General features: G+C 41.9%; 1 long non-coding RNA gene across 1 annotated transcript; it reads right to left on the bottom strand.

Annotated features, from left to right (window-relative positions):
* Positions 1-25,467: 25,467 nt before the first annotated feature.
* On the bottom strand, positions 25,468-30,743 carry LOC112641001 (uncharacterized). The gene is made up of 3 exons (XR_003124417.3): positions 30,550-30,743; positions 26,001-26,084; positions 25,468-25,767 (listed from the first exon to the last, which is right to left on the bottom strand). It is a non-coding gene; the product is annotated as an uncharacterized LOC112641001 (long non-coding RNA).
* Between the last annotated feature and the right edge of the window lie 22,333 nt (positions 30,744-53,076).

Genomic DNA, 53,076 nt, shown 5'->3' with positions numbered 1-53,076 from the left:
GGCGAAGTGACGTCTTCAGTCCTGTGTGCTCTGGTCACTACCTGCCTCTCTAGTTACATTCCATAACACATTTCCTCTCGTGTTAAGGTCTTGTCACGTATCCTCTTCCACTTGGCAAAGTTCCTTTCTATCCTGGCCTTTGTGCAACCAATTTTTTCTGCCTGAAATGCTCTTCCTCTTTCTGCTTCTTTAATTTAAAAACCTGATGAAGTGGCGCTCAGTCATTGAAGCCTTTTCCAGTTAATATACAATCTCTTAAAACGATGTGCTCTCTTTAATAGCACTATCACAGTGTTGATTTTACAGGCATCAGTAATTATTTGATTAAGATCTAGCTCTCTTACTAGACCAAGAACTGTGTACGTTAGGTTCCCTATTTTATTCCTAGAAATTGGCATGGTTTTTGGTTCATAATGGACACTCGATAAATACGTGTTGAAAGAAAGAATGAATCTTTCTTTTTTAGGAAGTCCTTTGAGGAGTATTCCCTGACAAGTAAAGAGACTGTTCAGTGAATCAAGACGTCGTTCCTCTGGCATATTACAAGACGGTATTTTGAGTTCAACTAGATGCTAAGTATCTAAAAGTTGCAGTATCGAAATCATTGCTCTTTTATTATCCTTTGTAATTATTCTGGGTGGACTTTCTAAGTGATTGCCCTGACAAAATTCATAGGGCAGTAATAGGACAGTTATCATTTGAATGTATATATTTATATGCACTTCCTTCCTCAAAATATTATAAAATTTAAGGCATAACATTTAGGTATTAAATCTTAATGGGCTCCATCAGTTCTTTCAATGCAGTCCAGATTGATATACACCACTGCAGAACAAGGGGAAATATTATCGTAGTCCTCTATGGTGAGTAATTTACATTAATTTCATATTAAAATAAACGGGTACATTGTGCAATGATTGTCCAAGATTTTATGATAAAATAATAGTCTTTAAGAACCACGTAAACTTCTATTTATGATTATCTCATCATTTATTTAACCTCTCTTGTCATTGGATATTTAGGTTATTTCCCAGTTTTTATTAATATTAATGATGGTTTGAGTAAATTTATATGTATGTACCATAAGTACATGGATTAACCAGTACTCAAAGAGTGACATAAAAAGCAACTGCATTGTGTTTTCTCCCACTCTCCCTCTAAAACCACTTAGTGCTGAAAGTTTTTTGAAATCACTTTTAAGTAAGAGAAAGTCTTCATAACTTTAAATCACCAAATGCAATCTCAGTTCAGCAATTAAATGCATTTAGCCTCAGGTAATAATAGAAATTTTGAACTTCTTTCTTTTTTTTTTTTAAAAAGAGTTTATTTATTTAGTCATGAGAGAGGCAGAGACACAGGCAGAAGGAGAAGCAGGCTCCCTGTGGGGAGCCCGATATGGGACTCTATCCCAGGACCCTGGGGTCACGACCTGAGCCAAAGGGAGACGCTCAACTCCTGAGCCCCCCAGGGTCCCTGAACTTCTTTTAAAGATAAATATTTTCTACAACTTTTTCAGACCTTGTTTGCCATAGATGGAACAGCTGACTTCAGGGATAGAAGGTGATTAGCTTTTTTCTCTCTTTTTGAAAGTCCTCCTTCTCCAAACTACTGAATGGTTTTCATTGTTTGTTTGTTTGATTTATTTTGTTTTGTTTGTTTCTCCTCTGGGGTTGCAGTAGAAAAAGAAAATGCTAAGGAAAGCAAGATATTTTTTAACTTGCTTGGCATTTTTAGAAATTTGCTTGGTACTCTTAAGACCTGACAGATGTTTAAAGGCTATGCTTTTGTGAAGATGTTTCTACATTCACCATGGCCACCACTGAGCAAGTTCTATTGCATTCTGAATAATGTGCCTCTCAGCTGTCTCTAATTTCTTATTAACCCCTGTGAGTGTGGCCAACTCCCCTCCAGCTTCCACAAGGTGAGGTCTCGTTACCCATTAAAGAAGCGTTACTCAATGCTTTGACTCTCAATAGCTTTTTCTTTCCCCTGGCCCGTTTATGGATCATGTAAAAACTTAAGCATTTCTTATTGGAAAAAACTCTAATACTGTAGGCTTTTTTTAAGGCAGTATCATTTCTATTTCACTGAAATAGCCAGTATACCTCTCATCCTCTAGATGTTCTGGGCCACAATTATTCACCATATTCCACTAATGAAAGGGAAACAATAGTAAGCTCTTCCTGTATCAGGGCCCCTCATACAATTGAGGTAAAGTCCCCATGGGTTCAAGGTGGGGAACCCAAGAGAGTTCTCTCCAGAGAAATCTTATTTATCTTTCTCTCCGTCTCCACCAATTGCCTCCTTTATGGTCCCAATAGGTGTGACTATCTTACTGACTTTTAGAACCTGCTTTGACACCTGTCCAGGGTGGTGTCAGATAATCCACATTGGAATTTAATGTCTATTGTGCTCTTGCTTTAGTCAAAATAAACATATTTTTGCACAAAAATATTTTCAACACCAAAATTGTCCTCAGTTATTGGCCAAAGACTGCGACGCTTTTAAAGCTCTTGGCACATGTCTGTCAAGTGTTCTGTAAGGTGGGAGCTGTCGGTTTACACTCCGCACTCATCTAAAAGTGTTCCTAAACATAGAACATGGCCTTAAAAAAATCCCTGTCAATTAATAATTTTATGGTTTTAATTTTCATTGTTTACTATTGATTTAGAATATATATTTTAAACATTTGTTTTTGACCAGTGATCCTTTCTTAGAGAATTTTTATTACTTCCTTCCTCGGGTTTCTATTGGAATAATATTATTTCCTATTAACTTTCAAGGCTTCTAAAAATCTGAAGACTTTATTCCACATCTGTCACATACATTGCAAATATTTGTAATTTGTCCTATAGGCAATCTAAATAATGATTCCTCTTCTCCCGAGAGTCCCCTATGTCTTGAATCTCTCTGCAACAAACTTCATGACTTTCAACCTTGACATTCCAAGGAGTTTATTCTTGCTCCTAAAGGGTCAGCTCTACACTGCCAAATAAAGTGGGTAAAAACTCAACCTGGCGTTCAGAGCTCTCAAAATGACACCACCATTAACAGCAACGACAATTTTTACTGAATAATATGGTAATTTATTTATACTATTTTTCTCATTTGAGCCCCAGAACAATGAGGTGAGATAGTATTATTATTATTATTATTAAATATTTTATTTATTTATTTATTCATGAGAAACAGAGAGAGAGAGAGAGAGAGAAGCAGAGACACAGACAGAGGGAGAAGCAGGCTCCCTGCTGGGAGCCCAACATGGGACTCGATCCCGGGACCCAGGATCACACCCTGAGCTGAAGGCAGCGCTAAACCGCTGAGCCACCCGGGCTGCCCGAGATAGCATTATTATTATCCCTATTTTACAAATGAGAAAAAGTTAAGGTCTGGGAATTAGATAATGTTCCCACAGTATGGGAGGTTGAATAAATGGTCCCCCAAAGATGTCCACAGCTCCATCCCCAGAAAATGTAAATAGATGTCTTTAATGGTGAAAAGGGCTTTGCAGATGTGATTAAGGATTTTGATATGGAGAGATGATCCTGAATCATCTGAGGGGCTTAATGTAATAATCTGAGGGGCCTTATAAGAAGACAAAAGGGACGGAGGAGCTGGAGAAGATTTGATGACAGAAGCAGTCAGAGAAGAGAGAGATTTGAAGATGTTGTGTTGTTGGATTTGAAGACAGAGGTAAGCATGACTAGCCAAGGAATGTAGGTGGTTCTCTGAGCTACAAAGGGCAAAGAAATAGATTTTCCCTCAGCACCTCTGGAAGAAGTATAGCTCTGCTGATCCATTTTGGACTTCTGACATCCAGAACTGTCAGGTAATAGATTTGTGTTGTTTTATGTCATTAATTGTGGCAGTTTATTAGAGCAGCAATAGTAAACTAATACACAGGGTCACAGGACAGATAGGTAGTGAAACGATGACTAACCATTCTCTGTTTGATTTCTAAATTTCTCATCTTCTTCTCATGTGACCAACATATCTTTCCAACTACGACTGAATCAATGACAATGACGAGTCTTAACTGCAAATATCTCATACTATATTTAAACCGTGTGTCAAATAATTACCCTGATATTTTCTCCTAAGATGGTATGTCTGTCTTATAGCCCAGCCAAAATGTTGCTTCCTGAAATGCTAACTGTAATTCTTTCAGTACTTTCTGAATTTACTAATTTTTAGATGTAATCCTGCCCCCTGCTCTCTCATCTCCCAACACATACACTGGTCATGCACCATTTCATCAGCGCCCAGCTGAAATGCCACTTCTCCGTGAATGTAGTCCTGGTTTTGTCAGTATCTGCGACTCCCAGTGGTGCTGCGTACCTCTTTTACCATCTTTTATCATATGGTGCCATGTGCTACAGCTATTTGTATCTGCCTTCTTTCTCTACTAGGTTTTGAGATTTTGAGTGGCTTGAGTCTGTGGATGATATTTGCCCCCCCTTTTTTATTTAATAGATGTGAGTTCCTAGTCTATGATATGGCTCCAGGTAGGTGATCAGTAAAAGTATGTCGAATTGAACTACGACTGTTAAGAGCCGTGTCTCTATAAGCCAGCTCTCACCCATTTAATAACTTCTACTTCTGCCACAAGGCTTTAATAAATATGGTGCAAGCCCCAAAAATGCACTTTTGGGTCAAATATATTGAGTTCAATCCTCTTCTCCACAAATATTGCTGAAATGAGCCTGGATTCCATCCCAGTTTCTGTCAAAGGGAACTTTATAGGCAACTCCTGGCTTTGGCTGAGGCCTTTATCCCAGGGACTCAAAGGCCATTACAGCTGCAAATGCTTCAAATCATAACAGAAAAGGAGGTTATATTACTAAATTATGTGAACTTTTTCAAATTCAACACATCAATCATTCTCCTTAAAACTGTAAATTCTCTATACAGTGCAACACATTTCTGAAGTAAAGAAAAAAAACGATTTGTATCTAGCTGGTTAGCATTAGGAAACGTGGCTATTTTTAAAATTTTCTATCTAGTATTCTTTGATTATTCAGTTCCAATTGGAAATGAATCATTAGCAGATAAATATTTTTCTTAGTTGTTGTAGATGATCTTTTCCTTTTCTTGATGTAGAGATATCTACACTAAGTTATTTTAGACATTTATTTGGATTCTTCTCCCATGGAATATCATGAAACTCTGGATCAATCATGATACCTGTTTTATTTGTCTTATGCTTTAACTTGTAGTTTCCTGAACTGCTTTAGTGGTGGTTGAGAAAGTCTTAAACATATATGTTCCTCATGGGATGTTTGAAGGTTTACATCTCTATGTAATACATAACACTTTCTATATGTACCATTCTGGGTTGGCCTGTGCCAGCTGAAGAACTCCAAAGGTATCACTAGATCAGAGTAGGAATTTTGTAATTGTGGAAGGGTTCTATCACATTAAAATTTTATATTTTAGTGCCTTAGGTAATTTTTTAAAATTAAATTAAATTAAAATTTTTATCCTTCAAATAACCTCTATCAATACTTGCCATCCCTGGCCTCAGATAGACTCATTCCTAAAGTTTTTTCGCTTGAGTATCTGTGGTAGATCATACACGGAATGGCATGTTAAGAAATCAGATCTTCAAAGCCCACTTTTCCCTAAAAAGGTTTACTTTTGGAGCGATTTCTGCTCCTTCACAACCAGAATTTCTAGGCAAAAGCCTTGGGTGCTGCCTTGGGTATTCTCCATTCGGAATTGGAGAGTATTCCTGAATTGACTATTTTCAGTATGCAGATGAATACACCCATTTTTGTGATGGAGAGAAGGGATGAACAGGTCAAAGATAGTTTGGGGCCTTATAATGTTTGTTGTTGATATTTTTGTTAACCAATTTATTTTCGAGACCCTGCCCTGCCCTCACATACTCAAAATATATTGCTGTTACTGCTTTGTGTCAATTCAACATAGTAGAGGGGGGAAGGTGAGGATGTTAGAGTCAGACACACTTGGTGTAAGTTCTTGCCTATGATCTCGATGGAGTTGTGTCAGCTTCCTCGTCTGCTAAAACAAGGGAAAACGTATCTGTTCTGGTATTATTGTGAGATTCACAAATGATATTTTACCTGCAGTTCCTGACAGGTAATGAGCATTTCAAAAATACAGTTATTATCATTCCCTGCTGATATTTATAAAGAGGAAAATGAGGCTGTTTTCTATTTTCATTTGGAAATTATGCATGTGATGTGCTCCCTATGTCACGCTTGACACAAAGAAGTCTAAATTTTATTTTATTTTTATTTTATTTTATTTTATTTTTTTAGAAGTCTAAATTTTAATTAATGACAAGCTTTGAATATTGTCAAACACTCTTCACTAATTTTTAAATTGTGGTCTTGGATATATTCCAAGATTGCGGAAAGGGGTTGTAGCTATAGGCTGACAAAAGAAATATTAAGGGAAGAAGCACAAAAGACAAGATGTGATAGTTGAGGAGCATTAGGGACAAGAGAAAATTCAGAAGGGAATTTTAAAAATATGTTCAGTATATTCATAATCTTTATTTAACTCCTCCAAATATAAGTTCAGGAAATCTGTATCATTTTTTAATATTCTTTTAATTGAATTTGTACGTGTGCATATGCGTGTACACCCACATGCCATTGTGTCTATTTCCTTGACCACAGTAAAATGCTAAGGTAAGATCTAGTATCGTTCAAAGACACCCACGTCCAGGTGGGTTATATTTCCCGGGCCCACCGAAAATTATGTGATTCTATATTCGTATTTTAATAATTTTCGATGTATAGTGTCATTGTTCTAAAGCATAGAGAGAGAGAGAGAGAGAGAGAGAGACAGGCAATTCATTCAATGATCCACTTCTTAAGAAAGTTAACTGAATCAGTTTATGCTGTCTAACTTCATGAAGAACTTCCCACTGAAACTGAAATATCACCTCACGGAGGTAGCTGTCACGGACAAACCCTCGCAGAGTCTCTCCCACCTGCATTTAAACATCGGGACATCAGTGGGCTCCACCCAGTAATGTGGCGTCTGTGCCTTCGTGTTGTGAATTTCTTCAGTCTAGAGACTGTGACTCACTCAGTTTTATGTGCTTAGATCAACAAATGTTTGTTGAATTGTTTGCTTTAACAAAAGTTGATGAAATAGAAAACCAATGGTTCACATACAATACAATTATTTTAACATTCTTTTCTGGTTCCTGGAATACTTGTATTTGCAAACTGTGGCATCTTTTTCTTACTATAAAAATATATGCTGAGCATGCAATCCAGGCAAAGAGATCTGTGTGGTCTTGAGGGATATTTCATTTAGGCTGTGGTAGAGCTTGGAAAATTATCTTTGCTTTTCTATAGAGTACAACTTTCTAATGGCTCAAGTGCTGATGCCTCTCAAATAATGTCTCATTCTCATTTCAGTAATACTAGAAAAATACTGATTTTTTTTTTACTTTATTTTTCCACAATTCCATATAGAATGCCATGCTCCTGAGATAGTGTCCTTTTTTAAATGAATTAAAATGGATTAAATCATAAACCTCTTGATTTATAATAAAGTTACAAACCATCTCTTTGTGTGGGTTAATTCTATAAATTATTAATCTCTTTACCATGAATTTATTCGTGTGCTGAGAGAGTGACACTTCATGGCCTGGTCCTCAAATTTCTAGAGCACGCACTTCACAGGGCCTGCAGATGCTCTCCTACTCATGAAGACAGCAATAGACAAAATGCAAAGTCTTAGGACATTTGCTGTCTTCCAGATTTGGAAAAGAAATTGCTAAGAAATCAACTTCTCTCTCTCTGTGCATGTCTTTTTCTGAAAAGTCAGGCAACGAAACAATTATTTTCATGTGTTAAAAAAACTAAATTGAATGAGTAGACTAGTTATTTTAGTTTTATGTAAGTTTAACATGAAGGTTAAGAGGAAATAAAATTTGGGATACCTACTGAGTTAATTTCCATATTCCTGTTAGATCTTGGTCTTACGCCTTCCAGCACTTTTAAAAACATCTGTAACTAGTGAATTGGGACAAAATAGTGAACTGCAGTATCCAAATGGAACTACAGAGGTTTGGATTTCCTAATGGAAAACTGGAAAATATGTTTTTTCATACTTAGTCAACTCTCTTTCAATTGGCAGAATATTATACTTTAGGCCATAAATGAAAGAAATTAAATACTGCATCAGCAAATGGTGACAGGGAAATACATACAGATATAAACATATTCTTACAAGGAAGCTAGCTTTTGGGTGGCCTGAGGAAAAAAAGAAAAAGACCTCAATTAAAACCAAATGTTTAATGTGTATCCAGACTATAAAACTTACCTGTCAAAATTAACCCCATGCTTAGCCATTTAAAAGATCCAAGTCTGACAAACAAGAAAATGACTAATTCCAACCTCAAACCCTGTGATACAGACTATGGAACTCTTGCCATCTTAGTGACCCTCTGGTGTCTCCGAACAGCGGCCCTACTCCCGTAGTTTCTAATAGGAGCACTTTTTCTTTCTTTTTCTTATGCATATTGGGTTTTAATAAATGGGGAAGATATTGTTTAATGAATAAACTATTCAAAAATGAAATTGCCCTCAGCCCGCCTGAGATGCTTGCACGCATGAGGGAGCAGAGCGCATCTGCCACCCGAGCAACGTCCCGGTGGGCCCTCTTCCGGACGCACACTCGGTCCTGAGGCAGGAGTGCCTCACACCAGCGGTGACCTGTGTCGCTGTGTCGCTGTTCATTCACTCTGCGCGCTTCAGCTTTCACTCCCACCAGAGCCTGCCTGCGCCCACGCGAAAGCTGCAGCTCGGACTGCCTGAACCAAGTCTCCATCTGAGGTCAGTGCCTCGCTGTGTTGTTTTCAAAGTCTTTAGCACTTACTCCTCTTTTTTGGTTTTTTGTTGTTGTTGCTTTTTTTTTTTTTTTTTTTTTAACCAACTTAACAGCAGCTACATTCCAATTGATTTGGTGAGATGAATGCCATTTACACTTCAGTTTGCACCTTTTTGAAAAAATGCTCAGAAGGGAATAAATCTACACTTTCCAGAATGATTGTGCATAAGGAAGTCTGGGGCTGCTAAGAAGAGGTGTGAGACACGTATGGGAATGTATTAGTTACAATCACACCTAAATCTCAATGATTTCCAAAGTGATAGAACTAACGTGTACAGGAGAGCCTGAGAGAGTTGGCAGAGATTTATTATACTGGATTTTTTCTTGCTTAATTATAAACGGCTAAAACTTTGTAACTCCTGTTGGGGGTGCGTTTGGCTGCAAAGCTTTGTGGAAACAAATACAAGAGATAATCTCGCCATCAGTAAGCACACTGAAGCTGCTCCTTTGTTGGAGGGAACATATGGACTACAGTGTCCTGGCATTAAAAGGACTGACAGTTTATAAGAAGCAGACTATATGGATTCGCGGAGAACTCAGTATGATCATTCGACCTCTGCAACAATCGCGGTTATGCCATTTGCTCTCCTATCGTGATTTGCAGGTCTTCAAACAACACTAAGAAAAAAAAAAGTGGTGAACTTGACCTTGAAATTATGCTACCCCCAAACCAGGCATGTAGGGGATGTGGAATAAGAGATTGAATAGCTGGAATTCAGAGGAGGCGGGGGGGGGGGGGGTGGGGGGGGGGGTGGGGGGTGCGGAAGAGGTCTTAAAGCAAAAAGAAAGCTGCTGATGCCTTGATGCCTTCAGCAGGAAAGAACAAAGCAAGCCCTGGAGCCAGCCTGACCATGCCAGAAAGGCAAATGTGTATTGGAAAATTCTGGCTGTGGACACAGACAGACTTGGATTCAAATCCTAGCCCCGCAATTTGTTTTTCGTGTAATCTGAAAGCATCTTGAAATCCATCACTTCTAAACTAATGGAAATAATACCTGTTTGACTACGATGTCATAGAGAACTCGGGCAGGGGAGGAACCAACACAGAAGACAGAGATGAGATGGGCAGCGATGGAGGCAAGAGTCTGGACGGAGTGTTGACACAGGAAAAACGAGTGTTGCAAGAGGGAGCCGAAATGTTGCTGAACATTACAGAAACTGAAAAAAAATCCATAGGGTTTTGTACAAGATGAATGGAAAATGCCACAATGTGAATGTTTTCATGTAAATAAGGGCTAATAGAGAAGGAACAATAGATCCAGCCTGGGGTGGGGAGGCCAGGGAAACCAGGGTGAAAGAAAAAAGGCTGATGAGAGTAGAGGGTGGCTAAAGGGTTAGAAGAAGGCACCACGGTAGGAGCAGTGCGAATGTCACATGACCTCAACATTTATTTGTCATTCTATTAAAATATGTCAACCTTTCATGAGACATGAACCCTCTTAAATTAACAATCTAAAAACACAGTATCAGTAATTACGATATGAAATGCTATGGATTTCCCTAAATAAGCATTGGAGCTATGGAACCCACATCAACGCGATGCGCTTGAACAGTGATAACTTAGCATTGTATGTTACTTTTGCCATATTCACTGTAGCATCCGTCATAGAACCTAAAATTACTTTTGAATATTAAGGCAAACAAAGTTTTCGGTGAATAAGTGGCATTAGTGATAGGCAGTCATGCAGTTCATGAGAGGTAATGTTGATAAAAAACATTTAGCCTTCTATTTTTACTTTTGAGTAATACCAATAAACTAAGAAATGATATAACATCAAATAAAATCACTTAATTATAATCAATATAGCATGTATTTGGTGACTGGGTATTTTTTCTAGATTTCTGAAAGAAAAGTATATAAAATTGAGATTCAGAAAGCATTGTCTCAAAATAGAATTGATTCTGATAGCAAACAGTACATCAAAGAAAATACAAAGAAATTCAGAATTCTTGTGGCAGGAAGTGGTTTTGAACACAGTCTTGCTTGAAGAAACACATAAGATCATTTTGAATGGAAGATGAAAAATATCTGTCCCAATTTCTTTCTTATGAAACCATCATGACATTTCACCTGCGTAGCTTCCTTTGAGTTCCGGAAAATTCCAAATGGGGAAATTGTGGCGTGGTGGAAAGGAAGGAACCCAGCCCTCCATGAATGAACTCCAAGCAATGTTCTAAAAACATACTCAAAAATAAACTTCCAAAGCACCTATTATATGCCTTAGGGATAAGAGAATAGAGACTGCCAAGTTTTATTTTATTTATTTATTTTTTTGAGACTGCCAAGTTTTAAAATCCGTTTCTCAGGGGTTTCTAGCTTTGTAACACACTTGAAGTTTAACAAATGAGACATCTTCATTTGGAAAAAAAAATTTTGAGGAAACTCTCTTACAAGGATTTTGGGTAGCTCTTACAAAACTATATTTTGATGATCTAATTTTAAATGGATTAGAAACATGCAGATTAAATTTCTCTAGAAAGAAGCTACTTAAGAATCAAGAGTGGGCTGCTGGGCCAAGGATAGCTTGGCACTGGACAGCCCCCAGTCTTTGAAAATAACCCTCAAGTATTCGATGAACCCAAATGACAGCCAGGTTCCCAGAAAGTGCTGGGCCAGCCGTGGTTACTCACGTGTGAGTTAAGTCTCCTGGTGGATTTCCAACGGCTGGGACAGGAACCACGGGTAGGTAAGGGAAGTGAGCGAGCAGAAGGGAGACAAGTAGGGCTAGTGCTCCTGTTCTTTATATCCAACTGCGGCATGACTTTGGCCCCCACGTAATAGGAGGTGTGTGTGCCTGTTACTTTGAGTCCACCGTCTGTGGTCTATGCTAGTGCCCCGTGTGCTTATGTCGTCTCCCCTCATGCCTATTGCTTTGCCATGTAACTTTTAAAGGAACAAAAAGTAGTTTAAAATTCTCCAAAAGCTCATAAAACTTTTAATCCACTTTGTTTTTGTTTTGTTTGCTTCTGGAAACATGAGAAGAAGAGCAGACATCACATGCAGAAAGGATGAGCCGACCACCTCCGAGTGAAGTGCCACAGCTCCCGCCCGGCCGCGCACTCTGCTGCCGCCATCGCCCTCCACTTGCGTTTCTTCATCTGTCAACTAGCTTAAGGGCCTCTCATGTCTTCAAGTGTATTATACCCTGTTTTCAGGGTAATTTTTAAAAAAACATTAGTTTATGTCTCCTGCAAAACATTATTTGGTTGAAGCTGTCACTCACCTCCCAGCAGGTCTCCACACCCGTGGCCCAGCTCTTGGAGTCGCTCGGTTCATACCTCTGCAGGTGAGTGTCTACTTTGCTACTAGGTGCCCTTCCTCTTGCGTCAGCGAGCTCTGCCCATTCAGCAGGCAGTCGTGGTGTCCACCTCCTCTCTGAAGCATTGCGTGACCTCCCCAGGTGACATGAGGGTCCGCATCTCTTGGTTTCTAGCCTGTGTCCCCCACTGTTCCTATAAAGGGAATAGGCCCTAAGTAAGAACAGGCTGTAGGTGTATCCCTGTATCCTAGTATAGGGGAAGTGGATAACCCTGCAACAAAAATCATTCTCTCTCCTCTTTATGATAGAATTAAAAAAAAAAAAAAAAAAACTACCCAAGCAGAGTCTTTATTTCCTGAATCCTCTTGCATCTGAATGGAATCCTTCAAGTAGAAGGGTATTTGGCTTTCCCAGGGCAGAGCAATTAGTCAACAACGCCACCTTGTCCCTCCTCTTCTACTCCATCTTGTGATGAGAAGCATGGCACCCTGAGGCTCTGGGGGACAGCAGATCCGTGAGGTGGGAGGGACCCGGGTCTCTGACCCTCCACCTGAAGGAAAGCCACATTCCAAACAGGAGCATCCACCTTCAACCCCAGAATGCACTAAACGTGCATTCTGCTAAGCCACTGAAGTTGGGAATTTCGTTGCAGCAACTAGAATCATCCTACGTAGCAAGAGCAGGGACATCAGGTCACTCAATGCTTGCTGAAAGAATAAATGAACAGTGGGGTAGGTCAGTAAGCAGAAGGGCCCGGCTGCCCGGGAACTCCCTCCAACTACATGTCACAAGCATCAGCCTGAGAGTTTGTCTTTAGTCTCTGATCTCGATAAAAACACAAATGACACGGGAGAGGAACACGGGCCTGTTATCAAATGTTGTGGATGAAAAGTTTCAACCACGCTTCTTAAGGCTTCTCAGAATTTCCCATGTTCTTCACTTTCCACAATGGCACGTGCCGTTGGTCCCCGCCCCCCGCCCCTGGCGCCGCGGCTGCCATCGCTACCCCCCGCAGAGATGCCTCCGGGCATTGCCAAGGCACCAGGCACCGTCCTGGGCACGTCGGGTGCGTTCACTCACGGCATCTGACAGCAGTCCCGTGAAGAATGTGGTGGATAAGGAAACTGAGGCACAGCAGGTTACGCGGCTCCAGCTGTGGGGCCCCCGGGCTGATCCTGCGTGAGAAGTGTTTGCAGACTTGAACCCGCACGTTAGGGTGGGGGGGGCGAGGCCAGGCCCGAGGGGCGGGGGCGGCGCAGCCGTGCGCAGGTCGTGGGCCCCCCGGGTAGTCCAAATAGCCTCTGCTGAGTAACATCCTAGACGTTTCATTTCCTGGCGGGCGACAAAAGGGGGTTGCGGCGTCCCCAGCCTGCGTTCAGGCAGCGCACGGGCTCCCGCGCCAGCGGGTCGGGCCGCACAGACGCCGCTGCCTTGGGTGGCTTTGGGTGGCTTTGGGGCTTCGGGTGGCCCGCTGCAGGGGCGGGACGAGGCTCCTCTTACAGGTTCGCATCCAAAAACGATGTTTTAGAAAGAACAGGAGAGGGAGACACAAAGCCGTCTCTAGCCCCGTGAGGCTCCATTATTTGATCCCTTTATTTCAAGCTGAGCAGGAACCGTGGGTCACAGGCTGGCGCTGCAGAGCCCGAGCCCCGGCCGCGCGGCTCCGGGCCCCTCCGCGCCCGCCCGCGCCCGGCCTCCCGACAGCACCCGCGCGGCCGCGGCCTGCAGGTGCCACTGTTCGGCGGGCGCGGCCGCGGCCTGCAGGTGCCACCGTTCGGCGGGCGCGGCCGCGGCCTGCAGGTGCCACTGTTCTGCCCGTGCGGCCACAGCCTGCAGGTGCCACCGTTCGTCGGGTGCGGCTGTGGCCTGCAGGTGCCACTGTTCTGCCCGTGCGGCCACAGCCTGCAGGTGCCACCGTTCGTCGGGTGCGGCTGTGGCCTGAAGGTGCCACTGTTCTGCCCGTGCGGCCGCGGCCTGCAGGTGCCACCGTTCGGCGGGCGCGGCTGTGGCCTGAAGGTGCCACTGTTCTGCCCGTGCGGCCACAGCCTGCAGGTGCCACCGTTCGGCGGGCGCGGCCGCGGCCTGCAGGTGCCACCGTTCGGCGGGCGCGGCCGTGGCCTGCAGGTGCCACTGTTCTGCCCGTGCGGCCACAGCCTGCAGGTGCCACCGTTCGTCGGGTGCGGCTGTGGCCTGAAGGTGCCACTGTTCTGCCCGTGCGGCCACAGCCTGCAGGTGCCACCGTTCGGCGGGCGCGGCCGCGGCCTGCAGGTGCCACCGTTCGGCGGGCGCAGCTGTGGCCTGAAGGTGCCACGGTTCGGCTGGCGCGGCCGCGGCCTGCAGGTGCCACTGTTCTGCCCGCGCGGCCGCGGCCCTCGGCCAGCTCCACACGCGTGGGAAGGCAGATCCCGAAGATCTGGCGGCAACCTTCCAGGTTGTTCGTGGAATTCCGAAGAGAGAACACAGCCCCGAGCCCCGGGAGAAGCTGAGCGCGGTGCTCCTAACGGAGATTCTCGGCCTCCCGTCCTCTTCGGCGAGCGCGACTCCTCCAGACGCCATTCTCGGTGGCGCGCCTGCCTTTCCTATGCCCTTACTTTCTTCCCTGAAGGGGGCTCTCGACAAGAATAGACTAAGCCGTGGAAGCAGGCCTGGCGCCGCAGCAAGGCCCCCGAGAGCGCCCGCAGGGCAGGAGACCAGGCTCTCAGTCCCGAGTGGCGCTGGGAAGGCGCTGACGCCTCGGCGGCGCGCACGCTCTTCGCTTCCCGGCCGTGGCTTTCCCACTGGTCACTGAGGACGACCCGAGGTCCTCCGCGTTCTCTTCCGGCTCCACCTTCCTGTTGCTCCTCCGGTTTCCTCGTCGCCCGGTTCCCGGTGGCGAGCAGGCACCGAGCGCGCTGCGGGCCGTCCTGGACACCCGCCGCGCCCGCCGCGGCCACAGGGCGGCGGAGGCCCCTCGGCCCGGGGCAAGTGGGCGCGAGGCCGGGCAGGAGGCGCGGGAGCCCGTCGCGTCCAGGGACAGCGCCCCGAAAGCCAACGTGCCTCTCGGGCCTGGAGCTCAGGCTGGGTGTGCCGGCCCGCGCCCCCCACGCAGGCCGGGGAAGAGCCGAAGGTCGCCCGTGTGGGCGGCGGGGCCGGGCTGGGGGAGGCCCGGCGCCCGCCCCCGCACTGCCGGCAGCGGCCGGCTCCCCGCGCGCAGCCCCGGCCTCCATCCCCCGCCGTCCGTGCTCGCTCGCTCGCTCTGGCAAGTAGGAGACGAATTATCGAAAAGAAGGAAAGCCCGTCGAGGCTGGCATTTCAGGTGAGAAACTCCACAGGCAGAGTCAGACGTGGGAGCATGGAGAAGGCACGTGGGGACGGCGAGGCAAGCGGGCGGTTGGGGACGGCGGCCAGGAGCGGCGCACCTCACCACGGGCGCGGGCTGCCAGGCCGGCAGGGACTCTGCGGAACCCAGGCGTCGGCGCCATCGGGCGAGGGCTCCGAGGCCACTGCGCGGGAGGGCGCCGTGGGAGAGGCGCGGCCGCCGGGACCCCAGGCCCAGCCCCCCCCCCCGGGCTCAGGTGCCCACGTGCAGAGGCCGCAGGAGAGGCGCGGTGGCCGCCCCCGCCCCCCCCAGGCTCAGGTGCCCACGTGCAGAGGCCGTGGGAGAGGCACGGCGGCCCAGGCCCCCCCGCCCCCAGGCTCAGGTGCCCACGTGCAGAGGCTGCAGGAGAGGCGCGGCGGCCCAGGACCCCCCCCCCCCCCCGGGCTCAGGTGCCCACGTGCAGAGGCCGCAGGAGAGGCGCGGTGACTGCCCCCGCCCCCCCGAGGCTCAGGTACCCACGTGCAGAGGCCGCGGGAGAGGCACGGCGGCCCAGGCCCTCCCCCCCCCCCGAGGCTCAGGTGCCCACGTGCAGAGGCCGCAGGAGAGGCGCGGTGGCCGCCCCCGCCTCCCCCAGGCTCAGGTGCCCACGTGCAGAGGCCGCGGGAGAGGCGCGGCGGCCCAGGACCCCCCCCCCGGGCTCAGGTGCCCACGTGCAGAGGCCGCAGGAGAGGCGCGGTGGCCGCCCCCGCCTCCCCCGCCTCCCCCAGGCTCAGGTGCCCACGTGCAGAGGCTGCAGGAGAGGCGCGGCGGCCCAGGACCCCCCCCCCCCCCCGGGCTCAGGTGCCCACGTGCAGGGGCCGCGGGAAAGGCGCGACGACCCAGGCTCTCACCCCCAGGCTCAGGTGCCCACGTGCAGAGGCCGCAGGAGAGGCGCGGTGGCCGCCCCCGCCCCCCCCCCCCCAGGCTCAGGTGCCCACGTGCAGAGGCCGCAGGAGAGGCGCGGCGGTCCAGGAGCCCCCCCACCCCAGGCTCAGGTGCCCATGTGCGGAGCGATGAACAGCTAGGCTGTCCCATCCCGCACCTCGCGGCCACGAGCGTCCTGCAAGAGCTCCCCTAACTGACCTCGCCACAGTAAATTTATGAAGAACAGGCTTTTTGAGTGTTGGCTACCTGGATGTTCATCTCACTAATAATCGTAGATTTCCACAGAATGACCATTCTGGTTCAGACAGCACCAACACTGAATATTTTTTACCACATTCTCACCAATAATTAGTACTGAGCAACTTGAAGGTTTTTGCTAATCTGAGCTGGAGAGCATGTGCTCCTCCTTGTTTCAATTGCACAGTCCCATTTATTCATAGAATTTCTTGAATGTATGTTGACCATTCAGAGCTTCCATGTCAGTCATTTAACTTTGTACGTATTTTAACTATTAACATTATTTTTCTAAAGTGTTTATTTTACAAATTCTTTTAGTTTTGTAGACAGAATGTGTATATATATACCTGGTATATCTAGATATTGTCAATACCCAGTTGGTTCAATTCATGCACAGATCTCCTATGGTGATATTCATTAAAAAATAGTATTTGGTAACATTTATTGTAAAAATATTTTTATGCAACAAAATCTAGTTTTTAATTATTTGGTTTCAGGTCTTGTTTAAAAACAAAACTTTTTGTAACACAAATGGACAAAAATATTCTCCTGTGTACCCACCTTGTAACTTTATAAATTAAAAAAAAAAACTTTATAAATTTATTTTCTCTTAGTCTGCCATAGTTGACATTTTTGTTTAAATATGGACTTCCTTCTGCCTCAGTTAGTCACCAGCATTGGCCCATATACAAAATACTCCATCTATTCCCAAATGAGTGGCACCCACACTTCAAGCTCCTCTTCTCACACAGCACCCCGACCCTGACTGCTCTGCTTCATTCTACGTGCATTTGTCTATCATAGGACAGTATTACTTTGTTTTAAAATGATAGACAAATGTTAAATATATACATGTATAACAATATAATTTATATAATACTCTATGTTTAAATATATAATGTAAATATTGTATATATACACATATAGTTTATAAATGATTTCAAAGTCAGCCTTACAGTCAGAAAATATCACCTTTGTTGATTTTTTAAAAATCTATTATAGTCTTCGGTCAGTTTTTGTTCATATTCTGTATAGATTCTGTCCCATGCCCGGGAAAGGGAGGAGCGAACACCCTCGCCGTCCATCCTGTCTGTCCTCCCTGCCCACCCTGTGCTCTCGCCCAGCCTGCCAACCAAGCTAGCAAATGCCGAACCCCTGAGACTCAGAGACTAGGTGCCCAGCCTCAGATACCAGAGAACAGGGGGTGCCCTGGTCCATCAGGGTCACACACGGTGCTTGCTGAGTACGGCCAGTCTTCCGTGTCAGTGGAGCATTGATTATGCACCAGAGCTCTACTCATCACTTGGTACCTAACAGTTCATTAAGCTTCGCAACACCGTATGCAGACTATTCCGTTTCTAAATGAGTGGAATTTGTGAGAGGGGTGCCATCATCATTCCCATCTGATAGACCAGGTTACTGAGGCATGTGAAGGTGAAGTAAACTGAATTTGAAATTGTAAAAAAGGCCCAGGATCTAGAATGTTACGAGGAAGCTCTCAATTTATAAGTGTTGTGAACCAAAATCAAACATTTTAACACCAGCAACAAAAATTAATGTGCTCATTTTACAGACGCCAAGTGAATCTCAAATTGAGGCAGATTGAGAATCTAGTGCTTTTTCTGATGAATGTTTTCTTATGGATGTGAATCTACAGAATAATTTTGTAAAGTATAAAATATGTGTGTATAACACAGCGACTTCCTGTGTGAGCATGGCAGCAGCACTTTTCATATTATTCAATCATAGAAACTGGTTAAAAGACCAACCACATAGTCAGATGATCAGTGGATTGGAAAACAGGCTTATAGGCTTAAGAGATAAAAGGGTGGCTTATTTTAACATCTCTTCCCCACTCTTAAACCCACATAGAACTTCGAAATTTTAAAAGTGCTACATATTAATGCTCAATGTCAAACAGAAACAAAATAAAGTACACTCTCATGCTGGAATAATAAATTGAAAGGATCGAGTAGAGAAACTGGAAGATGTTATGTATGAGAAGTTTAACAGTGGTAAAGAGTTAAATGAAATAATAACATGAGAACACCCCTTGTCTCAAAAGGAGGCTATAAAATAAAAGGTCCTATAATAGCTAATCGGTCAACCTAGTTCTCTGGCTTAGGCAGTTCTCTTCCCTCATTTCGACGATCCTCAAAATGAAAATAATGACAATGTGATATGGACGCTCCTGTATGTATGTGAATGCCCTGTAAGATTGCCAACGTGTTTACTATTTCTTCTGTTTTATAGTTTGTTTTTTAAGTTGCTTGTTTCTTATATTTTGTTATTTAAAAAGTCCTTATTTTTCTGAAAGAAATTATGTTTGCAAATATTTTCAGTGTCTTTTTTTATGGCCTTAAAAAAGATTTTCCATCTTTGGCAAAATAAACATCAGTCTCAAAATTTCTTTATGACTTTATTGGGTTTCGAGAATACAAAATTCTGAAAACTGCTGCTATTGGGTTTCTGTGCTTTGCCTCTATGTCCATCAGACCACCCCTGCCTCCTGGGCTGTTCCGCTAAATCTTGAGCCACTTGGTGGCTGGGCCTGTGTGTCGCCTCCAGAAGGACTGGCCTAATTTGATCAATCCCAATGATCACTTTACTTAATTCCCATTGTCTCTTAGGAAAGGTGAACTTTTGACCTACATCTGAGTTGCCTTTCTCCTCTGTGGCTTCTGGCTCCCTCAATTCCTTTTTATTAAATTATTTTTGGGGGGATTTATATTTAGGCCATATTCTTTCTAAAGAAAATAAAGAATATAATTACTAAATTGTTCAGTTCTTAGATAGAATTTTGAGAATAATCTATCAATTTTACTCATTTCTTAACTAGAGCAAATGGTTCTGACTACAAACCTATCACCTAATCTCTATCAAGGCAATGAGTTTCTCATTGATCTGCTAGGCTGCGAGCTCCAGAAAGGTGTAGGCATAAGTAATCAGCTACAATGAAAACAAATCTACAATACTGTATTTTGGAAACTCAAAATGAGAAATAACAAATGAAGAGATGATTATCTATTATTATAGAATTCTATCTTTTAAATTAAATTATAGGATAGCAAATAAAATGATAACTTTATTAAATATAAATATTTAATATTCATGTGGGCAACAAAACATTAGCAATGTTATTTGAACTACTGGGCAGCAAACACTACAAATGCACTTAAAATATACTTGTACTTTCACAAAATTTACATCATTTCATTTGTATAGATCTTAGCAAATAGAGTGCAATGGATATCTCTTTCTCTTTACCAAGTGTTGAATATCTTAATAAAATAAAATCGGGTCATTTTATTATGTCTTCTCTTATGTACTTGTTCTGGTTTTATTAATGTTAAGTTAAATTATTCTAAGTATCTCATAATAAAAATAATAAATAAAAATTCATGAAAAATTTAATGTTTGGGAAGGAACATGTTGTGCAGATGAAATGTATTTTCTTGGAATATATCCATGCATGTTATACTTTCTGCATATTTATTTCTTCTCTGTCATCATTCAAAACTCATTACATATATCATGGAAATGTCACTGATCTGATAAATATGGATCAATGAACATCAAAAATATGACCTTTGAATAAAACAAGAAAAGGAAACTAACATTGCTTGCTTCATTATTATATACCAAGTGCTTTGCTATAGGTGTGTGTGTGTGTGTGTGTTTAAATAATCATAAGAATCTCTTAAACTATCATTATCCTCATTCAAGGAGAGAAAACCTACATTGAGATATTTCTTCAATGCCTAAGTAAACACATTTATTACTGTAGACAGGACATTCAAACTCAGGGTCCCCTTCCTGTATTTTGCTGCTCTCTACGATTAACTTGGATTAGACTTTTCTGTCAAGAAACCATTAAAGCTGGCTAAAATTAAAGCAAACAAGCAAATAGCAGTTTGAAGGAATCTTGGAGCAGGAAGGAGGCCAGGATTTTAGGGGTCATGATTCTGAAGATAAGGAAAATGCAATGGAAAAAGCCTTCCACTTAATAGTGATTTTTTTTTCACTTTGGACATTTGCAAATTTCCAGGACATAGTGGTTGCACAACAAAAACAACCTTGTAAATTTTGTGGCCCACTCACTGAGGTAGAAAGGGAAAAATATTAAAGGTCATGATTACCATGGCAGCAAGAATTTGAGGGTTAACTAAATTGGGAGAAAAAGGAATCATGGAGAAGGGTGTCATTTGATACATGTTTTCCTTTATGTCTGTGCCAAACTCTTAATCTTTGCATAAAGGAGTAAAAAGACAAGAAACTAGAAGATAAATGGTTGATACAGGCTAAAGTACTGCAAGAGTGTTTAGCTATCTGACAGTGCGAGGCTGTCCACCAAAAAGGAGGAGCCCCAAAAGGCCCCTAGACTTTCAGTTGAGATTACTGAGAAATCGACCCTGTAGGATGAAGGACCAAGAAGTAGACCAGCCCTGAAAAAGCCTGAAAGAAGTTTAGAAAAATCTTAGTCTCAAATTAGATGTAAGTGTCCCTCCCATAAGCTACCTCTCTAATAGATGAATACTAAATCTACTCTGAAGAAAAGTATCATCATTCAGAGTCTCTACAATTTTTACAATGGTTGACACTCAGTTAAAAATTACCAGGCATGACAAGAAATGGAAATAAATCACCCAAAACAAAGAGAAAAAATAGGCAATAGAAATAAACCACCAGTGATCAAGGTTTTGGAGTTTCAGAAATAAACTTTACTACAACCTTGATTAAAATGTTCAAAACCAAAATAGATGAAGTGATGAAGAATTTTACCAGATACATGACATCTAGAATGAGACAGATGACCATTATTGTACTAAAAAAAGTATAATTTCTAAAGGTAAAAACTTAATAGATATGTTTAACAGAAGAAAGAAATAGAAACCAGAATCTTGTTCAGTAGAATGGCAAGCACAAGCTCTTTCTTTTTAAGATCATTATACTTAATGTTGCATCTCTTGTGAAAGAACTTGTTGAGTTTCTATGACTGACTGCTCACTTTAGGTCTCAACATAAATATCACTTTTCAGAGAGACTCTCTACAACCACCCTATTTTGGAAAGTTTCCTCCTACTTTACCTCCCTATCCATCATACTTTCCCCCTTTTCCTTCAAAACACTTGTCAGTGCAAAGTACTATAACCAATAAAAATGATAGATGTAAGGACCTTTTTTTTTCTATGTATATGCTTAAACAAGTTACGTCAAATCCTTTATCTTCAGATAATATCTTGCAGTAAAGATACTGATGCACAGGTTAAACATTGTTAGAGAGTAAATGAGATAATGCCTATAAAACATCTAGTTCAGTGTGAAGGCAGAGTTTTCATTTTATCAAAGGTTAAAACAGATATTGGAAAGTTGTGGCTGTTTGGGAAATTAACTAAAAACCCATGGACTAGTTATTTTGAAAATAGCTGCATCAGAGTGGAAACCATAATGGATCTGATGGCAGATGGCTTGGCTCTAGTTCTCATTCAAAACAGCCTCCCTATACAGGGACACTGGTCTCTCAATTTTTAGAACTATAAATTAGGGATGATGTATACACATCATAATCATGTAAATCAAGGGAAAAGGGCTTCCATGTAAAACAAGTATTATCCTTATATCTGCCCACAAAATAAACTAATTCATAGACCATTCCTGATATGTCAAACAATCCAGGATTTCCATTGTCCAAAAATTGATCATAATTTCTGTTTTGAGGTTTGGTAATGTGTATATCGATAATATTTTTCCATTTTATTGTGTCTTGACCAAATGGAGAAAGATATAGAAATGAGGTTCCTGCCTGGGAGTTTGCCAAATCACATTGATTTTATAATTAAGTGTTATTTCCTACATGAAACATTTAATTCTCCAGCACTCAAGAATTGAAAATAGTGTTGTCACGTTACAAAGAAAGTAAATCATCGTTTGCTTCCTTAAATAAAATATTACTGAGGTTGGCCTGAGATCAATGAAAAGATCATCTATGAAAGGACGACATTTTTCATTCTTTGTCCTAGGAAGATATATGCAAAGCTAATTTTGGATTTTCTAAATCAGGCATCAACAGGCATTTCCCAACATGAATATTTTAGTCTTGAGGACCACAAGGTCTCCATGTTGGAACTGCTCAACACTGCCACTAGACAATATGTAACGTGGGAATGGCTATGATCTAATGAGCTTTGTTTACAAAAACAAGCAGTCAACCCCTGGTGTGTAATTTGTTGACTTCTGTTTTAAGTGATTAAGAAAATGCCTGATGAAAAAATGAATGTTACCCAAGAAAACACTGCCTTTTTAAGAAAAACTAGTTTATCACAAATCTATGACTGAGTTTGTCAGACAATCAAAACTCTAATATAAAGACAAACAAAGGTTGATTCTTACTTGCAGTAGAGACACACTAACTTCTTAAGTAATCCATTTATTTTTTTTCCCCTGGACATACAGACTTTCTTTCAGTGAGATGTGGCCTGCATTTTGGTCAACAGAAACGGGCAAACATTTCTAAATATGTGTCATCTCCAGTCTTGGGTCATAAAAAGCCCCTATGTATCATTCTTACCTAATATGTCCCCATCTATCAGCCAGATGCAGAGGATCCAGTGAAAGACTGAGACTCTAGGAGATGAAGGAGCCCGAGTCACTCCATGAAACAAAAGCCCCAGCCCTTGCCTGCCATCAACTCTACATGCATGGCAATTAACTTCCATTTTACCAGGTCACTGAAACAACAGAGCTGACACTTACCAAGTAGCATTAACTATCATAAAACGTAAATTGGTATGAGAAACTAAATTTGTAAAATCAACTTAATGGGTTCCTGGCAGGTGATGAGGACACAGATAGAGCAGACCTCATGACTGGAGACTCCTGCTGTTCTGTGTTAAATGTTCATAAGATGGAGGCCCAAGACACCTTAGGAGTAAGACTGTGTGACAACTAGAGAAGTGATTTCAGAGGAAGTGGCTGGAAAGGGTCAGAATGTGCAGTTGGTTACTCTAGCTGCCTCCAAAAAGGCATTAGAAGACAGAGATGAGCCTAGACAGTGACTGGCTGGCTTTCATGATGAGATCAAGTGCTTTCTAGTTTGTAAAAGAAGATCATTAGAGGTCAAGTAACAGATAAGACTGAAAACATAAAGCCCAGTAAGATTTCTCGGTCGATTCAGATACTGAATCTTGCAGCAAAAATCAGATGATCAGATTAAGGGTGTTATCTGCTTACCCAAGAGCAAATTATTTGAATCACCTTAAATTGTCTACTATTAAAGAGAAGGAGAAAAGAGAAAAGGGAAAGAGAACGGAGGAGAGAAAAAGAGAAATGAGGATGAGAACAAAAGAAGGAAATCACGTTTGAGAATTCTGTGTAGAAAAAACTTGGATGTGGTTACTGGCACATGAACCTGGATGGCAGGAAATAACTTCAAAGTGTCCTAGTTTTGAAAGGGTTTAATTTCCAAAGAAACCACAAACCTGGACCAAAACCTATTTTAGTGTCCAAAGCTCAAAACAACTTTTGGGCCCAAGAGCAGGAAGGAGACTGCAAGAGCTCTCCAGTCCCCAAAGGTGATGGTGATGAACAAAGCCAGCAACGCAGAAGGTAGAGCTAGCAGCCTTGGAGAACACCTCCTAGAAACCAGAACCTAGGGTCGGGTTTGTCTCCCACCCTTCTTTCCCAAATGGGAAGCCACCACACATCCCCAAAACAAAAAGCCTCAAATAGTTCCAGTGCAAACAAAGAAAAAAATTTGATCGCTGTTCATCTGCGCCTGTGGACAGACAGGGGTGCAGACTGCGTATGCACGTGCACACCACGTCCACAGGGAGATGGCTTTTGTTTTTAAAACTGTATTTGTTTATACCTTCTGTAGTTCACAGTCCATGATCTCATCTCAAAAGCTCACTGGGCATGCTTGCTTGCCTTGGACACATCCCAGGTGAGATCCCCCGGCCCACGCACCCCCGCTGATAGTCCTCTCCATAGGATTAGCAAGTCCTCTACTTCTATCCCTGTTCTGGGAGGTGTGTAGAGCAAACCCTCAAACGAAACCACCCAAATCAGGTAAACTTTGGTGCCAACTTGGCTTTGTTGTTCCTCATACAAAACTACCTACTGAGTGATTGCTCAGTTATAGCTGGCAATACTTAGGATTGACTCTTTTTTTAAAGATTTTATTTATTTATTCACAAGAGACACACAGAGAGAGAGGCAGAAGGAGAAGCAGGCTCCCTGAGGGGAGTCCAATGAGGGACTCGATCCCAGGACCCCAGGATCCATCCTGAGCTGAAGGCAGGTGCTCAACCACTGAGCGTCCCAAGATCTACTCTTCATAAAAATCCAGTATATCAATTTAGTATGTTTATAAGCAGAGGCAAAGAGTAATTTCAATATTTTCTTTCATCATGTATAATGGGGAAGAAAATGCCCTATCTTAGTGCCTGAACTCTAATGCAGAAGAGCACTTTTGATATTGTCAATTATCCAGATATAAAATATATTTTTAATTTATAGTGACTGAACATCTTGGACAATTAAAAATTAATGACCTGAAAAAATAGCAGAAGTGTATTATTTATTTTCATCCCTCTCTGGACTGTATACTCAAAGTGACATGAATTTTAGTATCATTTAATGTAAAGAGTGATTTTCACTTCAGAATTCTCAAGTTCAAATCCCAGAATATTAGAAAGCCAGAAATTCCATATCCTATGTGATACTTTATAATGGTGCGGATACAGAAAATAATTGGAAAAAGCTGATGTATTTCCACAAAACGCTAGTATAAAATATATTCATACTTTTCACTACATTTGCAAATACGATTTTAAATAAAGGCCTTTTAAATCTGACACTAAAAAAGAAAAGCACCACTGATCTGAGGTTTTTATACTCGCATATAATGCCATGTTTTTTATTTAGATGTTTTCACAAACAAGCCAATCCAAAGGACTATTAGCTTGTGTTGGAACAAGAGCTAAGGATTTAATCCACAAAAGCATACACTTAATATTTACCAGTTGCATGGAATCAGAACATTTCCAGGATGTGAATCACAGGAGTGTCCAACATTGTCTCTTGGAGCTTTGGGCAGAAAATTCTCTGGATCTGGTCCAGGATTCACTTTCTCTCATCTCTTTTCTTCACTTTGGTTGTAGTTTGATGTGCCTAAAAGGCAAAAAAAGACAGCTAAGTGGCGGGGAAACACACTCACCTTCTGGTTTTAAATTTTTAGATGGCTTTGAAAAGTTACCACATTTTAAAAGGCAAATGAGAATAAAATAGAAACATCCCGTGGACTTTAAGCTCATCTCATACAACAGATGACAAAGGCCAATGGAATAAGCTTCACAAACACGGAGCAGCAAGGAGAGTGAACACAAGGACAAATGTGTGCTTACCTTAGACGCCACATGACATTGCACGGAGATCTTTGACAGGCGGTGAAGACACAACTTGGCAAAATCAGCAATTATTTTTGGCACCTGCAAAAGAAGTAGTGAAGCAGCAATAATCTGGGCCGCACCACAAGCGCCCCATCACCCTGGGCCTCCGGTGCGAGGCACGGTCGGGTGTGTGGAAGCTCCCTAGACACCCCAGCATCACGATAAGCCTTCAACAACGGAGCAGAGAACACGGAGCTCCAACTAGACGCTGTATGTAAATGCAGACACGGATCTTGTACACGTATTTTATTTTTGCCTCTAATAACCTCGAGAATAAAACTGAATTCACTAACAGAATGCCTTCGAGGAGTCCGGCTGCGTGCAACCCCAGCGACCTCACAGCTTTCGGGGCCGCCCTGCTCCAGCAGGCCTCGCCGCCACCAAGTGCTGCTGTGCCCCGCTCCAGGGCTCGCCGAGGCCCGCCTGGCTGCGCCGCCAAGCCATCTGCGTCAGCCGTTCTTGTCACGACTAATTAGGTAGGGCCTCAATTTTCCAGTGTCCACAAAAGCAAATACTCATCTGCATGGATGGGCTATCCTGTCCATAACGCTGCCTTGCGTACATTAAAATCTGCCATGGTTTCAAATCATTTCTTTTTATAATAACCCCTGGCCTAGTTTTAATCAAGTTGTTGATGCTTCAGCTTGACATCTAGTAACACTTTAAGAAAAAGAAAGAAAAGAAAAGAAAAGAAAAGAAAAGAAAAGAAAAGAAAAGAAGAAAAGAAAAGAAAAGAAGAAAAGAAAAGAAAAGAAAGAAGAAAGAAAAAAGAAAGAAAGAAAGAAAGAAAGAAAGAAAGAAAGAAAGAAAGAAGAAAGAAAGAAAGAAAGAAAGAAAGAAAGAAAGAAAGAAAGAAAGAAAGAAAGAAAGGTGGAAGACTGAGAATTACCTTTAGTAAGAATTTACAGAATCACAGATACACAGCAAATCCATTTTTTAAGTGAAAAAGATATGTCATTGGGAAGATTTTCTTGTATTATAATTTGTGCTAAAAATCATTTGCTTTTGCAAAAAAACTGTTAGTTATATCCTTTTTGGTTTCCCTTCTTCTAGTGAATCATTATTGTTTTGGGGTACATAATAATATCCATCTCTCGGGATTAAGCCCAAGAATGAATTAATGTAAATTGTCACTTCATGCTTCTAAATGCGCTGATAAATCCTGGGAGCTCTGCTGCACTTGATGTTTCTTAAAAACCACCTAAACGTTCAAAGGGCTTGATAACTGACATTCAAGAGGTTAAATGTTTAAAGATATTTCTTCTTCATCTACTATTTTTTAAGTTAGCACATTCTATTTTATTTCCAATTTTTTTTTCTCATCAAACCATTGAGAATTGTTTTATAAAGAAACCGACAACTCAAAACACATCTCATGCCGTGTTGTCTAACCCCTTGGACTCACACTTCAGTGTCTGTGTGAGGACTCCAAACTGAGCCAAAAATGCAGGATCAAATCTCAGATTTCCTCATATGAGTGTCTTACCCAAATCAATTGAAGCCACTCAAGGGTAATCAAGGGTACAACTGGAGTTAATAATTTTCATTTAGCTGTAATATCATTGCTTTTTGAATGCTGGCCTCTTGCCTCGTGTATTATGTATTTTTGTTATGCTTAGTCTGCTTAAAATCATAAATTTGAGTCATTTGTAACTTAATATCATAACTAGAAAGTGTTCGCTCTTCACTCTCATCTTGACCCCAACCACTGATGTCTGATATTTAGGCTTCATTTGTCTTTCCAAGAAACTAGGTCTGTATTTTAAATAAAACTGACGACCATCCTACAATGCCTCATGTTTGAACTGACCATTTCTTCACTGAATCCTTAGGAAACACGACGGTCTTCTTCCCCAACAGCCAGCTGCTGAGCACTGTTAGAGAAAATTATAATCTCAGCCAACTGGGCCTTCCAGAAATTCATGCTGTAAAACCGATACTCCTGATGGAAGGTTTTAATTATGCTCCACAAGGGGAGGATTCAAGGTTGACTTGCCTGTTCTCTCACTGCTGTCGCCCCTGTAGCCTGGAACAGAATGTCCTACTTGGTGGGTGCTTAGTGAGTATTTGATGCGTGAATACACTGCAACTGTTCAAATCATCTCTGATATTTTCTGTCCCCACCACCCTTCACTCTCAAGACCATCTCTGCTTCTCTTTTCTTTAAATCACAAGCATGTTGGATGAGACAAGTTAGAATGAACCATATTGGAATGCTTCCAATTTCTAGCAACTTTTTTCAGCATAGCCTCATTCCTTGTACATACCCTTACCTTTTCTCTTCTCTATCCCTGGTCTCTCGAGAAAGCCCAAAGTCTAGGGGCGCCTGGGTTGGTTAAGCATCTGACTCTATCTCAGCTCAGGCCTTGACCTCAGGGTTGTGAGTTTGAACCTCATGTTAGGCTCTGTGCTCAGCATGGAGCCTACTTAAGAATTAAAAAAAAAAAAGTCTAAAGTCTGAAACTCTACTTTGCTACCTTCTCTCATGTTGTCTTCACTTTTTTTATTTTTTTTCCCTCCTCACTCTTAACTCCTTAGAAGCCAACAGTCATAAGAATGACAATGTAACTTGTGGGTCATCTGGTCCATCTTTCTCACATAATCAATGGTAGAACCAAAACAGAGAAGATGGAAGCATTTTTAAGGTCAAAGACAAACCCAGGATTCCAAGACACGTTCTGGACGCCTGAGTGGGTTCCTCTCAGTGTCCCACTGTGGTTACCCTTTCCCAGTCACCCACTGCTTCTCTCTTTCTGGAAGAGCAGCTAGAGAAGCCACGCCAGGCCAGAGCGGGCTCGCCCAAAGAAAGAGCACGTAAGCACAGCCTCGCAGAAGAGCCGGGTTAGCCTGGTGTGAAGGCGCGGGGCCGCCTGCAGGGGAGCAGCGGACCAGAGGGCCCCGCCGCCGGGCAGAACTGGGAAACAGACGCCGAGTTCTGAGGTCCTGCTGCGCCTTGCTAACAGCTGACCATGTTGTCGAATGCACTGGAAAGCCGCTGACATGCTGGGCCGGGGGGGCGAGATCATGCCACTGTGTACATGGATGCTCCCTAGAGATGCAGGAAAGAAGCAGCAGGCGTTGTTAAGACACAAACGAACTGTGCCTCTCACGTGTGTGTACAACCACATGGCACCAACGGGTTATCGTGATTTCATCATCTTCAAATAGGTTTCAAAGCTTGGGAGATTATTTTCCCTGTCAAAAACTTTGAACATGTTGTTTTTTCCTTTTTTAATTACAAAACTGCTTAATTATCTACAATGATGCTGAAATAATTAGAACAAAAGTGGATGAGAACTTTCCGTGTTTTGCCTGTTTGGTTGCTTAGGAAATAATCTGCTTTCATCCAGATACAGTAACACGTACATTTATTTTTTGAACAGGTCACGTGAACAGACCCACCTGCTTCTTCCTTGTTACAAAGTTTGCTGGTATTTCTCTCTTTTTATGCGATTGCTTGGCTTCCCAGGAGCTTTTGTGCGCCTTCACCTTTAAGATACTTCCCGGACAACAAATTCTAAATATTCTCTTACTCTCTCTTTCCAGTTCTTAGTCTCTTACAAGGAGTAAAGTGTGAAGTATTTTTACATTTTTAAAATGACTGAACTTTGCTCTCAAATAAAGATTCGGAAAATATTCTCAGGGGGCTCCTGGGTGGCTCAGCGGTTGAGCGACCACCTTCAGCCCAGGCGGTGATCCTGGGGTCCGGGGATCAAGTCCCCCATCCGGCTCCCCGTCCTAGGGAGCCTGCTTCTCCCTCTGCCTGGGTCTCTGCCTTTCTCTGTGTCTCTCATGAATAAATAAATAAAATCTTTTTTTAAAAAAAGAAAATATTCTCATCTCAGATACCGATTTTATATAATGAGATCTTCTCCAAACACACCCTTGTAACAGCTTCTAGTTCTTAAATTCACGACTGTAACGTCTTACTCCCCAACGTGGCTGCACATCAGCACCATTTGCCCAGCTGCCCCCGCTGCTGCTGCTGCTGCTTCGAGGCTAAGCCCAGCATGGAGCCCAACATGGGACTTGAACTCATGACCCTGAAGTCACACATTTCCACAGTGTAGGGTGTCCCCCCCCGGGGGGGGGGCATGGCCGCGGCCTCCCCATCTCGGGTGGCCTGTTGGGCAAGGTGCTCAGTGTCCCAGATTGCATGTCTTGGGGTTTGCCCAACGCTGGGGGTGGGGTGGCCGCCCCGGGGAGGGAAATGCGGTCCTGGCGGCCCCGTGTGCCCCGTGGGGCCCGGAGTCCAGGTCCAGGCCCAGGTATGAGGGGGGCAGGTGCCCGGGCTGCCGTGTAGAAGGGAGGCCGGTGCCCAGCAGGTAAAGGCCGTGTAACGCCGCGGCGCAGAGGCTGCGGGACGGGGAGGGCCGTGCTGGGGGCGGGGGGGGGCCTTCCCTCCGGATTCCCCTCCTGCGGGCGCAGCGGCTCCCGTGGCCTCCGCCCTCCCCGCGGGCACGATCCCAGCGCCGCGGCCCGGGGCGGGGGGCGCAGCCGTCACCTGGTCGGTGCAGGAACGCGTCGCTACCGGCCAGTTCTCCGGGTCCCACTGCCCACGCGGCAGGCGGGCGTGGGGCGAAGCCCGTTCTGTTCCCCTTTAATGGCGGTTCATGCGAGGAAACTGCGCGTGTCGGAGGCGGCTTCTGGGGCGCCGGCCCCCCCGCAGATCCTCGGCCGCGCCCAGGGCCCGCCTCTGCCCCGCGCCCCACTAGGGCGTGGCCTTTCCACGCGGCCGCGCCAGAAGCTTCTTCCGCTTCCCTTTGTCACCGGAGCCCTGCGCCCGCGGACGTGACCGGCGGCCCCGAGAGGATGCTGCGGGGATCCCGCGGCCTCCGCACCTGCTGGCCCTTCGGAGGGAGCCCCCGCCCGCGGCCGCCGGGCGCTGACGGCCCCGCCCTCGGGAAACCGGGTGGGGCCGGGCTCGGTCCTGTGTCCTCGTCCCGCGGCACGAGCTCTGAGCAGCGGAGCTGCCGCCTCCATGGACCAGCTTACACGTTGTGGCACATACGCGGTCAGGGAGGCGACAGGGCAGTGGGCCACAGGGCCGGCTAAGCCCGTCCCCACCGCACCCCCATCCCGCCCCGTCCCGCCCCATCCATACCCCCGCTCCCCCGTCCCCTCCCGTCCCCCATCCCATCCCCCATCCCCCCGTCCCATCCCATTCCCCCAGTCCCCCCATTCACCCCCCCGCCCCGTCCCGCCCCATCCATGCCCCACTCCACTGTCCCCTCCCGTCCCCCGTCCCATCCCCCCATCCCATCCCCCTCGCCCCGCCCCACCCCCATCCCATCCCCTGTCCCGTCCCCTCCCATCCCCCATCCCACCCTATCTCCCCATCCCCCCGCCCCGTCCCGCCCCATCCCATCCCCCCCGCTCCCCCGTCCCCTCCCATCCCCCCGTCCCCCCCGTCCCATCCCCCTCGCCCCGTCCCCTCCCATCCCATCCCCCCCAGTCCCCCCGTCCCCCTGCCCCGCTCTGCCCCGGGTCCCATCCCATCCCTCCCCACCCCCCTCCGTGCCGCCGGCGCCGCCAGGCCCTCCGCCACCCGGGACCCTCCTTCCGGGTGGCTCCCCGGCCCCACGCGAACTCGCTGCGCGGCCCCTCCACTTAGCGCAAAGCACCCGCGGGGTGCCGTCGGCCTACCGGGTCGCAGACCCCGCAGGTGCCCGGGCGCGGGGCGTGGGTGTCCAGATTGCTCTAGCTTAGCTGGTCTTTGGGGGGACGCCGGGTTACCGACGACGTTTTGCCACGCGGCTCCGGCCCTGGCTCCCTGCCTCCTTCTCCCGTCCGGCTGCGCAGGCCGGACCACCCGAGTTACAGGTGCGGCCGCTGGGGCGGGGGCGGGGGCGGGGGCGGGGGTCCCCCGCAGGTCTCGGTTCACCTGGAGGGGCGGGCGCGGGAGCGGGCGCGGTCGGGTGGGCGGAGGCTTCCCCGGGGCCCCCCTCCCCAGCCGGGCGCGGTCCTGGAGGCCTTCACGCCTGGCCCGGAGCACGTGCGTCCCTGTTCCCGTCCCCGCGGGAGCGGCCCTGCACCCGCCACGCCGAGGCATGTGGGGTCCCCCGGTTGTCCCGCCTTCTCAGCCCTTTGTTGAAAGAATGGGAGGGAGCGAGGTTCAGTTTAGCTTTTCTAATTCCTCTGAAGGAGCCAGACGTCTTGACTGAGCTTAAAAGCTGCGATACGGAGCAGTAATTTGCATTTCCTACCTCTCCCCTCGGGACGCTTGAAGCAATTCTGAGATACAATCTGCTAAGGAATAGACTTTGGACTTTGTTTTACTAACTATGGTTTCTTTTTTAGAAAAGAAGATTTTGGGCAGCCCGGGTTGGGGGGCGGGGGGGAGCGGCCAGCGGTTTAGCGCCGCCTTGGGCCCAGGGCGTGATCCTGGAGGCCGGGGATCGAGTCCCGCGTCGGGCTCCCTGCATGGAGCCTGCTTCTCCTTCTCCCTCTGCCTGGGTCTCTGCCTCTCTCTCTCTCTCTCTCTCTCTCTCTCTCTCTCATGAATAAATAAATAAAATCTTAAAAAAAAAGATTTTAGTGACAACTTGACAACTTATCCTAATAAAGGTTCAAATACATTTTATACATTTTATATTAGGGTAAAAACTAAAGTCTTGTAAAAAAAAAAAAAAAACTCTACATAAAATGTTTCAAACTCTCCAAACAGAGGGAGGGGACCAGCTTGTAGGTGAGGGTAATTAAGGAAAGCTAGGGTGTCGGGTGAGGAAGCGCCCTCACCGAGCAGCACGGAGCCTCCAGAATCGTCGGTGCCCCCCAGCCCGAGCAAGGGACGCGTCAGTGATCCTGTTCTGTCTCCTTGACCTTGTGCTTGTCCCCCGCACAGCTTGTCGTGGGTTTGACAGTGACCGAAGGCGATAGCTGCCTTAGCAGGTCATCCCTTAACCTTCATCCTCAGCACTCAAGCAACCTAGCTCACGTGGATATACATTTTGGAATATTTTTTGTCATTAGATTTTAGTGGGCTTTTGAGAACATTATCAGTAAAGAAAAATATGGACAGTGGGTTCCTTAATATTTGTGAATTCTACATATATTTCCTCTAATTTCCTGGCAATGGTTCAGCTGACACTTAAATTTTTCACTATAAGAGGAAATTTGATTCCCATTTTCTTTTTGACCTTTCTTATTAACTGAGCATAAATAAAATGCTTTCACACTGTCTACTTTCTATGATAGCTGACAGGAGCTGAAAGGAGAAAAACAAACTGAAAAAAAAAACATGTGCTAAATACATAAAAATATAGATATGTACTATATATCCATATATTATATATGCAATGTTAATATTTAAATTATATATTTATTAAATATTAATATATATATATTTTTTTACCTGGGTGGCTCAGTAGTTGAGCATCTGTAAATATTAATATATTAAATACTTTTATTAATATGATTAAAATATATTATTTTAATTAAATTATAATTAACTTATTAAATATGCTAACTCAATATAGAACTTAAATATCTTAAATATTTAATATAATTAATATATGAATATACGTAAATAAAGGTGACTGAGTGGCTCAGTTGGTTGAGCATCTACGTCCTGATTTCGGCTTAGGTCGTGATCTCAGGATGGAGCCCCGTGTAGGCCTCTGCACCCCGCACAGTATCTGCTTGACATTCTTCCCTCTTCCCTCTCCCTCCCCCTCTGCTGTTTCCCACCTCCCCCTCTCTCACTCTGGCATCCTCTCTCTCTGTCTCTCTAAAATAAATAAATAAAAAAATCTTATTAAAAATAAATAAATATACACAAATATAAATGTATAAAAAAGAAAAAATATGTAGGGTCATACAGGTAGCCCCACTTTTCAGAAGCATATGTTATTCCTGTGCTAACCTAGGTAGGAAAGACCTATGTTAGCATCTGTTTTTGCTGACCAAAAGAAATCCAAATAGGATATTTGCTTTTATGGGAAAAAGTCAGGAAGTGAAAATAGCACTCAGCATTTGTTTTGCAGCAGGTCGTTGTAGAGGAGGGCGCGTCCCTGACAGCAGGGTTGGCCATGACAGCAGGGGTGGCCCTGCCAGGCCCCTTCCCCAGGAACTGCACCTGCTCTCTGCACTCAGCTGCCACAGCTGTGAGCATCAGTGCCTTATCTCAATGTATTTTGTGCATCCAGTAGCAAGATGTATCCTAAAGTATCAAAAAAAGCCTAAGAGGTTATTTTTGGGGTCAAAAAAATCCCGTATAAAATAACTAGTAACTGCTTCTTTGCTTTACACCCACCTCTTGGCTTAGGAAAACCTAGGAGTAGGAATGCTCTACTTTTGGGAACCTATATATTGACGTGTGCTCTGTAATTCCTGCATCTTTTGTTTCTTACATAAAGACGACTGCACTGAGAATACTTCCATCCATTCTAATCCATTTATAATGACCTCAGATCACATGCCAGCAAAGGCTTACCAGCAGGAAACTTTGATGGGGCTGAGGAGTGCCTGGCGCGGTTTTGCTGGTTGCCAGTGTCCAGAGCAATCTTTGAGTACAAGTAAGTCAGAGAAATGGCCATCTTCAAGATGAGTTCATACACTCTACTGAGTTACTTATACTCAAATAGTTGCCAAATATCACCACTTTTTTGCACATTTATTTTACCCTTTGAGTTTTCAGATTTTCAAGGAACGATCAATTCACATTCATTTTATGCCTTTTCTTGCAGAGCACAGATGTAAACACTAAGTCCCAAGGTGACATTCTTGTTTTTAACAGTGAAATTGAATCATGGACATTATTAACTCCAAGTTCTACATAAGTAACAGCAACTTCTCTCCAAATTTGGTAAGTAGAGGCACTTTCACACTTAGAGCTGTGCCTGTTTATGCACAGTGCACAGCAGTTTGGGCTTTCCAAATGAATGTAGTGACTTCTGAAACCACAGATCTTGAGGCATTTGTTTTTTGCTGTCAGCAAAAAAGCATAGTTGCTGGGCCCCGGGCGGCTCGGTGGGCCAAGCATCTACCTTGGGCTTAGGTCATGACCCGGGGGCCTGGGCGGGAGCCCACCCTGGGCTGCCCGCTCAGTTGGGGGGTCGGCTCTCCCTCTCCCTCCGCCCCTCCCTCCTCTCGTGCTCACTGTCTCTCTCTGTCTCCAATAAATAAATAAAATCTTTTTAAAATATACACTTTAAGTCAACTTGGGGAGGTATTGTTTCTCTAGCTTTATTTTCATATAACCAGAATATTTGGTGATACCTGCCCCAACCAGGTAACTATATAGAACAATTCCCCTAGGGGGCGCCCGCATGGCTCAGTTGGTTGAACTTCCAACTCGATTTCAGCCCTGATCTTGATCTCAGGATCGTGGGTTCAAGCCTCACGGCCGCCATGGAGCCTACTTTAAAAAAGATAAATAAAAAGAACAAGACAGATAGGATTCTTTAATCATGAATACAATAAAAACTTTGTAAAACCTCTCAAAACCCAGGTTCTTCAATGAGAGTCTAAATGACATATTTATTTGTGTAAAATGTATTATATAATAGATTTGATACTGCACACAAAGCCTTAATGATAACCTTTACTTGAGGTGAATCAGAAAATAACCTATTTCCAGTTGTATCCTCTTCTGACTGGTCTGATCAGGGCTGTCCCATTGTTGCTTCGGGGACTACGGAAGTTATCACCCGTAGGTCTTCCTCTTTGCTAATTAATCCCGGTTTTGATTTTCTGAACTTGCAAGTGGAGCATGCTGAGTACATCATCCGTCTGGGCAGTAGGTCTTCCCCGCCTTTTTGACTTCTGGATCTGAGCCTCATTAAAGACTCTCTATGGGCTGTTGCTACATGCAGGAGAGGGATTTTACATGTTTGGGGGGAGAAGTCTCTTTCTTTTTGAAAGTAAATTTCCAATTGGTGAGCACCATGTCATGCCTTAGGTAACCCTCTGCACCCCCTGGAAACAGTGACTGAAGAAGTCATCGCTCATACCCTAGCATATGTGGATTGCAAATGTCATATGGCTCTGCCTTCTAAAAATCAGCATTAGGGGAACAATCTCAATCCCAATAATATTTTCATACTGAGCAATGATTGTCTTTCTATAATTGTCAGATGAAAAGACTACAGACGCCAATTACAGAAAATGTGTAATATCTTTACTATTAATTCACATATCTTGCAAGAATATAAGATGGTGTCTTTTTCACAGTATCTGGGCAATTTGGGTCTTTTGTTTGTTTTTCACAAATTCTGAATTTTTACTAATGTCTGAAAGTTCACTGTGAAATCCTTGGGGTTAGAACTTGGTGGGGGGGCTTTTATATTACATGCTTAAAATGCAAAGTACATTTTTTGGAGTTCTATAAATGAATATATTTTAACAAACAAACAAGAAGACTGACATTATTGTTCATCAAAGCTGTCTTGTAAAAGAACTTCCTGATGGCAGAAATGATGATGCCACAAAGGGAGATCGTGTAGTCTCTAATTAAAAACAGGCAGCGTATCTGCCTTGTAGTGTTCTCTACTTATAAGCAAGTCAACGGCTTGATTATGTAATTGCTTCAGATCCTTACAAGCATATATGTTATGATCTGGTTTACATCACAGCCTCTGTGATTTGAACTTTTAAAAACAGATCCTACTAATTCCACTTCCTTTCATTTGCCTCACTTTTTATATGGGTTTGCAGCAGCACTAGCAACACTAATCTTGAATAGTGCACCAAGATACACGAGTAATGTATTATGTCAAATTAACACAAAAACTCCAACACTCTTTATTCTTCCCCATAGTTCATTTTAATTAAAAATGTATTCCTAAATACTTCCTTGATTAGGGACTAATGCTCTATTAATTTGAAACACATCTGCTGAGAACAGAGTAAATTCAGAGAGAGAAACTGACATTACATGAAACATAACTTATCACCCTGAAGAATACATTATGCCACTGTTCACCATGCATGCAGGCTTTCCATTATGCATTAAAATGCACAATGTGAGCATAATGACAGATTTGGGGGAAAAGGCTGTAGCAAAGCAGACTCATGAGGGATACTGTGCAGGTATGTATGCTAATAGTAGAAAAACATTTACAATTTGCACTACCTAGAGAAAAATAAGCATGATGGATGAAGAGATGTTCCACAGAAATGTTTTCTAAAATGCAGTCATTGATTTCTTAGTGACTGAAAATTTACATCAATTTATCAGTGACTCTCTTAAGATTACTGAACACCAGCTGTATGTTAAACATTTAAAACTTTGGAAAAGCAAGAAATAAAAATAAACCAAAAAACTAGGAAACTCAGTTTCATCCATCAGGGTGTTTACAGTCAAACTGAAGAGGTAAACAGTAACATTTGACAACCTTAAAATATTTATAAGCATTTTCAAACAGACAATTTTTTTTAAAGATTTTATTTATTCATTCATGAGAGACACAGAGAGAGAGAGAAAAAGAGAGGGGCAGAGACACAGGCAGAGGGAGAAGCAGACTCCATGCAGGGAGCCCAACGTGGGACTCGATCCTGGGTCTCCAGGATCAGGCCCTGGGCTGAAGACAGTGCTAAACCGCTGAGCCACCCGGACTGCCCTCAAACAGAAAATTTTAAAAAATTATTTACTGAGAACTGGGACCCCTTGGTGGCTCAGTGGGTTTAGCCTTCGACTCTTTTTTTTTTTAATAATAAATTTATTTTTTATTGGTGTTCAATTTGCCAACATACAGAATAACACCCAGTGCTCATCCTGTCAAGCGCCCCCCTCAGTGTCCATCACCCACTCACCCCCACCCCCCACCATCCTCCCCTCCCACCACCCCTAGTTCGTTTCCCAGAGTTAGGAGTCTTTATGTTCTGTCTCCATTTCTGATATTTCCCACCCTTCTCTTTTCCCTTCCCTTCTATTCCCTTTCACTATTATTTATATTCCCCAAATGAATGAGAACATACAATGTTTGTCCTTCTCCGATTGACTCACTTCACTCAGCATCATACCCTCCAGTTCCATCCACGTTGAAGCAAATGGTGGGTATTTGTCCTTTCTAATGGCTGAGGAATATTCCATTGTATACATAGACCACAGCTTCTTTATCCATTCATCTTTCGATGGAAACCGAGGCTCCTTCCACAGTTTGGCTACTGTGGCCATTGCTGCTAAAACATTGGGGTACAGGTGTCCCAGCGTTTCACTGCATCTGTTTCTTTGGGATAAATCCCTAGCAGTGCAATTGCTGGGTCGTAGGGCAGGTCTATTTTTAACTCTTTGAGGAACCTCCACACAGTTTTCCAGAGTGGCTGCACCAGTTCACATTCCCCCCAACAGTGCAAGAGGGTTCCCTTTTCTCCGCATCCTCTCCAACATTTGTGGTTTCCTGCCTTGTTAATTTTCCCCATTCTCACTGGGTGAGGTGGGATCTCATTGTGGTTTGGATTTGTATTTCCCTGATGGCAAGTGATGCAGAGCCTTTTCTCATATGCATGTTGGCCATGTCTATGTTTTCCTCTGTGAGATTTCTGTTCATGTCTTTTGCCCATTTCGTGATTGGATTGTTTGTTTCTTTGGTGTCGAGTTAAACTCAACTTAAAGAATAAGTTCTTTATAGATCTTGGAAACTAGTCCTTTATCTGATACGTCATTTGCAAATATCTTCTCCCATCTGTAGGTTGTCTTTTAGTTTTGTTGACTGTATCCTTTGCTGTGCAAAAGCTTCTTATCTGGATGAAGTCCCAATAGTTCATTTTTGCTTTTGTTTCTTTTGCCTTCGTGGATGTATCTTGCAAGAAGTTACTGTGGCCAAGATCAAAAAGGGTGTTGCCTGTGTTCTCCTCTAGGATTTTGATGGAATCTTGTCTCACATTTAGATCTTTCATCCATTTTGAGTTTATCTTTGTGTCTGGTGCAAGAGAGTGGTCTAGTTTCATTCTTCTGCATGTGGATGTCCAATTTTCCCAGCACCATTTACTGAAGAGACTGTCTTTCTTCCAGTGGATAGTCTTTCCTCCTTTATCAAATATTAGTTGACCATAAAGTTCAGGGTCCACTTCTGGGTTCTCTATTCTTTTCCATTGATCCATGTGTCTGTTTTTGTGCCAGTACCGAACTGTCTTGATGACCACAGCTTTGTAGTACAACCTGAAATCTGGCATTGTGAGGCCCCAGCTATGGTTTTCTTTTTAAAAATTCCCCTGGCTATTCGAGGTCTTTTCTGATTCCACACAAATCTTAAAATAATTTGTTCTAACTCTCTGAAGAAAGAATTATAGACCAATATCCCTGATGAACATGGATGCAAAAATTCTCAACAAGATACTAGCCAATAGGATCCAACAGTACATTAAGAAAATTATTCACCATGACCAAGTAGGATTTATTCCCGGGACACAAGGCTGGTTCAACACTCATAAAACAATCAATGTGATTCATCATATCAGCAAGAGAAAAAGCAAGAACCATATGATCCTCTCATTAGATGCAGAGAAAGCATTTGACAAAATAGAGCATCCATTCCTGATCAAAACTCTTCAGAGTGTAGGGATAGAGGGAACATTCCTCAGCATCTTAAAAGCCATCTACGAAAAGCCCACAGCAAATATCATTCTCAATGGGGAAGCACTGGGAGCCTTTCCCCTAAGATCAGGAACACGACAGGGATGTCCACTCTCACCACTGCTGTTCAACATAGTACTGGAAGTCCTAGCCTCAGCAATCAGACAACAAAAAGACATTAAAGGCATTCAAATTGGCAAAGAAGAAGTCAAACTCTCCCTCTTCACCGATGACATGATACTCTACCTAGAAAACCCAAAAGCCTCCACCCCAAGATTGCTAGAACTCATACAGCAATTTGGCAGTGTGGCAGGATACAAAATCAATGCCCAGAAGTCAGTGACATTTCTATACACTAACAATGAGACTGAAGAAAGAGAAATTAAGGAGTCAATCCCATTTACAATTACACCCCAAAGCATAAGATACCTAGGAATAAACCTAACCAAAGAGGTCAAGGATCTATACCCTAAAAACTATAGAACACTTCTGAAAGAAATTGAGGAAGACACAAAGAGATGGAAAAATATTCCATGCTCATGGATTGGCATAATTAATATTGTGAAAATGTCAATGTTACCCAGGGCAATTTACACGTTTAAAGCCTTCGACTCTTGATTTCGGCTCAGGTTGTGATCTCAGGGTTGGATGGAGCCTGTGTCATGCTCTGAGCTGGGTGTGAGCCCTGCTTAAGATTCTCTCTCCTTCTCCCTCTGTCTCTGTCTCTCTCTGTATCATCCCCCAAAAAATTAATATAAAAAATAAATTATTTACTGAGAACTTAAAGAGGTAAGTTTCTTTCTTTCTTTCTTTCTTTCTTTCTTTCTTTCTTTCTTTCTTCTTTCTTTTTTCTTTCTTTCTTTCTTTCTTTCTTTCTTTCTTTCTTTCTTTCTTTCTTTCTTTCTCTTTCTTTAAGATTTTATTGATTTGTTCATGAGAGACACACAGAAAGAGGCAGAGACACAGGCAGAGAAGCAAGCACCCCCTGAGCAGGGACCCCGATGCGGGACTTGATCCTGGGACCCATCTGAAAGCAGACACTCAACCACTGAGCCACTCAGGTGTCCCTAAAGGGGTAGATTCAAGCTAGAATATGAAATTCAATGAGAGCTTTCTATTAAGTGAAAAGAGAAAGCCATTCCACCTGTAGCATAATAACGTCCATGTCAGATTAAGTATTCAAGGGGTTAATGAGGAAGGAAATGAAAAGACGTGATAGAAAATATGTTTTGTAAAGTGGAAAAAAAGTGAGTTTCAGTGAAATAGGCTAACGACGTGGGGAGTGAGTAGCCGAGGAGTCAGTGATAACTGGTGCTACGTGAACTTTAATGTCAGGCTACACATCGTAATCGCTACCAAAGCTGCCCTGCCACCGAAAGGCAGAGGAAACTGCATAAGAGAAACGTGTGGCTCGTGGGAACGCAACCAGTGGATGATTTTAGAGCCACTAGCCAAGGAATCTTTGAGGGACAGCCTGAAGTATGTAAATGTGCAGCAGTAATGTGACTTTCGTCAGGTGACTTATCAGACAAAAGAAGAAGTAGAGTGGGGAAGGCCTGGCCAGAGCCCACCTATCCCCAAAACAGGTCCCTACACTCAGGGGAGCACTGAGCCATGGGAAGGAAGTCAGCCTCATTGAAAACCTCTGCCATCAGGGGAAACAATCGTCGGCGGGATAGGATGACAGAAGTTATTTCTGATCATGAACTTGAGATTCAAGTATTTCTTATGTACATGCAAGTAGCCTCGGCCTTACCTGCATGTATTTTGTTTTGCTTAGTTTTTTACTGTAGCCTGAGGTATGTAAACATATTTTATAATAATCAGAATAATTTAATTATCATTTTAACAAAACAAAAAATTCTAATTCTTTCTTTCTCCATATGGCATAGACAAAACTCATTGGGCAGATGTTGATACCGTCAGTCCAGAATTAAAAAAAAAAAAAAAAAAAGTTTGAAAGGTTTAAGTAATCTGCAAAGAAAAACAGCCAGAGTGAAGAAATCAGACATTAATCCTCTGTTTTTCTAACTCCAAACCATGGTCTGGAATAATCTGAAAATTTGATTTTGTTTAAATTATAAATACGAGTCAAGGGAGGAAAGGAAGGAAGAAAGGAAAGAGGGAGAGAAGAAGATGGAAGGAAGGAAAAGGGAGAAAAGACAAATAAATTGAAATAGCCCTTAGTTGTTGGTTGGAATCTATTTTAGTTGATATATTTGTAAGCAATTTTATCAAGTTATACTAGAGAATATACCCATTGTATCTCACCACTGACTTCACTATTGCAAATTTATAGTAATTCCTGAAGACAGGTATTGAGAATCCTCTTTTTTAAAAGTTTGACTATTCTAATTCATTTGTTTTTCCAGAAAATTTTACTACTAGCTGTCAACTCTACAAATTATAGATATTCGTGTACATAAATACACACATTTATAGACGTGTATGCATGTGTGTATACATGTATGTTGCAGATATACATACATACCTGTTTCTTGCTGAGATCAATTTCAGGATAATTGACATTAATAACATTGACTCCTCCATCCATTATTACATGATTTCTTCATTTACGATCTTCTTTAATTGCTTTCATCAGAGTTTTCTGGTTTTTCGCCCTACAGATTGGGCACATACATCTTTGGATTTATACTTTAGCATCTCTCTCTTTTTTTTAGTGCTATTTCTAAAAGCACACTTTTTAAAATTTAATTTCTAATTATTCATTCTAAAAAATCCAAAATTATTTCTTATGTTGAGTTTTTTATAGAAGTGTTGGGATTTTCTCTGTAGACAATCATGATATCTGTGAGCAGACAGTTTTGTTTCTCCTTTTCCAATGTGTGCTTTTTTTCTTTCTTTCTTTTTTTTTTTTTTTTAACATATTGTGAAGTAAAAGGTCCTATCACAGTGTTGAATAAGATGCAGTGAAATGCCAGGACACCTGTGCCCCAGTGTTCACAGCAGCAATGTCCACAAGAGCCAAACTGTGGAGTCTCAGTGTCCTTCGACAGATGATGGATAAAGAAGCTGTGGTCTGTGTATACAATGGGGTAGTCCTCAGCCATCAGAAAGGATGAATACACACCATGTGCTTTGACGTGGATGGACCTGGAGGGTATGATGCTGAGTGAAGTCAGTCAATCAGAGAAAGGCAATCACCATATGGTTTCACTCATACGGGGAATATAAGAAATAGTGAAAGGGATTACAGGGGAAAGGAGGGGAACTGAGTGGGAAAAATTAGAGAGGGAGACAAACCATGAGTGACTCCTAACTCTGAGAAACGAACAAGGGGAAGTGGAAGGGGAGATGGGCAGGGGGGTTGGGGTGACCGGGTGACGGGCACTGAGGGCGGCACTTGAGGGCAAGAGCACTGAGTATTATACTATATGTTGGAAAATTGAATTTATTTTAAGATTTTATTTATTCGTGAGAGACACAGAGAGAAAGAGAGAGAGGCAGAGACACAGGCAGAGGGAGAAGCAGGCTCCATGCAGGGAGCCCGATGTGGGACTTGATCCTGGGTCTCTAGGATCAGGCCCTGGGTTGAAGGTGGTGCTAAACCGCTGAGCCACCTGGGCTGCCTGGCAAATTGAATTTAAATAAAATATATTTTTAAAAAGGAACTTGAGATCATTGTAAGTCTTTGTTCCAACCTACTGCAATGAAACAGGAGGTTAGCTGTAGTCTTTTGGTTTTGTTGTTTTGTTTTAGGAGATGCCTTTTACCAGGTTGGGGAAATTGTCTTCTCTTCCTAGTTTGCTAAGAATTCTTATAATAAATGGATATTGAATTTTGCCAATTTTCTTTTACACCTATTAAGTTTATCCTCTTTTTTTCTCATTCAATTTGTTGAACATGGTAAATCATATTACTTAATTATGTTTCTATTTGGCTTCTGAATGCTAAATCAAACTTAAATTCCTAAGATCACCACTTGGTGCTGATGTATTATCCTTTTCATTTATTGCTGCTTTAAAGTTGCTAATGTCTTGTTGAGATAATTTGCATCTATGTTCACAAGGGATATTATTCTGTAGGTTTATTTTCTTGTTATGCCTTTGTATGATTTTGGTATCAGAGCAATAAAGACCACATAGGTTAAGAAGTGCTTCAACTTACGATATTTTCTGGAACCCTATATATATAGAACAAGTGTAATTTGTTCCTTAAAGATTTTGCAAGAGCATCATTGAAGCTATCTGGGCCTGATTTTTGTTAGGTTTTGATTTTAGGTTTTTTGGGGTTTTTTGTTTTTTGTGATTTCTTTTTGGTAAGGCTCGTAACAACAAATTATTTAATAGAGATTATCTATTCTAGATGAACTTTGATAACTTTTGCCAATGAATTTGTCAATTATGTCTAAGAAGTCAAAATTTTTGATGTAGAATTGTTTATAATATTGTCAAATTAACCTTTTAATATCTTAAGGGTGGATAGTAATGTATACGTTTTTACTCTGTATGTTGGAAATGTGTGTCTCTGTTTCTTTGTAAGTCTGGCTTGCGATTATATATTAATGTGTTTGATATTGTTAAAGAATCAACTTCGATGTCTTTGTTTTGCTCTATTGTTTTCAGCACTCATTTTCATTGATCTCTGCTCTTATCATTAATGCTGCATTTGGATTTAACTTACTTTCCTATTTTTATTTCTTAAAATTATATATTAATTTGAGATGTCTTCTTTTCTCATGTAAGCATTTAATGCTGTAAATGTCCTCTAAATATTGCTTTACCTTTAGGCTGTAAATTTGGATATGTGTGTCTGCTTTTAATTCAAAATGTTTTCTAATTTCTAATGTGAATTTTGCTTTGACCCATGGGTTATTTATAAGTGCCATACAAAATTTCAAAATATTTATGAATTCTCTGGTTATCTTCCTGTTATTGATGTCTAATTAAATTTATATATGGTTATGACACATATGCTATCATTTCAATGCTTTTAACTATGTTAAATTTGGTCTCTTGGTGAAAGAATGTTCCATATGTACTTAAAAAGAAAGTGTATTGTGTTGATGGCTAAATTCTTTTATAAGCTGCATTAGGTCAATTTATTTTATAGTTTGCATTGTTTTTATAGAGCTTCTTATGTTTTCTGTCTTCTTGTTCTATTATTACAAAAAAGGGAGTGTTGAAACCTCCAAGTAAAATTATGGATTTATGTATTTCTTCTTTCATTTCTACCAGTTTTTGCTTGAGGAATTTTGAAACTCTGCTCTTAGGGACATATACATTTAGGATTGTTGTGTCTTCTTGACAAAGTGACCTTTTTATTCTATATAATATCTTTTTAAATTTATGCTAATATTTCTTCTTCTAATGTCTGTTTTGACTAATATTGATATAGCTACTACAATTTTCTGTTAATTAGTGCTTACAAGGGATACTTTTTTCCCCAACATTTTACTTTATATGTATCTACAGCTTTGTATTTAAAGTTGCTTTTGTGTGTAGTGGGTAATACATGGAGTCTTGCTTTTTTAATCCACTCTGGCAATCTCCATCTTTTAACTGTTGTGTTTATGTCATTTATACTTAATGCAACTTTTGATGTGATTAGATTTAAATCTACAATTCTAATATTTATTTTCTATTCAGTTTGTTTTTTCTTTATTCCTTTTGTCCACTTATATACCTGCTTTGGGAATAATTTAGTTTATTTTATATGTCATGCTATCTCCAATAATGGCCAATTTTTATAACTATTATTTTTATTTTCAATTGCCCTTGTATGTACAGTATTTATCTGTAATTAGTCTAACTTCAAATGATGTTATATCAAGTATAGAAATATGCTGACAATGGTATACTTCTAATTCCTCTCTTATTTTATACTACTGCTGTCATGTATTTTACTTTTATATATTTGATGAGCCCATGATACCATTTTTGCTCTAGGCATTTGATTATTTTTAAAGTTATTTAAAACTCCTGTTTTTCCCCATCTTTCTATACTCCACTTCACTCAGCCTTGACACTTTGCTAAAAATTTTACCTGAACTCTTACATACCTGTAGGACACCCAGAATCTCTTCCTAAACTCTACAAAAGGTGAGTCAAAGCTCACTCCCCATCACCTCTTGGAGAAGGTCGTCTTTCTTTAGATTTTACACTGCTTATTTACTCTGCACCCTATGATGGGTTTATGAAAAGTTAAGATTTTGTAGTTTATCCTTTTTCTCTTGTTAGATTGGTAGCAATTCCCCTTTCTTTTTTTCTACCATCCTATGTGGAAGCAGACTATCTACAACTGAAATTTTAAAAACAGATGTTGCCAACATAAAAAGTATTAATTTTGAGTTTATTGCTTAGTGCATTAGTGAATACACTGTAAGGGAAATGAGTTAGTTTGTTACTTAAGTTATAATTATATTTCATGGAATATTTTATTTAAAACCAAATGTTTTATAGTTTTGTCACTTATTTGTTTTTTATAATTTGAATAAGTCATTCAATTGATAGAGGTTATTCAAGCAAATTGTCAGTATGGTATAAACATATAGAGAGCAAATCCATTTCAAATGTTTATTCAGCAAATAATTACTCAAGCCCACTATAGAAAGTTAGAGTGTTAATGTGATAAAAATTGTTTAAACCCTTTCTCTTGATGATCAGCAATTCTTTTCAGGTTGTATATTCAAAATACAGAATAGATTTGCTGACATTTGTGACATATTATGAAGAAAAATAATTAAGACCCTTGAATAGAGTATCATTTACAAAAGGAAAAACTAAACCGTATATCTTAGAAAGTGAATGCTAGAGACAGAGCAATAATACATATAAAAATATTTTCAAAGAAATAATAATATTAGTGTCCAAGAACCAAAAGGAAGACATTACATGTCAATTTTAGAGCAATAGTTTAAAATGAAAGGAATTTTGAGCAATTCATTAGCAGATATGTACAAGGGCTCTAGTTAGGTCTAAAAAGACTAGAACAGAGGATCCCTGGGTGGCTCAGCGGTTTAGCGCCTGCCTTTGGCCCAGGGCGCGATCCTGGAGTCCTGGGATCGAGTCCCACGTCGGGCTCCTGGCATGGAGCCTGCTTCTCCCTCTGCCTGTGTCTCCGCCTCTCTCTCTCTATCATGAATAAATAAACAAAATCTTTTTAAAAAATAAAAATAAAAAGACTGGAACAATATATTAACATAAACTTGTGAAACAGACCAGCAAAAATTTATTTCTAGGACATGGCTCCACATTGAGAAGAAATTAATGAGAAAAAAATTTAAAAATATATAGAACAGATAATATAGAAGGAAAGGAAAGAGACTTTAAAGAGGAAAGTGAAAGACCAGACCAGAGCTAGGAAATCTAAGAAATCAAATCACCATATTTTTGAAACTACATGAAAACAACAGAAAACAAAGCTCTATTAAGTTAGAAAAGCTATCCTGAACTGGCATCCTTTTAAACATCCAGAAAAATCAATTTCACATAACAATGAGTAATGGGAAAGTATAATGGCTCAAAACCCATAAATATTATTGTAAAAAAGAATAAGTAGTGAAATAGCATACCTACAAAAAATAAAAGCATACTAGAAAAATAGGAATACAAAACTGATCAAAACTATATTTAAATCAGTGACTTGATAATGACCTATAGGGGAAGAATGTATAATCGTTCACTTTTGAGGTAACAGTTTATTGTTTTTTTAACAGTTTATTATTTTGAGAAGTGATAAGTATAGGGAAAATATTTGTATTGTCGTCTTTACCAGATGAATCGTACCACTGGGTAACAAACTACTGGAAGAAGAAAAATATCTCTTTCTAGAACCATTCCATCGTATAACTGAAAATAAATGATAAAGTATTGCCATTTCTCCAGCTCACTCTAAATACATGGATCTAGGTATTAAACAGTAACAGATGAGAACCTCACGAGGAATGAGAGAGACAACCAGATATGATGTGCCCCCTGATGAAATAACACAACCCTATCTAGATTTGCTAGCGATCAGATCCAAGAGACTTCGATTCTGAATCTGCCTTCCCATTAGCAGGAAATAACAGAAGAGAGAAAAACATACAGGTCACCAAAATCTAGACCTTGGGAAATTCTACAAGTCAAATAGCCTGGGTTCTTCAACAGACTAATGGCAAGGGAAAGAAAGGAATTCAAGAGGATTTTTAGACTAATGGAGACTCAAAAGTAAATCGTCAAAAGGGATGGACTAAAGACTAGTGTCCAGGGCTTCATATTTGGGTCATTAAGCTCTGGAGAAACATAAGACATGATTAATAGGAACTTCAAGAGATTGGATAATTTGGAAGAGGAAAGGTCTCTGTGGTTAGGAAGGTGCACATAAAGGCTCTAGGATCTAAACTAAGCAAATAACCACATTACAGACACATCACCACCACATTTTGGGGGGATATCCAGGAGAAGAGGTTCTAGTATAATTACAAGCAACTCAAGTCTACAGAAACTTTATTATATGGTGGTTTAGTGATTGGACTATGGAGCCAGATGGCTGCTGCCTCGGTCCAAATCCGTCTTTATTCCAGCGGCAGGACTGTGGACAAATTTCTTTATCTGTAAAGTGGAGAGAGCTTCCCTCACAGGTTTGTCATGACAATTAAAATAAATGTGGCAAAAATTTTAGTTTCACATTTTGTAAATGAGATAGTCATAGAATATTATTCAGAAGTGAATGTATACATTTTTGTTGTCATTCCAGCAAGTCTCAAGAAATAGTGATATTTCATGGAGGTAAAACTCCTCTGGATACATAGATGTAAGCTGGATGTAAGCTGGATTACATAGATGTAAGCTTTATGAGCTGATATTTGAAATGCAAGATGTAAAACTTCAGCCAAAGTGCACATACTCATTGATTGAACTAAATTCTTTGATTGAACTAAAGCATTATGTGTCTTCCAGGTGAAGTGACAAATATTTCTCAAATACCGCTGAGTTTTTTAGGCTCCATCAGTTTCATTACCGATCTTTGTTCAATATCCTTACTGTCAGGTCTTTTTTTTTAAATCTCTCTCTCATCCTTTCTCTCTCTCTCTCTCTCTGACACTTATTTGAAAAGCTTTTAAGAAACTTTTAAGGATAGGCAAGCTTTTGTACTGACTGCTCTGATTAGTTGAGTCAAATAGGTATGCAATATTTTAGAATTTCATGGAACATTACTGCGAAGGCCATGCTGAATAAACAAAGGGCCAAGCTTGATTAAACTGACTCTCTTATAGATGAAATTAAATTTTGCATAGTTCTTTTCAGATTAAATTTGGAGATCATTTTTTTTTTAATTTTGTATCAGGTTTGTAAAAACTTGCCACATGTTTGGCTATCATTTCATTAAATGGTTCATGCTCTTCAAATAGTAGTTTCAAAATAGGTTTTATATTTATGGTAATTACTCTTTGATATTCAAATGGTTAAAGTTAACATGTTTTACCTTACTATCTTTGGAAATATTAATTGCTTCCCGGCCTCCTGAAAGATAAGCGCTTAGCTATTACTTTCATATGTTTTAAATGATTTTTCAACGGTAAAATCTTAATGTCAAAAACTTTGGAGATTTCTGTGCTTTGGCACAATTCCTTTGCTCTGTCACAAAGGGTTAAAATAAGCACCTTCATAAAGAACTGTTGCCTAAAAATTTTATCCTCTTTAAAATATATTTTTTTCTGATTACAAAAGTTCTGAAAGTTCAAGGTCATAGAAATCTGCAATGTTCAGAGGCAACGTCTCCTATAAAGTCAACTTCCAGAGATAATCACTGTCAATATTTTGCTCAGAAAGGCCTTCTGTATACTAGGTCACATATGGGTGTGTATATACAGAGTAAGTGTGATCATACTATTCATAGTTCATCTACCTTTGTAGATTAAGGAAAGACTGTCTCCATATCATTAACACAGCTTTTAACACTTGACAAAGAAATCTGGAACAAAAGTAAAAATTTTCAGAGAGGCCAATACCTATAAAGCACCAATTCATACCAGCCCATAGCATACTTTTTAAAAAAATATTTTTTGAAAGTTCATCAATTGGAGGTATTAATAAGATACAGTCCCCCAATGACACCATAAGCAGAGCAAACCTTGTCACCTCAGACCATGCATATCCAGATTGACGGCTGGAAGGGAAATAAACATTTGACTTAAAAAGTCCCTGTTTTCAGATCTCGTTTTCACAGAAGCTTAGCGTATAGTTGAACTAACACCAGAACCACTAAATGCTGAAAGCTGCTCTATAAATACATCGAAACATTGTTATGCCATTTCTTTTTTTTTTAATAAATTTATTTTTTATTGATGTTCAATTTACGAACATACAGAATAACACCCAGTGCTCATCCCATCAAGTGCCCCCCTCAGTGCCCGTCACCCAGTCACCCCCACCCCCCGCCCTCCTCCCCTTCCACCACCCCTAGTTCGTTTCCCAGAATTAGGAGTCTTAATGTTCTGTCTTTCCTCCTTTATCGAATATTAGTTGACCATAAAGTTCAGGGTCCACTTCTGGGTTCTCTATTCTGTTCCATTGATCTATGTGTCTGTTTTTGTGCCAGTACCACACTGTCTTGATGACCACAGCTTTGTAGTACAACCTGAAATCTGGCATTGTGAGGCCCCAGCTATGGTTTTCTTTTTTAATACTCCCCTGGCTATTCGGGGTCTTTCTGATTCCACACAAATCATAAAATAATTTGTTCTAACTCTCTAAAGAAAGTCCATGGCATTTTGATAGGGATTGCATTAAACGTGTAAATTGCCCTGGGTAACATTGACATTTTCACAATATTAATTCTTCCAATCCATGAGCATGGAATATTTTTCCATCTCTTTGCGTCTTCCTCAATTTCTTTCAGAAGTGTTCTATAGTTTTTAGGGTATAGATCCTTTACCTCTTTGGTTAGGTTTATTCCTAGGTATCTTATGCTTTTGGGTGCAATTGTAAATGGGATTGACTCCTTAATTTCTCTTTCTTCAGTCTCATTGTTAGTGTATAGAAATGCCACTGACTTCTGGGCATTGATTTTGTATCCTGCCACACTACCAAATTGCTGTATGAGTTCTAGCAATCTTGGGGTGGAGGGTTTGGGGTTTTCCATGTACAGTATCATGTCATCTGCGAAGAGGGAGAGTTTGACTTCTTCTTTGCCAATTTGAATGCCTTTAATGTCTTTTTGTTGTCTGATTGCTGAGGCTAGGACTTCCAGTACTATGTTGAACAGCAGTGGTGAGAGTGGACATCCCTATCTTGTTCCTGATCTTAGGGGAAAGGCTCCCAGTGCTTCCCCATTGAGAATGATATTTGCTGTGGGCTTTTCCTAGATGGCTTTTAAGATGTTGAGGGATATTCCCTCTATCCCTACACTCTGAAGAGTTTTGATCAGGAATGGATGCTCTATTTTGTCAAATGCATTCTCTGCATCTAATGAGAGGATCATATGGTTCTTGGTTTTTCTCTTACTGATATGATGAATCACATTGATTGTTTTACGAGTGTTGAACCAGCCTTGTGTCCCGGGGATAAATCCTATTTGGTCATGGTGAATAATTTTCTTAATGTACTGTTGGATCCTATTGGCTAGTATCTTGTTGAGAATATATTTTTTTTTTTTTTTTATGATAGTCACAGAGAGAGAGAGAAAGAGGTGCAGAGACACAGGCAGAGGGAGAAGCAGGCTCCATGCACCGGGAGCCTGATGTGGGACTCGATCCCGGGTCTCCAGGATCGCGCCCTGGGCCAAAGGCAGGCGCCAAACCGCTGCGCCACCCAGGGATCCCCCTTGTTGAGAATTTTTGCATCCATGTTCATCAGGGATATTGGTCTGTAATTCTCCTTTTTGGTGGGGTCTTTGTCTGGTTTTGGAATTAAGGTGATGCTGGCCTCATGGAACGAATTTGGAAGTACTCCATCTCTTTCTATCTTTCCAAACAGCTTTAGTAGAATAGGTATGGTTTCTTCTTTAAACGTTTGATAGAATTCCCCTGGGAAGCCATCTGGCCCTGGACTCTTGTGTCTTGGGAGGTTTTTGATGACTGCTTCAATTTCCTCCCTGGTTATTGGCCTGTTCAGGTTTTCTATTTCTTCCTGTTACAGTTTTGGTAGTTTGTGGCTTTCCAGGAATGCGTCCATTTCTTCCAGATTGCCTAATTTATTGGCGTATAGCTGTTCATAATATGTTTTTAAAATCGTTTGTATTTCCTTGGTGTTGGTAGTGATCTCTCCTTTCTCATTCATGATTTTATTAATTTGAGTCTTCTCTCTCTTCTTTTTAATAAGGCTGGCTAATGGCTTATCTGTCTTATTAATTCTTTCAAAGAACCAACTCCTGGTTCTGTTGATCTGTTCCACAGTTCTTCTGGTCTCGATTTCGTTGAGTTCTGCTCGAATCTTTATTAACTCTCTTCTTCTGCTGGGTGTAGGGTCCATCTGCTGTTTTTTCTCTAGCTCCTTTATGTGTAAGGTGAGCTTTTGTATTTGAGTTCTTTCCAGTTTTTGGATGGATGCTTGTATTGCGATGTATTTCCCCCTTAGGACTCCTTTTGCTGCATCCCAAAGATTTTGAATGGTTGTATCTTCATTCTCATTAGTTTCCATGAATCTTTTTAATTCTTCCTTAATTTCCTGTTTGACCCTTTCATCTTTTAGCAGGATGGTCCTTCACCTCCACGTGTTTGAGGTCCTTCCAAACTTCTTGTTGTGATTTAGTTCTAATTTCAAGGCATTATGGTCTGAGAATATGCAGGGGACGATCCCAATCTTTTGGTATCAGTTCAGACCCGATTTGTGACCCAGTATGTGGTCTATTCTGGAGAAAGTTCCATGTGCACTTGAGAAGAATGTGTATTCAGTTGAGTTTGGATGTAAAGTTCTGTAGATATCTGTGAAATCCATCTGGTCCAGTGTATCATTTAAAGCTCTCGTTTCTTTGGAGATGTTGTGCTTAGAAGACCTATCTAGTATAGAAAGAGCTAGATTGAAGTCACCAAGTATAAGTGTATTATTATCTAAGTATTTCTTCACTTTGGTTATTAATTGGTTTAAATATTTGGCAGCTCCCACATTCAGGGCATATATATTGAGGATTGTTAAGTCCTCTTGTTGGATAGATCCTTTAAGTATGATGTAGTGTCCCTCTTCATCTCTCACTACAGTCTTCGGGGTAAATTTTAGTTTATCTGATATAAGGATGGCTACCCCTGCTTTCTTTTGAGGACCATTTGAATGGTAAATGGTTCTCCAACCTTTTATTTTCAGGCTGTAGGTGTCCTTATGTCTAAAATGAGTCTCTTGTAGACAGCAAATAGATGGGTCCTGCTTTTTTATCCAGTCTGAAACCCTGCGCCTTTTGATGGGGTCATTAAGCCCGTTCACGTTCAGAGTTACTATTGACAGATAGGAGTTTAGTGTCATCATGATATCTATTCAGTCCTTGTTTTTGTGGATTGTTCCACTGAACTTCTTAAAGGGGAATTTTAAGAGTCCCCCTTAAAATTTCTTGCAGAGCTGGTTTGGAGGTCACATATTC

Source organism: Canis lupus, chromosome 33 (assembly GCF_003254725.2).
Source record: "Canis lupus dingo isolate Sandy chromosome 33, ASM325472v2, whole genome shotgun sequence".
NCBI classification, from domain to species: domain Eukaryota; kingdom Metazoa; phylum Chordata; class Mammalia; order Carnivora; family Canidae; genus Canis; species Canis lupus.
The sequence above is the reverse complement of the archived record's forward strand: the minus strand, read 5'-3'. Positions and strand labels throughout refer to the sequence as shown.